At 42.3% G+C, this 70,556-nt stretch overlaps 1 pseudogene; it reads left to right on the forward strand.

Moving 5' to 3' along the window:
• Window positions 1-48,699: 48,699 nt before the first annotated feature.
• On the forward strand, window positions 48,700-60,747 carry LOC133142341 (substance-P receptor-like; annotated as a pseudogene).
• Window positions 60,748-70,556: the final 9,809 nt, after the last annotated feature.

Below are 70,556 nucleotides of genomic sequence, written 5' to 3' on the forward strand. Positions count from 1 at the left end.
CCAGTACGGAGGCACTTGCGGGGCCAGCGGGCGGCTGGGTATGAGGGAGCGAGCCTGAATCCAGTTGCAGCTGGACCTGGTTCTCCTGACGTTCCTCAGGTCTAAGCTGCTTACAGCCTCCGGAAAGCCCAGGCACTTGGGGAGCATAATTCCCCCCATGCTGGGAGCTGAGTCTGTTGTGAAGTCTTAATCACAAATTGCTCAATGCCGTACTGTATTTCCCAGCGCTATGCTGCGCTACGACAAAAACAACCCGACAATGATCTTGGATAGTAGTTGCTTGGTTTGTTCTTGACCGATCTATAACAAAGTGATGAATGATAATGTCTATCCCTGCACTTTGTCACTGTGTCTGTGTGTCTGTGTGTATGTGGGTGTGTGTATGAGAGAGAGAGAGAGAGTCACTCACCAGTGGAGTTGGGGTCTAGGCTCTGTTCTTCTGGGTCCAGGACCCCGTCATCCATGTCGAACCTCCTCCTGTCATCCCTGTCTTGACGCTGGTGTCTGTGGGACTCATGGCCTCTCTCCCGGTCGCCGTCTCCCGTCTCACGGCTGGAGTCCGACCGACGGCGACGCCGCTTCCGCCGGTAGCTCCGCGGCACGGGCACGCCGATGTAGATGGAGTGGTGCTCTGTGAAATTACATTACATTACATTATTGCCATTTGGCAGACACTCTTATCCATTTGGCATCCAGAGCGACGTACATTTGATTAGACTAAGCAGGAGACAATCCTCCCCTGGAGCAATGTAGGGCTTACTCAAGGGCTGTGCTGATGTTATTGTGGCTACACCGGGATCAAACCATTGACCTTGCGGGTCCCAGTCATGTACCTTAACCACTACGCTACAGGCCGCCTCTGAAATAGCACTGAAAACCCCTGGTCATACCACACCCTTCTCATTTGAGTATTTGATATATTAACAATAATAATCATAAAAATAATATTGATAACGGTGAAATAATAAGAACAATTCTTAGTTTTGAATGCCCAAATGATCCCATCACTCCAAGGGTCCCTAATCATATTTAAGAAGGCCAGGCATTATCTAGCAAATCAAGGTCTTGGTTGAGGACCATGGTTAGATGATTAGCTGAATCAGGTGATTTGGTAAAACCCTGGATTCGTACCAGCCCTTCTCAGGACTCCTGCATCACTGCTACAGTGCAGATAAGCATGGTTTGGGCAGCCCTGCCAACTGAGCCCCTCCCTTACCGAGGAACTCTACAGGCAGCTCTGCACCACCCTGACGGACTGTAGAACCACAGCCAACACTGGCATGGTCTCAATCCCATATGGGGCTATGAGACCAATGGCTTCATTGTAAATCAGTGACATGGCAGGCACAGTCAGCTGACAGATTGTTAACATATAGTAGCACTAACGATATTACAAGCCAATATATAGCAGTAACAACATACAATGCATTTTTATTTATTTTATTGGAATTCAGCACAGGTGTATCAACTCAATGAATCCCACTGGTGCTAATATCTCGAGTAAACGTGATGTGTGAATTTAAGAGAATAATAGCTCTACACAAGGAAGAGATTTCAGTGCCTTAAAGGTCAATGTAACAGTATAACAAATGTAAAGCAAACCCTTTGCTTTAACCTGAACAATAAAAAAAAACGTAATAATCCTTTATAAACACAGTGTGAACTATTCTACTCTTCTTACTCTGCAATTTATTAACTTCAATTTCCTATATTGTCAGGGTTTTCCAACTCATTTTCCAGGTGGTATCGTTTTTCTGGCCCACGCAAGCAGGTTGCTGCCTTGGTTAATTGGTATCCAGGTGCAGTCTAATTACCAACCAAGTCTCGGTTATTGGTAGGCGGGCTCTACCCTATTTAAGACTCATTGTCCCTCCGCTTTGTGCTTGATTGTTACATTGTGTTTCTGCCACCAAGCCAGGTTGAGGTCGCCCGCAAGGCTTGTTTGCTCATTAGATATCTAAAGGCGTGTTACCCCGTATTTGCGTAACTGTATCAGGTTTTCTTTCGTATTTTCTTTCACCTATTGAGTCAAAATAGACTTGCACCAGATTTTCGGTACTATTTCAGTTGGCGTTTCGCTGGGGAGATGTTGTCCTGTTTTTGGTTTTCCCCTTTCTCCACTAGTGGTTCCCTTAGATTATATTGGGGAGAACCCTAGATTATATCAGTGCTTATCACAGGTTCTGAAGGTTCTGAGGTTCTTGAAGATTGGTTCTCCGTCCCCACGCCCTTACATATATATGAAATAAATCATATATATATGAGATAAAAATGAAAATATTAGCCGACCATATACAGTATTGATATTTTTTGATGTATCATATGAAGGGGACGGTGGAGCCTTCAGTCTCTGTAATCATATTTCGACCGCCAGAGCACAAATCAATACACTAAAAATGCCAACACAGCACCCTCCAGTATGGAAGAGGATTTTTATATGGTTATATGGTATATAGGACACCATGTTGTGTGCCTGACCATGAATCGGAATAATCTTTACAAAAATAATGTTTATTGGAAAGATTATATCTTCAAATACACCGAAACATCACTTAAAAATCGAATTAACTGAATTTGTCATGAATCTTACTTTAAAGAACACATTTGTTTTAATTAACCAATAATCAAACCAATGGCAATCTGAAACTCCGCAACATTCATCATTTTAATTTTACATCAGTAAAATTGGTATCATTCACCTCTGTGGCCTATGAGCACACATGAAAATATAGGTAATATTTTATTGAAATTCTGGCGGAAGAAAATTTGAACAAATACATATGATGCGAAGCCTGCAAAGCAAGTTCAGGCAGACAACCTGAGAAGCTCCGCCCCCTCACATGATGTGTACGTCTAATGGGAGGGGCTATATAAAGCACCTGCCTTACCTGTTCAGGTCCTTGTTATTTTTTTACACGCTCTGCCGTGCTATGCTACCTGCTAGCTGCTGCCGCATCTGCCCAGATGCAATCATACAAAGCTGCCCTGCTGCCTGGCTCATTCTACACGCTAAAGCCATAGCGCTGCCTGGCTCTTTCTGCTGTACTGCCTGTTTTGATATGCTGCCATTGCTCATATTGCATGCTATTGCCACATTTGCTTTCTGCATTTGCTCTAATTATCCAGTTTATTTTTGCGCTCCCACCTTTACCCCAGCATCTGAGCTCTGCTTCCCAGATCCCCATTGTGGCGGTTTGTAGTCACTGTTTGGGCTGGCTTACAACAGGGAGTGATGGGAGGCAGAGCCTCAATGCCTGAGTTTGCATTTACGCTAAAGCTCAATAAATACTGCTTAATTGTCTGCCTAACAGTTTATTCATATATACATATCCTTGTCTCTGTGGTAGACTACAGAAATTGACGGTACACCCTATGCAATGGATATGGCTCTTTAAAGGAATGAAAAGAGTTCCATTGATTGGCAATGAATTAATTCAGCTACACCCACTGATATTATACTCAGCATATTCCAGCCCATTTTCCTCTGGCACTCCGACTTTGCCGCTTCTTGCCTCTGGATTGGAAAATACCCAATATTCTGCAGCCCAGTGTGTCACTGCCCCACGCCAATGACTGCTCCCATGCGTCACTGCCCCACACCAATGACTGCTCCCATGCGTCACTGCCCCACACCAATAACTGCTCCCATGCGTCACTGCCCCACCCCAATAACTGCTCCCATGCGTCACTGCCCCACACCAATGACTGTGCCCATCCACCATGCGACATTGATTCCGGAAAACAGGGCCCCGTGACTTTGAGGTTCAACTGTCGTATTGGTTATTCCAAAACTGAGGTCACATCCTGTATTATAGTATGTTTTGTTGTGGCCCATATCCAGCCTGCTGAACCATTCTACGTCACTTTCACACAGCTCCTTCACCTCTCCACCTCAGTGTTGACTCACCTTCGTCCTCCTCGTACCGCCGACGGCCGTTCTCCACGCCCCTGCCCCCCATCCCATCATGATCCATCCTGCCAGAGATGGAGATGAGGGAGAGAGAGATAGAGATGAGGGAGAGAGAGATGGAGATGAGGGAAAGAGAGACAGGAGGAATATGTGGAGAGAAAGGGAAGGTAAAACAAAAACAGGACGCCTTAGTTTTTCTCACTTAATTTCACCTTTGTTCTAACTTTCAGGTTCTTTACTAAATCTATCCCGGGGATGGGAGGGTTCACTCTGATAAGCTTTTAAAATAATAATAATATTCTGAAGATTCAGTGTACAGTAGATAGGATGTGGGGGGCAGCGGTTTGGAAACTGCTGTTCAAAATCGATATTCAGGTACCATCATTTTAAACTTCAGCTAATAAACTTGAATTATTTCTGAAGCACTTCATATGAAATGCTTCAGAAATAATTCAGCACCATCATTATTCTCTTCCTGGAAAAGGGCACTCATCCAAAGGCAATTGTAACACCCAGTGATAAGTGATTCACAGTAACATTTAGCTTATAATGCAATCAAAAACCAGTTTGTGTTAGTGAGTTGTGACAGTGAAATTCTTCCCCCACATTTCAGTCCCTCTTTCCACTGGCCACTAAAACAGCTGGTAGTCTTTCACAGAAGAGGTATTGATCTGTGACAGTAACTCCGAGCTTGTATAAAAAAATGGACGTCATTTCTAAACATATTTTTACTTTATTTTTTATTTACGTGCCCAAGGTGGGACTGCAATATGCAATTCCCACCCCAATCTCAAATGCCCAATCATCTGCAACCCCCGCTGCTGGGAATAGTGTTCACATCCACAACTCTCCACATGTCATGTTGCTTATTTTCACCCCATGGACTCCCACTAGTGAAGTCAGATGAAGACCTTTCATATGATATGTTTCCATACATGTTTCCATATCATACATATATAATCATACAATAATAATATTGCACTTACGATGACTGTATTTTTTGTTTTTGTTCATGTGTATTTTACTAGTTATGGATGTGATGCTTTAACTTGTGGAAGAACCTATGCACTTGTAAATCGCTTTGGATTAAAAGCATCTGCCAAATGACTAAAATGTAAATGTAAAATATGAGACTTTAGCATGCAGTCCGTGGGCACCCAATCTACTGCCAAAGGTCACTAGATCGCCATAACAACGGAAGCTTATCAGAGTGAACCCTCCCATCCCTGGGATAGATTTGGTAAATGGTAAATGGTTGGCATTTATAACTCCTTATATCCAAAGCGTTGCTTGATGATGCTTCTCATTCATCCATTCACACACACAATCACTCACACACACCAACAGCGATTGGCTGCCATGCAAGGCACCAACCAGCTTGTCAGGAGCAGTTAGGGGTTCGGTGTCTTGCTCAGGGACACTTCGACACAGCCCAGATGGGGGATCGAACCGGCAACCCTGCGACTACAACACAACTGCTCTTAACGCCTGAGCCAATGTCGCCCCTAGATTTGTTCTGAGGTCATGAGGCTCATCGTAACTGAATGAGCCATTCAGCAGACCCTCATCTGAACTCATTTTGGTCCTCAGCTTCCTCAGCTTCCTCAGTTAGTCTGATCATCACACGTTCCTGCTGTAGACTAGCTAGAAGCACACACTGTAAAGTACCAAGCGGCGCAGTTTAATATTGAATGTGGTGCTGCACATAATATACAGGCCTACGTTCAAGTTAAACGCTCGATGATGCATTGATTAAATGTCAACAATGTCAATGCTACAGAGTGGAAAAAGAGAGCCGTCATACTGTCGCAAGCGCCACGTGTAGAAAACGCTTCAAAATGAAGAGAAAATGGAGGGGTCGAAAGTATCGCGACCCAGTCATGCTGAGTGCTGAGTGTCCTCTGTTCTGGAGCCTCACTGTGACGCAGAAGCTCTGCTTTGCTCTGTAAAGTCTCACTCACGCTGAGGGACACTCCCATTCCTACCTGATTGCTGACTCCTGCATTTATACTACTATATGTTTATACCCTGTATTTTTACCCCCTTTTAATATATTATTACTCAGAATATATTATTGGAATGTATAATTAGACCCCCCCCGCCCACTGCCCTCCACTGGCTGCCTGTTATGGCTCGTATAAAATTTTAATCCTTGGGTGCTAGCATACCAGGCAACAACATACATCCAAAAGATCATCAGACCCTACACATCTGCTAGACTAATTTGATGTAATAGCATTGTAATAATAATATTAATAATAAGAAGAAGTCACACAGGAATAGCGGGATGGTAACGTGCTCAGGGGCAGCCCCGCTGGCCATATGAACACACACGTGGGGAGCGGGCTCCAGATCGAAGTGCATGCGGGTCTTTTTCCACTATGGATCGATGATGAAATAACAGAGCAAGAGGAGGCTCGATAGAGCACTGTAATTAAAACAGCCCTCTGCCTGCCACAGCCCCCAGATCAGTCAGGAACAGCGCCCTGCGTATTACCCATGGTGCCTCCTAAACTCCTGAAAAGTTACAAAAGGCTGATGACCATTATGGCATGAGGCATATTATTCACACAGGAGCAATTGTACTGTGGTATACTTAACCAACCTACAGTGTGCTTGTTGCATTTAATGACAATGAAGAAAGCTGCACTGAGAGTGAGGAGTGGTCATCTTGGGAAGTCCTAAAGTGTACGCTTGCATAAAAAACCCCCCAGCATTAACAGAAGCAAAATAATGGGAGACACCTCCATCCCCTAACAGTGCTGATAACAGCATTACTTCCAGGGCACATGCAATCAGGGCCAAGGGGACAAGGACAGCACTGTCTTGGATCTTGTTAGGACTGCTATATCCTGTGTGTAATTAGATCTGCCCTTCACACCCACTGGGCAAGGCTGCGTGGGGTCAGCCGGTTATCAGGACTGACAGCGCTATCGATCGGCCTGGAAAGTGGCTGTGACTGGGAGCGATACTGGGGAAAACACTGCCCAACACTGACGTAGTCTCCCTCTCTCTCTCTCTCTCTCTCTCTCTCTCTCTCTCTCCCGCTCACTCACCTTCATACACAAACACAAACACACACAGACACACACACATACACAACACGCACACACGCGCTCCCACATGCATGTAAACGTAAACGTAAACGCACAAAATGCATACATATTATATGCATATATACAGCATGTGTGTGATGCATGTTGTGTTTACAAGCATGTAGATAGCACTTACTGTACAAACCCACACAGACAGAGAAACACACACAAAACCCCCCATACATACATACATACATAGACACACACAGTACATCCCTGATTCCTAAGATATGCATGGGTGCCCAAATAAATAACTTTCCCTTCATTCACAACCATAAGTATTTCAACATAACACTCAGTATTAAGTGCCTACTTTAATCAAATGTGTCTCTTTGTATAATAAACTTAAAAGCCCCAGTTAACAAACAATGACAAATGTATGCCCACATACAAGCTCTGAATGCTTCCTCAAGCCTCCATTTAAATACAGTGCAGGCTGCTTCACACTTTAACTAATGAACAGTCTTTTATTTTTCCATTTTAATTTGGCTTAACAGGAAGCAGTTGATATTTTGTGCACATTACGTAATATCTGAATAAACTAGGTTGCATATACTTTTCTATTTAATGTCTTTTAAAGAGTACATTTACTTGCCACATTAACAGTCCTCCATAACAAATGAAAGCCTTTTAAGACCCTGCGACACAAGCTAGCCGAGTGTACAGATAAAGTGGGGCTGCAGTAAAAAGAGAATGAACAGCGTTGGAGGCATGTCCTACCTTTTCTGAGACTTTGAAGCGTGTTGGCATGAAATGGAGGAGAGAGGCCTTTCTGCTGGTGTTCACAAGGATCAGAGGTACACACTGTTGGCAGAAACGGACTGCACTAGTCCCAGGATTGTAATGAGAGGACAGAGAGGCAATGGAAGCCTGCGTACACCCCCCCACCCTTCCCCCAATAAGAGTTGGGCATTGGTTATCTGATTAGGTACCAATGTCCTCAGGACAGGACATTGGTACCCAGTAAGATGAAAATAAGGGAGGAGCAAAGGGTGGTGTGTGAGGGTGTGTTGTGTGTGTGTGTGGTGTGTCACGGTGTGTTGTGTGTGTGTGTGATGTGTGACGGTGTGTTGTATGTGTGTGTGGTGTGTGAGGGCATGTTGTGTGTGTGTGGTTTATGAGGGCATGTTTTATGTGTGTGTGGTGTGTGAGGGCATGCTGTGTGTGTGTGGTGTATGAGGGTGTGTTGTGTGTGTGTGTGTGGGTGGTGGTGGGGGGGCACTGTATGCAGTGAAAAATACTAACATGGTGTACCTGACAGAGTAACACAGAGTTCAAGACAACACAGTCACATGGTATAACAGGGTTTGGCTGAAACAACAAACAAAGGGGACAAAAACAACACAAACTTGCTACCGTAATTATCCGTCTTTTGCTAAAAATATCCTGTCTTGCCACTGAACCCTGATCTGCCCCTTGCCTCCCTGATCTCCCTCTTTATCTTTAGTCTTTTTATCTCTATTCATTTGATTGCTATTCTTTCGATCTATCATCATACTCTTCCTCTCTCTATAAAGTGTCAAGTATATTGAGACTCTAGAAAGGAAAGAAACACAAAAGAAAGTTTGACTTTATGCATACAATATATCACAGTAAGATGTCCATTGGAAACGGTTTATCTCAGCACATACTCCAACCACAGAATGGTAGGATATAGAATGAGGACTGAAGGCTCTTCAGCGGACTTGGGTAAAATAATTAACTTCTTTAAAAGAAAAATATATTATGAATATTAATTGGTGCCAAAATACTCATTTCATATGGGTTTTGGCACATAGCACTGACAATTCTCAGGGATCAGAAGGAACATTTCCAAATGTTATCATTTACAGAGCTAATGCATATGAGCGAATATAGTTCAAATATTCCAAATACAATACAGTATGTATTTTACCTATAGGATATTCTGCTATTCAAGGGCCACTGCTTTAGTACAGCATACAGCCCAGTGAAAAAGGCATCTGGAGGGGCAGGAATCTAGGTTGCGAGACAAACTGATTAGGTTAACCCGAATCAAGTCCAGGTTTACCCAAACATGGTTATATCCTAATCTGCAAGAACATTTCTCAGTTTTCAACCAAATGTAGCCAGGAATTCACCTGAATACCAAGACATACCAACAATGTTCAATGGGGTTATGGAACAGGCCTTGCAATTTTTTCTCTATTCATTTGATTGCTATTCTTTCTATCTATCATCATACTCTTCCTCTCTCTATAAAGTGTCAAGTATATTGAGACTCTAGAAAGGAAAGAAACACAAAAGAAAGTTTGACTTTATGCATACTATATATCATAGTAAGATGTCCATTGGAAACAGTTTATCTCAGCACATACTCCAACCACAGAATGGTAGGGTATAGAATGAGAGCTGAAGGCTCTTCAGCGGACTTGGGTAAAATAATTAACTTCTTTAAAAGAAAAATATATTATGAATATTAATTGGTGCCAAAATACTCATTTCATATGGGTTTTGGCACATAGCACTGACAATTCTCAGGGATCAGAAGGAACATTTCCAAATGTTATCATTTACAGAGCTAATGCATATGAGCGAATATAGTTCAAATATTCCAAATACAATACAGTATGTATTTTACCTATAGGATATTCTGCTATTCAAGGGCCACTGCTTTAGTACAGCATACAGCCCAGTGAAAAAGGCATCTGGAGGGGCAGGAATCTAGGTTGCGAGACAAACTGATTAGGTTAACCCGAATCAAGTCCAGGTTTACCCAAACATGGTTATATCCTAATCTGCAAGAACATTTCTCAGTTTTCAACCAAATGTAGCCAGGAATTCACCTGAATACCAAGACATACCAACAATGTTCAATGGGGTTATGGAACAGGCCTTGCAATTTTTTCTCTATTCATTTGATTGCTATTCTTTCTATCTATCATCATACTCTTCCTCTCTCTATAAAGTGTCAAGTATATTGAGACTCTAGAAAGGAAAGAAACACAAAAGAAAGTTTGACTTTATGCATACTATATATCATAGTAAGATGTCCATTGGAAACAGTTTATCTCAGCACATACTCCAACCACAGAATGGTAGGGTATAGAATGAGAGCTGAAGGCTCTTCAGCGGACTTGGGTAAAATAATTAACTTCTTTAAAAGAAAAATATATTATGAATATTAATTGGTGCCAAAATACTCATTTCATATGGGTTTTGGCACATAGCACTGACAATTCTCAGGGATCAGAAGGAACATTTCCAAATGTTATCATTTACAGAGCTAATGCATATGAGCGAATATAGTTCAAATATTCCAAATACAATACAGTATGTATTTTACCTATAGGATATTCTGCTATTCAAGGGCCACTGCTTTAGTACAGCATACAGCCCAGTGAAAAAGGCATCTGGAGGGGCAGGAATCTAGGTTGCGAGACAAACTGATTAGGTTAACCCGAATCAAGTCCAGGTTTACCCAAACATGGTTATATCCTAATCTGCAAGAACATTTCTCAGTTTTCAACCAAATGTAGCCAGGAATTCACCTGAATACCAAGACATACCAACAATGTTCAATGGGGTTATGGAACAGGCCTTGCAATTTTTTCTCTATTCATTTGATTGCTATTCTTTCTATCTATCATCATACTCTTCCTCTCTCTATAAAGTGTCAAGTATATTGAGACTCTAGAAAGGAAAGAAACACAAAAGAAAGTTTGACTTTATGCATACTATATATCATAGTAAGATGTCCATTGGAAACAGTTTATCTCAGCACATACTCCAACCACAGAATGGTAGGGTATAGAATGAGAGCTGAAGGCTCTTCAGCGGACTTGGGTAAAATAATTAACTTCTTTAAAAGAAAAATATATTATGAATATTAATTGGTGCCAAAATACTCATTTCATATGGGTTTTGGCACATAGCACTGACAATTCTCAGGGATCAGAAGGAACATTTCCAAATGTTATCATTTACAGAGCTAATGCATATGAGCGAATATAGTTCAAATATTCCAAATACAATACAGTATGTATTTTACCTATAGGATATTCTGCTATTCAAGGGCCACTGCTTTAGTACAGCATACATCCCAGTGAAAAAGGCATCTGGAGGGGCAGGAATCTAGGTTGCGAGACAAACTGATTAGGTTAACCCGAATCAAGTCCAGGTTTACCCAAACATGGTTATATCCTAATCTGCAAGAACATTTCTCAGTTTTCAACCAAATGTAGCCAGGAATTCACCTGAATACCAAGACATACCAACAATGTTCAATGGGGTTATGGAACAGGCCTTGCAATTTTTTCTCTATTCATTTGATTGCTATTCTTTCTATCTATCATCATACTCTTCCTCTCTCTATAAAGTGTCAAGTATATTGAGACTCTAGAAAGGAAAGAAACACAAAAGAAAGTTTGACTTTATGCATACTATATATCATAGTAAGATGTCCATTGGAAACAGTTTATCTCAGCACATACTCCAACCACAGAATGGTAGGGTATAGAATGAGAGCTGAAGGCTCTTCAGCGGACTTGGGTAAAATAATTAACTTCTTTAAAAGAAAAATATATTATGAATATTAATTGGTGCCAAAATACTCATTTCATATGGGTTTTGGCACATAGCACTGACAATTCTCAGGGATCAGAAGGAACATTTCCAAATGTTATCATTTACAGAGCTAATGCATATGAGCGAATATAGTTCAAATATTCCAAATACAATACAGTATGTATTTTACCTATAGGATATTCTGCTATTCAAGGGCCACTGCTTTAGTACAGCATACAGCCCAGTGAAAAAGGCATCTGGAGGGGCAGGAATCTAGGTTGCGAGACAAACTGATTAGGTTAACCCGAATCAAGTCCAGGTTTACCCAAACATGGTTATATCCTAATCTGCAAGAACATTTCTCAGTTTTCAACCAAATGTAGCCAGGAATTCACCTGAATACCAAGACATACCAACAATGTTCAATGGGGTTATGGAACAGGCCTTGCAATTTCAAGGTTGTTACTTTGATTCCCTAGAAGAACACTGTTGTTGCAGCCTCTGATTTTTGTACAAAGTACTTAATGTACAGTACCCTGAACTGTGTCAAGAAATACCAGGCCATTTAAAAAGAGAAGATATGCTGAGGAATGGAAACTGTACAAGCTCTGGATAAGCTTCATAACATTGTCATTTTCCAGACAGTATTGTTTTTCAGACTCATGCAAGCAGATTCCTGCCTTGGTTAATTGGTATCCATGTGTAGTGTAATTACTAACCAATTATTGGTTATTGGTAGGCGGGCTCTACCCTATTTAAGACTCATTGTCCCTCAGCTTTGTGCTTGATTGTTACATTGTGTTTCTGACACGGTTGAATTCAAGCCAGGTTGAGGTCACCTGCAAGGCTGGTTCTCATTACAGATCTAAAGGTGTCCCCCCGTATTTTGGTAAATGTATCAGGTTCTTTCGTATTTACTTTCACCTATTGAGTTAAAAAAGATTGGCACCAGGTTTCGGTACTATTTTAGTTGCCTTTTCGGTAGGGAATTTGAGACAGGTGCGCGGGGAGTTGGACCCAAAATGCACGACTCAGAAAGAGATGTAATAGTCCCGTCAGGGCTTTTATTCAGGGAATGTCCAGTGAGCGTAGTCGAAAAACAAGCAAAGTTCATACAAATAAAATCCAGCCAAAACCAAAGTACAGTACCGAGGGAGAACGCAGTCTCAATTGGTAAACCATGCAAAAAGTCCAGTAACCAGGAAAGCTGTCAGTTGGGCAGTAGTGCAGACGGACGACAGGCAGGCTTGGAGCCGAAGGCGGTGGAAGAGTCAAGACCGAAGTCCGCTCCGCGGGGCAGAAGCACAAAGACAGCAGGCAAGAGTTTGTGGTACAGGCAGGCAATGGTCAACTAAACAGAAGGCAATAATCTTTGTTCAATAAACAGGCTTGGATCATAACAGGTAAACACTGGCTTGACCAAAAACCGCTCAAAAGTGCACTGATGAACAGGAGACAACAGTTTGACATGGAACTGAGCTTATATGCAGGTATAGACAGGTGCAGACAATGAGCTTGAGCGCAGCATGAGAATGGAAATCAGGTGAGGATGATTGACAAGTTAACAAAATAATTAGTAATTGTTAGTAATAAGCCTATCCTGTCCTAGCGTTAGTAAATTAGTAAATGACATGCACAAGAAACCTAAGGTAAACATGAACACATGGTTAGAATGTTAGTATTACCCAATCCTGATCTAAAGTTAGTAGATTAGAAGACATGGGAAAATGAAACAATTAGGGAAGCGTGAGCGACAGAAAGGGAGAGAGAGAAAGCATGAATGCAAGGTTTGCAGAAAGACACGAAAAAATGTATGCTAATCAATGAACGGGAAAACATAATATGAATCAAACTTAAACTATGACAAAACAAGAAACAAACTGTGACATGAATGAATTATATAGCGTGACATGACAAGACTAGAAACATGAACTAAACATGAAACGTAACAAGAAATAAAACATAAAAACGTGGCGAAACTAGACTAACACTAGACTAACATTATATGTGACATGACAATAAAATAACTAAGACAATAACTAAACATGAAACATGACTGGACAAGCATGAAATGTGACAATTGTTTTGGTCCTGTTTTCTGTTTTCCCCTTTCTCCTCTAGTGGTTCCCTTAGATTATATTGGGAAGACCCCTAGATTATAATAGTGGTTATCAAACGTTCTGGTGGTAAAAAGATTCCCTTTTCAGTTGCGTCTGGGCCTCCATCCCCGCGCCCTTACAAACATACAGTGTGTTGCAAGCGGATAAATGGTTTAACATATTTGTTAGTTATTGAGCTGTCAGTCAGGAAGGAACAATCTGAATTTGATTTGGGTGTCTGACTTCCGTCACTGGTATTTCATCTCTATTGATGATATTGATGTTCCCATCGATATGGCGTTGACCCATGTGAGGAACAGAAACCTGTCAATGCATATTGACATTTCAGTACCCAATAACCTTTGCTGCCAATTACTTAATTGTATAGGATGACACCCTTTGGGGGGACAACAATATAGATCACTTTACATATACTGTATATAAATCACATATTTGCACAGTGCATTTCTGTGATTTTGGAACTGGGAATTGCCAAGGTTTTTAATTCCATGTCCCTATGGCAAATTCTAAATTAACTGAGAATATAGATCACACAAAATATAGATTGAGGGAAATGCTGTCAAAAGAGTCAATTCATTAAAATGATTGTGTGGCGGCTGAGCTCAGTTTGTTCACATTTACATCTGGTGTAACATGACATCACCAGCTAGGATTCCTGGATCAAGATTAGCATTATCGTTGAATGGTTGCATGGACATATGTATGAGCACATGCTCATGTTCATATGTCCTATGTGGTCAGTATGGCTGGGCCATTGATTGAATGTGAGATGGAAAGGGATAAAGAGAGGATATGGTGGGGTTCAGATGCCACACAGTGGTCTGAATTCAAACTGAAGTCATTTGTATATGCAACAACATTGCAAAATGGAGCTTTAATTTAAGGGTATTCACATCTGTATCAGGTGAACCAAGGAGGAATTACAGCCTTTTTATTACATTACTTTGCAAGCATTTGGCAGATGCTCTTATCTAGAGCGACATACAACAAAGTGCATAAATCATAACCAGGGACAAGTGCACTGAAGACCCTAGAGGGAAGTACAGTTCCAAGTGCTAAAAGTGACCAGATAGATAAAAACTTGCAGAATAACCTGCAAGAACAATGGTTAAAAAAAAGTGTCAGTAAAACATTTTGGGCAAATACAACGCTATGAATAGTAAAGCAAGTATACACAAGCACAATCATTACAATAGACAGCATACATGGCTAATTAGACATTACTGGGAGGTAGGGAGGGGAAAGGTACAGCCTAAAGAGGTCAGTCTTCAGTCTGCACTTGAAGGTAGTCAAAGACCTCCACAGGAAGGTCATTCCACTACCGTGGGGCCAGAACAGACAGCAGTCGTGATCAGTGTGCAAGTGTGAAGAGAGGCAGGCACCAGGCATCCTGAGGTAGCAGAACGGTGAGGTGTGGCTGGTGTGTAGGGTATGATGATCTTTTGGATGTATATTGGGGCTGACCCCTTAACTGCCTGGTATGCGAGCACCAAATATTAAAATTTTATATAAGCCATAACAGGCAGCCAGTGGAGGGCAGTGAGTAGGAGGGAGTGAAGTGCGAGAGTATGGGGGGGTTGAACACCAGACGAGCTGCAGCATTCTGGATTAATTGCAGGGGTCTGACGGCAGAAAGGCTAGCTAGCAGAGAGATGCAGTAGCACAGGCGGGACAGTACCATTGGTTGGACCAGAAGCTTTGTTGAGTTGGTGAGAAAGGGACAGATTCTGTGGATGTTGTACAGGAACCTCACTACTCCCAGGTTCTTTGCACAGGGGATGTCCTCACCATAGTGTCCGCAAACAAAATAGAGAAATCAGAGAGAGTTAGAGCAGGGATGGAGATTAGTTCTGCCTTACCTGAGTTGAGTTTTAGATGGTGGTTTTCTATCCAGCTCTGGATGTCCCTCAGGCACGCAGAGATTGATGCATCATTAGGTCATGGACAGAAAAGCGAACAAAAGGTCTAGAGTTCATTATACTAGGTGTGGCATTCGCATTTGGAGCAAATGAGGACCAAAGAATGGTATGGCATTTATATAGCACCTTTATCCAAAGTGCTGTACAATTAATGCCTTAATTCACCCATTCATTCACACACACACACACACACACACACACACACACACACACACTAACGGCGATTGGCTGCCATGCTAGGCACCAACCCATTGGGGGTTAGGTGTCTTGCTCAGTGACACTTCAACACACCCAGGGCGGGATCGAACCAGCAACCCTCCGGCTGCCAGACAACTGCTGAGGGCAAAGGAAGATCCTACCCAGTATGGTAAAGGTGTAAAGCCGAAATATGATTAATAAGCATGTTGTAGGCTACAGTATGGTGCTTCCACCACAAACACAATATAGCATAACCTTGACCTTTATGCAAAAGAGCACAAACATTTTCACACATTTCACATTTTCAAAAGTAGCACAATGTTTTTCCACCAGATGTCCCCACAAACCCATTTTAAAGGAATGTTTTTGAAAAGAATACAGACTTATATTTCACTACAATCTCAATAAATATGACAGTTTTACTTCCAAAAGACATAGAGCGCGCATGCAGTACTGCAGTCGTCGTCATGGATCTACTGAAAATTTTATAGGCTACTACAGGCAAGGGCTTTTGAATTTGTCTTGTTTCAGTTGTATTTGCGACATAGTGAAGTGTCAACGAGTGTTGTGAAATTAATTTTATTATAGACGTGGCCTCCATCACATTCTGTCACTTATCCACAAATACTGATATTTACAAGACAGTTACTCTTTTGATTACCTACAGTGAGCGCCATAATTCATAGGACAGTGACAAATTTTGTTCTTATTTCGTAGTTCTGTACTCTAGCACATTGAGTTTGAAAAGATACAATGACAATGAGGATGAATTGCCAGCTTTAGTTTGAGGGTATATTCATTGTCATTCTATCCTTTCAAACGCTGTGCTAGAGTACAGAACCAAAATACCAAAAAATGTGTCACTGTCCAATGAATTATGGTGCTCACTATTTTGTACAATAAGGCATGCCAGCATTATTATTTGAGAGGTTATTTTATATCCCAAAATGTACTTAAATTCCCTTTTATTTGATTCACAAAGAAATTTACCAGACTTTTCCTCCAAACCTTCTTTAAAAAAAACCCACCACATTCCATTAATTCCCATTACACCACAATTTATTTTTCACAAATCTAAGTTTGAAGGAACTGGCAACCCAGAAAAAGTGAGTTTTTGGGAGGTAGAACTTGGAATGAGTTAAAAGGTACAGGACATTAATAATGTTTTGGAAACCATGTGGCCTCTTTCTTTTGCTTACTTGGTAGCTCTGTATTATTTTGGCACAATTATGCACATGAGTATGAGATGCAGGATCTTTGGGAAGGACATATTATCCAGTAGAATGTGTTAGGGTCTGCAGACAGCAAGAATTGATGAAAGGCAAAAAATGTGAAGTATTAACAGTGAATAAAATGAAAGGAAATTGAAGAGCTGCAAAATAGAGGGAGGCGAAGAGAAGTATGTTTGAAGAAAAGGTGTGAATAGAAACACGCAGGTGGTAGTTTGAAGAATAGGTAGTAATTTGAATGTTGATTTGCAGATGTGATATTTTGATCAGTGCTGTTTGCTTAATAGGCTAAGACAGGAGCTGTTGCCGGCTGTCGAAGATGAGGATTGAGATTGTTCGGTGAAATCGTATTACAAACTTGCCATTAACACCGATTGGCTCCCTCAGTATCTTACCTCAAATTGTGTTTGTTGCTGAGACGCCTTGACAGTGAAATGATTTCTGAAGGAGCGGAGGGCTGCAGATGAGGCAGATCTCCATGGCAACCAACACAAACACAGAAAGTCTTATAATGAGAGGCGCACAACTGCCCGCTAATCTGTTTTGAGTACGACAGGCAGCATCTGGACAAGAAAGGGTAAATCACTGCCAGCCGATCGATAGATGCGCTAAGGAAGATTAAGTTTTCGCCGTCATGTTCCCACTTGGTAGTTTTCGTTTTGCTCATTTAATTCCAGGCAGCATCCAATTCAGTGGAACACGACCTCCAGACAGTGTATAGTTAAAGGTTAATTTGGGCCCGAGAGGGCGGGTGGAGTTCCTTTTCATCAGAACACTCCATTATCGACCTCCACATCAGCAACGCGTTTACGTCACATTGCTCTTCAAAGGCGTCGGTGTGGCACACCGCATCTACTCTTAAAGGCATAGTAATATGCTAGCGCCACTGAAAACAACAAGAAGCATTATTAGAAGTGAAATGTTTTTAGTAAGGGGAGAGTGGCAGCACCATAATTGGCTAAAAAAAAAAAAAATCCCAAGGGAGCCAAGTAGAAAAAAATAGTGATGAGATGTATGCTTAATTTAATTTTGTCCTCTGTATGTATCTGCCAGTCAATCTGCTGTACAAATCTCCACCAAGCCCATCAATCACAATATCTCCAAATTACAGTTTTGTCCAATGGTCCAACCACGTGATCCCATACCTACCCTCGTCATCAGGAAATCTGCCAATGCACCCTGACCCGTCAATAATTAATCTTTGAACTTCTTAAGGCTTGTGCTTTGTAATTATGAGCGCCGTTATTGATGTTGTCATTACCGTAATTATTATTAGTCGGATGCGCCTGTTTACGGCTCTCAGCTTGAAGTGTCATTTGTAGTGTGGCCCATTTCCTCCCTTTCAACCACAAGAGTGATTACTCCATCGGCAGGCTCTCTGTCATATGAACTACTTCAGCTCAGAGACAGGGACACAGAGAGAGAGAGAAATTAAACAAGTGAGACTGTCAGAGAGAGAGAGAGAGAGAGAGAGAGAGAGAGAGAAGGAGAGAGATATATATCTAGTGAGATAGTGAGGGATGTATTATCCTGAACAGGGTCGCAGGGTGGCTGGAGCCTATCCCAGCATACATTGGGCGAAAGGCAGGAATACACCCTGGACAGGTCACCAGTCCATCGCAGGGCACACACACCATTCACTCACACACTCATACCCAAGGTCAATTTAGACTCTCCAATCAGCCTAACCTGCATGTTTTTGGGCTGTGGGAGGAAACCGTAGTAGCCGGAGGAAACCCACACGAACACGGGGAGAACATGCACACAGAGAGGCCCCGGCCGACCGGCATTCGAACCCAAGACCTCCTTGCTGTGAGGCGGCAGTGCTACCCACTGCATCGTGCCGCCATGTATCCCGATCCCATCTATATAATGCTGAGTACAGAGTGCCATCTGCATATCCATCATCCAGTGCAAACTCCTCTGACCAGCACTGCAGGGCGATCCCTTCACCCAGAAAACCCTGAGGGCAACAGCAGGGCCCCCGGGCACAGCTGACTGGCAGCTGGGGGTTGATTTGGGGAGGTAACTCGAGCTTCCTGAATCAATTACCATGACCACGCTAAGGCCAGACATAGTGCTGCTGTCAGAAACATGAAGGCAGGTGGTCATGCTTGAGATGTCCCTGTTCCCGGGGAAGATCCGACGAAGCAGGCTAACGAGGGGAAGAGATCCAAGTATCAGGACGTGGTGTGGCAGAAACGGGTGGCGGGCACAGTGTTTGTCCATAGAAGTGGGCTGCAGGGGGTTTGCTCTGTGAAGCCATCTCACGGCCACGAGAACCACCACGGGGGCTGCAGAGGGCTGTGGATAAATCCAGCGATCTGTGATCTGTGGCTGCTCAGAAATTAATTGGGACCTGGTCAATCCTGGCTGGTTTGCCTGGGTGATGGGTTCTGATGACCAAATGACTCTGGGTGATGTCACTGATGATGTGTCTGAGTGCATCAAAAGTGTATTTCTAAATTAGACAAAATAGTATATCTGAGATGGGTCTGTGGAGAGTCATATGACCCTAAATATACTCACAGGTCTCTCTCTGTCCTTCATATTTTGCAGCACTCACAGTTATACGCACAGAGCATGGCATCATCATAAATACAATTTCACACAGTCCACATTTAGTTATAAAAGATTACTTTTTTTCATACTGGTCCAAATCTTTGGGCTAAAATGAATTGGGGCCATGCAAACTGCTGTTATTAAAATAATTAGCTGCTTAATGGGATCACGTAGTACAAATTGGATGTATAATAAAGGGGGGTTGGGAGGGCAGGGTGTTACTCTCTAATTGGGTGGTTTCAGTAGAGCAACAAGCAACATGGCGGCCTTTTGCGAGGTAGAGGGTGTGGCTGATGGAGAGGTACTGTGTGAAATAATTACTCTGCAATTTAGTGAAGTGTGCTGTAAATAGCACTCACACTGCAGAGAGATGACGTAGAGATAACACACACACACACACTGTGGCAGCTCCTGGGGAAAAAACCCAGCTAAACTGGCTGGTTGGACACAGCATTCATCAGACTTGAATATAGCACATGTTTTGCATCAATTTTCTTCAGCCAGCTTTAAACGAATTAAAAAGTCCCCAGTTAGACCCGCATCGTGATAAATGATGATTCAGAAAAGCAATTCCCAGATAAACAAAGTCCATTTAAGTGAGTTCTATTCTGTAAACAGACTTTGCGTTTAATATGTTTAAAATTTGGGCTTGGAGTCCAGGGATGATATCATACCAGCCCATATGGATGAGGCTGTTGATTGAGGTTGTTTGAAATAACTTTAAAAAAGACTGGAAACAGGGAGGTAGAGGGAGGCTTGAAAGCAGAAATTCAAGACGGTACAAGTGCGTTTCAATTTTATAGCTTTAGCGAAAACCAGTTTAACGGGTTTAGGAAATGGTATGGCAAGCAGGAAGAAGATACCCAGATGAGTTATTTGATTTTGCAACAATTTCTGCTCTCAATTATTTAATTTAGTTCTGTTCCTAATTATTTCATTAGTCCAATCTGACATAAATGCTACATCTTTGACAAAGCACATTAATGACAGCTGTAGACTCTTTCTGTGTCAGGAATGTGGTCTAAACTTGTATTGTTGTATACTGTGTAGCTAATTATATAAAAGAGACTAGAACATGACAGCCTACTCCTGGCACAAATTTGTCCCTAATTTATGCAGGGAGTGAATTTTTTTGATGAAGTGTAATTTGTTGTTTGGTAATTTATGGATGGAATTAGCTGTATTAGCACAGCTAGCCCAAATGTTGATTAAAGTTGTCGATATTAACTAAATTCTTTTTTGAGAAGTGCTCTGAATTAACTTTGTGGTCTGCTCTAGTTAAGCTCAATTGTGTACACCATTGGTAATTGATACTGCAGCACTACATATGCACATAGAAACTGCATTACAAATTATTAAAAACCCAGACAGCTCAGCAATATTACTGACATTACCTCTTACACAGCCATATACAAAAAAATAACACTGCCCAAAGCTGCCCTGTTCATTAAAGCTAACTTAGTGACTGTATATAATGAAAGTAATGACCTATTCTATAATGAGGGTTATCTTGGCTTAGTATAAGTTCAGGTTCAGGCAGTTATATTTGCTGACCTCTAATGCAGGCAATAAGAGTGAACAATTTGCCGCTGTAAGAACTTTTAAATGGCAGCATGCCAAATAATGATTTCCACCCCATTCCCTAGTATCAAATCCGTTGGTTAATTCTGAGCTTGGTTTCCTCTAACCATGGTTGAGACCATTTTCATTCCCATTTCAGTCAAGGAAATACATCAGATGTAGGCAATGAGGGCCGTATCAGTTTCTGGTTTTCATGCCAACTGCTGATCTTCATGATTTAATTGGTTCTAACATTTACATCATCTGACATTTTAGCTACATTTCTTGATGAATGCATTAATAACAGTCCAAGACTGTTTTTGTTTCCCTGTATGATATGGTTTTACAGTGATCTAATCTGAGTGAACCAGTGTTGGTGTATACGGCCAATTAGCTCATTTAGCCAGAGTAATTGGTGGAAACAAAAAACCTGCATATTGCCCACCCATGCTCTACATCAGGGGTATCAAACTGAATTCCCAGGGGGCCGCAGTGTCTGCGGGTTTTTGTGGTTGCCTTTCAATCAGCTATCAATGAAGGCCTTGACAACAAGGTTTGTGGATTCTTTAGCCAATTAAAGACTTAAATGAACCACAGGTGCTGGGAACAACCTGAAAACCAGCAGACACTGCAGCCCTCCAGGACTGGAGTTTGACACCTGTGCTCTACATGAATGCCAACTCACTTCTTCAATTGACTTAATCAAAATAGAACTGACCACAACCCTGACATTTACAGCTTTTTTTGAGGAATGTATGTTAAAAAATGTTTAGTAATAAGAATTTAAGAAAGGTTTTGTGAATGAGGACCAGTGAGTTCACAAACATATTTATCAACAACAACAAAAAAAAAAAGCTGCAAATAGTGGCTTCTGGCCAGATTCACTGTGCATTACAAATAGGGTGAGCACATTCCCAGGAAGACATAATGCAATGAGAACCAACCAGCATGCCAATTACTGTCAGAAAACCCACTGAACTATGGTCTGCCCCAAAAAACTGGACGAAACAAGGTTTTTCTCGGATCATGTGACAAAGGGCTGAAATACAAGGCTCTCCCAGGAAAACCGGAACGTCTGGTCGCCCTAATTATGAGCCAATTACCTTAATTAATTAGGATTAGCTTCAGTCCAAGGCTGCTCGGCATGGAACAGGGATTTCACCTTTGCTCAATAACAGGGACTTATTAAGTGAAAACCCCTGCTAAATCAATTAACTGCATTCGCCATTATGGCTTCCACTTCCTTTGTCACCACTGTTAATCAATTCCAAGGCCCACCCCCCAGGGGCTGAAAAACAATTATGCTGATTTCTTGGGTTTTAGAAAAACTAACAAAAAACTGATTATGGAACTTATTTCAAGCGAAAAATGCCCATTGTGTGTTTACTTTAAAGGTCTAAAAAGTACATATTATAGCTTAACAAAAGATTGTTTTTTCTTTGGTTGGAACAATATTTACCAGTGGTCCTGACCTGCCATTCGAGTCATATAAACAAGAACCTTGCAGAGCATGTCAGTGCAGCTCAACTGGCACAAACAACTGAGATTGAACTTTCAAGCTAGGTGTGTCAAGCTTTTACAAAAATGTATGATATGTCTGAGAGTAAAAATAAAACATTTATCAAAGGTCTGCCTATTACTGCTGAAACTGAATGAAATGCAGTCTACCAAATCATGTATCAGTCGTCCCTTGTTCTTGTTAATCCATTGCCAATCTATCCAATGGAACCCACCTACAGTACCATATACACTGTATTATATCTTCATTTAGGACGGTTTTGTGAAGTTAGGTGCATTTGTTGAATCCGACGTGGAACACTAGTATGAACCCTTCTTACCAAAAAAGTATGTGAAATTTATGATAAGAATATGAAAATGTTCTTGCATGAGGCCCAATGACTCCAAACGTACATCAAAATCCACATGAAAATCTCCCTCCAGATATGTTCTCTAACTTTATCACAAGTTATCTGAAAAGACCCTCATGGCAGTCATGTTTGCCTGGGGTGTCTACACAAAGTATTAAACAAGGCCAATAATTGTGAAACCAGTTTGTTTTTTACATTACATTCATGGCATTTTGGCAGATGCTCTTATCCAGAGCGATATACAGTTGACTAGACTAAGCAGGAGACAATCCTCCCCTAGAGCAATGCAGGGTTAAGGGCCTTGGCTGTGCTCTACGTCAAATGTACGCCCAACGGTAGTACGGATCTTATTGCGGCTACACCGGGGATCAAACCACCGACCTTGCGGGTCCCAGTCATGTACCTTAACCACTACGCTACAGGCCATTTTTGTTTTAAATGTAAGATTTTGTTTGAATACACAGAAAAGGAATGTTCAAATTCCTTTCCATTTCACATGTACCCAAACTTTTTTGGTTCTTTGGGACTAAATATTCACCTGCAGCCATCTTTGGATTTTTTTCCCTTTTTTCTCCCAATTTGGTAGCCAATTTTACCCTGTCTAATTCAAATAGAGCTAGTATTGGATGCACCGCCCACACCCCGTCCCTCGGTGGCCCTACGGAGAGCGACATGCCTTCTTCAAGCCGTCTCGCCACATGCTGGCAACCGTGATTCCAAGGCACCCAAGGTGCTTTTTGTGCGGCAATCTACTAACCCTGCCAAGTCCCTCCCCCTGGAGCAGCGAGCCAATTATGCTGCTCCATGTGAGCCAGCCAAACTTGGCTTTTGGCAGGACCGAACCCCGGTCCCCGGTGTGCAACTGTAGCGAACTGCAACAGCAAGTCTGCTGCATCTTAGCCTGTTGCGCCACCGCGCCCCTGCCCCGGTGTCTTTTTAAATATCACTCGAAGCTTTCACTTCAAACTCCACCACCACTCACAAAAGCAATGTATTCTGAAGCAGGCAGTGGAATTATACTAAAGCAACTGCACTGTATCTTCTGGAGGTAATTCATTGTTTATGTCCTATAGACTAAAAACAAATAAAAAGCAAACAAAAGAAGTAAAAAGATGAAAATGCTGCTCTGGTGAACTGTAAATAAAAGCTAGATGATGCAAATGTTGCAGCCGGGCAGTGTAGAAGGTTATTATTCAATGGTGCCACATGCACCAGTTACCTGCACAGGGAATGTGTGATCCCCATAGCCACAATAAGATCCGCACAGCTGTTGGGCCCTTGAGCAAGGAAACACTGCACTGCTCCATGGGAGGATTGTCTCCTGCTTAGTCTAATCAACTGTATGTCACTCTGGATAAGAGCGTCTGCCAAATGCCATTAATGTAATGTAATATATAATGTTTGCAGCTCATCAATAATGCCATTTTGTGATCTTGTGCAGGTCGCATTAATGGCTTCAGCATGCACGTACGCATGCCCACATGCAGTCGCACAACATCCCCATTCACTTACCACGATACACACGGCAAGATTAATTTAACCCAAGCACGTCATCTCCCTCACATGAATCCCTCTGTGTGCTGTGAGAGGGTAGGGAGGATGCAGCTGACAGCGCAGCAACAAGGTAATGGAGCGGGCTTCACACTCATCATTCACACAACACGTTATACCCCTCGCTCTTCACACCCTCTTAAATCAACCGTCTCTCTCCGATCCTCCTGAGACCTGCCCCCCCCCCCCCCCCACTAACCCCCCGCAGCCTACGGACGTCATCGCCCCTTCACTTGGGTTGATCCACTGCTGTGCTACAAATGAAGCATGCGCTTCCAAAGAGCATCTTCTGTGCTGCCACGCTCCCCAAAATGATTTATTTTAAAAGCCCCCTAAAATCACTACTCTGAAGCCATCTTGGTGGAGAACGGCACACCGTGAGCTATTTACGACGGTAGTACATTGGAAGCACATCTTGAAAATGTGATGCCATTACAAAATTACTCCGTACTGCATGCTGTAAGTAATTAATCCGCACTACACCCACCGAGCGCTTTAGGTGCACCTGTTCATTAACGCAAAGAGCCTTCTTTTTCTAACACCGAATCACGTGGCTGCAACTCACAGCATACAGTATGCAGACATGGTGAAAAGGTATATATTCTTGTTCAAGCAAATATGAGAATGACAAGATGTATGATCTGAGCAGCTTTGACCAAGGTATGATTGTTTGTGGCAGACATGGTGGATGGGCTATAGCAGCAGGAAGACCATGCCGGGTTCCTGTCATGAATTGAAGATGAGGCTACAGTGCACATTTGTTTGAAGACTTGAAAAGCATCGCCTGGTCTGACAAATGTCAGTTTCTGCTGCAACATTCAGGTTGTAGGGTCAGACTTTGGTATAAACAGTATGAATCCATACTGTTTATACCAGGCAGGTGGTGGTGGCATACTGGCATGGGGAATGTTTTGGGACATATTAGGTGCTGAGCATGTGGATTCCTTTTTTACTTTTTCAAATTGATACTTCCAGCAAGATGATACTACATGTCATAAAGCACACATCATCTCAAGCTGGCCATGAATATCACAGTGACTTCAGTTTACTCCAGTGGCCTGCACAGTCCCCAATCTCAATCCAATAGATAGGTTATAGTTTTCTAAGAAGTACCTAAAAGAGCCTGCAGAGTTCTGGAAAAAGGTATTGTGGGTAAATGAGACCAATATTGACTTGTACCATATCGGAGTGATGGAAAGCATGGGGCCCGGGACCCCTCCAGCCCAGCTGGATCAGTGGATTCACTCCCAGCTTTCCAAGATTCAACTAAAGGGAGGAAATGTCATTGACCTGGGAGCGAGCCACACAGCATCTCTCAGTGCCCAGTGTGTGATGGCATGCCATAGCCTGAAGGCCACTGAATTTCACACTGCTCAATCCCCAAAAAGCCCATTATTATCATCACTATTGAGGATTGCTGCAATAACATTGTGGTTACTTCATTTACTAACCAATTTTTAATACATTCATAGTTGTTATTGTTGAGACTGCAAAGTTGTTGGAAATCACAGAAAACTGATGTTATGTTGTTAAATTGTCAAAATAGATCTGATTTCTATGTTGTAGCAATAGAAACAATCTCCTGACATTTAAGAAAATCAATGAACAGTTACGGGCTGCTCGGAACAAATAACCTACAAGTAAAATATATTGCTAGGCTGGGGCAGAAAGAAAAATCATGTTTTTCTTTTACCTGTAATGTAACAGAACATTGTTAGAAACAGTGAATGCTGAAATTGTATTACAAAAATAAGAAAAACAGCATTTGGCAATATTGCTGAAATGCATACACATATCCAAATACCACTGTAGGCTATGTTAAGGTTGAGTGCTATCACCCAAAACTGGCAAAAAATCACAGAAAGTACTAAGCATTAAAAATTTATAAATAAAGAAATAAATAAAAAATCTGTCGCAAATGTGACTTCCGTGACAAACACCCAGGCTTGGTTATTGTTGATTTTATTTACAGAATATGCCCAATGCTGTCGCTCATTTGTAATCATTCAACAAAGTTGCAGTGAAGTAGCCATTATCTCTCATTCAAACACATATGGCTGTTTGGGTTTGTGCATGCAGGAGTCAAGTGAATGCTTGTCTGTAGGAAAGTGTGATTAGTATATCCTTGTATATGCTTTGGGGTAATTTGGATGGGGCCCCTCATGTAGGTGGGCATTGGCTATGGGGCTGAGGATAAAAGTACAGTATCGGTGAGCAGAGCTGTTCTGTCTGGATTGGATGCACTGTAGCTGGAACTGCTGAATGTGGCAGTTCCCCTGCAGATAGAACTGGCTTTAATTCTTAAGGGCTACACTGTGAAAGTAAAATGAACACAGAAACCAAAGGGTCGCTGTAAGAGTAGAATTAACACTGAAAACGTTACTGTTTACCGTTGTATAGTTTACTGTACAAACACTGAGAAAGTGAAAGCACAGTGCACATATTCAGGCATAAGCATGTGAATGCAAACTCATGCTTGTGGGCACACACACGCGTACACGCGCAAGCATGCGCACACACACACACACTTACACACACACACACATGCATGCACACACACACACACGCACGCAAGCATACGCACACACACACACACACATACTTACACACACACACACACACGCATGCACACACACACACACGCATGCACACACACACACACACACGCATACACACACACACACACATACACACACACACACGCATGCACACACACACACACACACACATACACACACACAGTGGTGTGGGATTGCTCCCATTAAAGAAGTGTAATTAAAATGACACTCAGAGGACCACCTTCCTTCTGGCACTCTGTGTCCTCCGCCGCCCACACATGCTTATTTTGATTGATATGTCAGAGCAAACTGTACTGATCAACCATTATTTCATCATTGGCAACACATAGCTTAATGGAAGCACAATCAAAATGGTCTTGACCTGCTATATTCAGAGGCTGAGAGGGAGAGAGAGGAAGTAAGGGAAGGAGGAGGGAGAGAGAGGTTTAGAGAAGAGAAGAGAAGCAGTAATGGATTTAAAGATAGCGGGTAATTATGGAAATATCTCAGATCCCCATAATCCAATACAATAACTCCAGCACAAAGCCTCTTAATAAATATAGTTTTGACTGCATTACAGGATTGTTGCTGGAGCAGGCTACACGAGAGAAAAGCGCCAGTAATACTGTACCACTATGTCAGCAGCAACAACAAAAACAACAACAACAACGCTGAAAACAACAATAACAGCAACTGCAGCAACAACTAAATAAAACCAACAGCGCAGAAACAAAAGCCAAAGCAACATCGACACCTGAAACTTCACCAATAACAGCAACAAAATCACCAGCAGCAGCAGTACGGGCTACTCCTGGAATGAAAGTTATAAGATTTATATTACTTGTGGCATATATGCATTTTATATAAATGAAAAACCTGTCAGTACTTGTCAGTACACTTACTTCAGGTGCACAAAGATTCTATTGAATCATTTGTAGGACATAGGACATCGTAGGGTACAAAGATCACTGGTTTCCACCTTCAATATGGTATGGAAGTGGCTCTCCGAACAAGGGGAGGGACAGTGCTCCTTTTTAATGGCGTGAGAGTCTGGGACCTTTCGTGCGATGAGGTTGCCTGTCTCTAACCCCCCCCCACCCCATCATATTAATACAGATCAGAGATCAGTTAATGTCACACAATGCTGCTTAGCTTAATCAATTTGGCTGCATTTGCATGTTGTTTTCAATTACAGATAAACCCCCCACCGAAAGCTGAATGAGCCAAAGAGGCTCAGTATCCATCAAAAACAGCCACAAATATCTGATGTGTCCAAAGTTTAACATTACAGAACTCATGCATATTTAACATTACAGCACTGTGCATACACTTCATGTGCTAATTAAAGGGCCTTTGTGAAATTATGGTTCTGGAGTTAAACTGGATGAAAGAACATGTACATTAACCTCTTTGAACTTTTTTTTATTGCTTGTTTTGTCTTTTCTACTTCATGTAGGCAATCTCAAAGGTGTTAAAAAACTGCAATGCCGGTGAATTTCATTTTTCTAGTGTAAGCCCCAATAAAGGAAGTGGGTGGTGAAGGAGGTGTGTAAATGAAACTGAAAGCTGTTTCATGTACATGCAGATAAAACTGGCAAAGCTGGCATGCCCATTTACCTCACAGTGTGCAACCTGGAAAAATAGAAATGGCTGATTTTCCTCCGAACTGCTATCTCCAGGGAGACCGTCACCCCGGTGGACTACCTCTTACCTGCGAAGCTCCAAAAAAGGCAATCTAAAGGAATAAAATAGATTACAATCTGTTAAAAGGTTCAGTGGGAAAGAGAACACTGAAGTGCCCCCCACTCTAGTTGCTCCAATTCCCTTAGTAGCTTCCTGTACTAATAAAGCAATGCTCTGATACAATTCATACCTCTGGAGTTAGCTTTTTGCCTTTTTGTTTCTATAGGAAGAAGCGCTCTTACATCTGCCCATTTCTCTGTACAGTCATGCTGTCATTATGCTTTCATTTCATTTCCCGGGCTCAGCAAGCTGTCCTCGGCTCCAGGAATGTACTCGATGGATGCAGCTGAGTGCTACTGCTTACCTGCTGTGGCCAGACGTCAGAGCTCTGCTTCTAAAGCTACACGCTATTTCATTCATTCATTTTTTGTTAAATTCACCAAAAATATCAAGAAACAAGAGAACATACTGTTGGGAAATGGAAGAAAGCCCAAAGCCCTTTACAATGAATGCCTCTCATTTACCCATTCACACACACTCACACACCAACGGCAGCAATTGGGGGTTAGGTGTCTTGCTCAGGGACACTTCAACACACCCAGGGCAGGCGATCAGACCGGAAACTCTCTGACCTCTCTTAGCTCCTGAGCTAATGTTCCCTCGTTCAAAAGAAAGTACACTTTATGCTCGTGAGTTTAATCACATAATTTTGATATGGAGTTACAGTTTATTCTGTACAATTTTTCCTCTAGTCAGACTTGAAAATACCAACCACAAAATGTGAAAATGTTCTTGTATAATTAGTAACACCTAAGTCCTAATTATGAGAGAAAAGTTAAAATCCTATTGATCATCTGTCCAGCACGTTTACAACACCTGAACTACTGTATAATAAACCTACAATATGACATCTCACAGTACCTTTGAAAACAATTCACCTCTTCCATATGACAGCAAACAAGACAGTTTTACAGCAGTAAACAGTACAGATTCATAATAAAAGCAAGGCGTACACAACTTGAAAGCTTTCTTCAGTAAAAGCTTCAGCAGAAATGGATCAAATATTTACAGGCTAAATCTGCACTTTGTCACTGATTACTGAGGAAGCAGGAATTATAGCACCCAAAGCATGTCAGTCCAGGGAATCAGACATAAAAAGGTACAAATGGACACTTCAAAGCCCAGGAACATGCCTGATCAAGTGCTCTTATGCTAAATGTAAATATAATTGACATTATCCTCATACATCACATACCACTCTCTCATATTAATATAGCAGGGACAGGTAACCTTGGTGTGGCAGATTTTGTTTTCCAGCTGATTTTGTATTAAATAAATTATACATTTATTTTGTGTCACATGTTTATTTGAACAATTATTTATCATTTATTTACATTTACATTTTAGTCATTTGGCAGACGCTTTTAATCCAAAGCGACTTACAAGTGCATAGGTTCTACCACAAGTCAAAGCATCACATCCAGAACTAGAAAAATACACCTGGACTGCTGTTCTAAACATATAGTCGTCATCATAAGTGCAATTTTTTTTTTTTTTTTTTTTTTTTTTTTTTTGGGGGGCGGGGGGGGGGTTAGACAGGGATAGGGGTATCAGAAGGGGGGGGCGGGGTAAATCAGGAGGGGGGACTAAGGTAGAGTTTGAAGAGGTGTGTTTTGAGTCTGCGTCGAAATAGGGGGAGGGATTCTGCTGTCCTGACAGTGGTAGGCAAATCATTCCACCACTGCGGAACCAGAACGGAAAACAGGCGTGAACGTGCAGCTCGACCGCCAGGTGCCCGTAGAGAGGGAACCGTAAGGCGACCAGAGCTGGCAGACCGGAGTGGTCTAGCTGGGGAGTAGGGAGTGATCAGGGATTGTATGTAATGTGGGGCAGTCCCCTTAGCAGCCTGAAATGCCAACACTAGGGCCTTGAATCGGATGCGTGCGGCAATAGGAAGCCAGTGGAGGCCAATGAGAAGCGGGGTGACATGAGCCGACCTGGGCTGACTGGTGATCAAGCGGGCTGCAGCATTCTGGACCAGCTGGAGGGGCTTGATGGCGCACGCTGGGAGACCGGCTAGGAGGGAGTTGCAGTAATCCAGGCGGGAAATGACAAGCGCCTGGACTAGGAGCTGGGTGGCTTTCTCCGTCAGGAGATGACGGATGCGGCGTATATTAAACAGAAAGAACATAAACAGGAAAATACCTCTCATCCACAGTTTGTAAAATTAAAGATGATTGGGGTGAAAATTGTACATTGAAAAGATGACAATTTCCAGGTTGGAAAAACAGGGCCAGATTATTACAAATGAGAAGGGGTGATGGATCCACTGACAGAAGACTGTGAAAAGCAACACAGCAAGGGAAAGAGTGAGAGACAGAGAGAAAGAGGAAGAGAACAGTAGGGAAGGATCAATGGGAAAAGAGTGTGTGAGTGAGATGTTTTTGCTAAACACTGAAGACAATTGAGTTTGAGGTCAAAAGATGTACAGATCTGAATTTCAGCTTTTATTTCCAGGTATTTTTATCTAGATTTGTTAAACAACTTAAACAACTCACCTTTTGTATCAGACCACCCAATTTTTAGGTGAGCAAAAGTATTGCAACATATGACTGACAGGTGTTTCTTGTTGCCCAGATGTATCCAGATGTATCCTGTTCGATTGATTGGTTAAACAATAAATAGCTCAGAATGTCTGCTCTTGGTTTTAGCCTTGGGTTTTGCGAGTGAAGACTGCATTTTTGTTTGAAAAGATAAACCAACATGAAGATCAGAGAGCTGTCTTTTGGGGAAAAAAGCAAGCCATTTTGAAGCTTAGAAAAGAGGGGAAGTCATTGGGCATAGCTTGTACAACAACTTGGAATGTCTTGAAAAAGAAAGAAACTGCTGGCATACTGAGCAACAGAAATCGAACAGGTCGACCAAGGAAAACAACAGCAGTTGATGGCAGAAACACTGTGAGAACTGTCAAGAAAAACCCCAAAATATCAGTCAGTGACATCTCAAACAATCTCCACAGGGCAGGGGTGCAGGTATCTCCATCAATCGTTCAAAGAAGACTTAGAGAGCAGCAATATAGAGGCTCGATATAGAGGCTCTACCACAACATGCAAACCACTCCTCAGTAGTAAGAATCGGAAGGCGAGATTTCAATTTGCAAAGAATGAGCCACAAAAGTTTTATGGACTGATGAGACCAAGATTAACCTCTACCAAAATGACGGTGAAGTTAATTTGTGAAGCATAGTGAGGGAAGTGTCATATCTTGGGATTGCATGGCTGCTTCTGGAGTGGGCTCACTAATCTTTGTTGGTGATGTAACTCATGATGGTAGCAGCAGGATGTATTCAGAAGTCTACAAAAACCAACTTACAGAGAAATGTGTCAAAGGCTTGATGCAGTTATTGCAAGCAAGGAATATGCTACCAAATATTACTTTTATTTACTTTATTTACTTTTATTTACTTGTAAATCGCTTTGGATTAAAAGCGTCGCCAAATTACAAAAATGTAAAAAAAAAAAAATGTAAATTTACTTAAATACTCTCCGTTCCAATACTTTTACTCACCTAAGAATATGGTGCTCTGATACTGAACGTGCTATGTTCTAAGTAGTTTAACACATCTAGGTGTAAATACCAGGATATAAAAGCTTAAATTCTGAACCCTTGTCTTATGTTCATCTTTTTATCTTAACCCCAAATGTATTCAGTGTATTGCAAAAACAAAGGAATTGGCCTTGCTGTTCCAATACTTTTGGAGATATATACATACTCAATGAGCACTTTATTAGGTATTTATCAGACTTATTTTTTAAACTTCTGCTGCTCTAGCCTATCCACTAAGACGTTTGACATATTGTACGTTCAGAGATGCTCTTCTGCATACCACTGTAGTAATGCGTGGTTATTTGCGTTACTGTCACCTTCCTGTCAACAGTCTGGCCTTTCTCCTCTGACCTCTGTCATTAATAACGCATTTATGCCTGCAGAACTGCTCCTCACTGGATATTTTTCGTTATTCACACAATTATCTGCAAACTCTAGAGACTGTTGTGTGTGAAAATCCCAGGAGATCAGCAATTTCTGAGATACTCAAACCACCCTGTCTGGCACCAACAATCATTTTATGGTCAAAGTCACTTAAATCACATTTCTTCCTCATTCTGACATTTGGTCTGAAAAACAGCTGAACCTCTTTATCACGTCTGCATGCTTTTAGTTGCTGCCACATGATTGGCTGATTAAATATTTGCATGAACAAGCTGGTGTACTGGTCTAACTAATGAAGTGATCACTGCGTTTAAAAATAAATAAATATTCAAATAGGCCCTGGTCCTTATCTTTGTTGTATAGGTAGCATTTGAATTTGTACTTACCTCTAGGGTCTTTCAGCGCACTTATCCCTGGTTATGGGTATGCACTTTGTTGTACGTCGCTCTGGATAAGAGCGTCTGCCAAATGCCATTAATGTAATGTAATGTAATGTAATGTATATAGCGAGATTGATCGATGGAGAGAGAGAGAGGTAAGGAAATAACAAGAGTATATGTGTGTATGTCCGTATGAGATTGAGAGAAAGAGAATGAGAACAGATTAAATGACAGTTGAAAGTCAAGATTGTCAAAATACATTTCCTTGACACACACCCACACACACACACACACACACACACACACAAGCACACATACACACTCATTTGCAGTACCCATTCAGGGGACAGTTTTTCCCTTGCTCTTGCTCTCTCTCTCCAAGCTTCAGTCTTCAATGAGCTCTGATTACCTCAGCTGGAGTTTTGCCCCTGTGGTGAAATCGACAAGCAGAGTGTACTGTAAGCCCCCCCCCCCCCCCAACAAAAAAACCCCGCATCCACAGGTAGACATGCTGCCCCCCCCTCCCCCATCCAAACTCATCTTTTTCCTCTCATTACAGGGCACAGAAAAATAGGCGTACGGCTGGCTACAGGACCATAAAGAGGTAGCCGTTGATTCGCACTCAATGGGACATTGTGCTCTGATATGAAGTCCCTTCCAGCCTCTCATATACCATATCATGCTGTGTTATATTTATAAAAAGCCCTCATTGAGAGAGAAGGGGGATGAAATTAAATCCTCCTCTTTCCTCCCTGTCCCCTTTTAATCCTGACCATCGCACGCACAGATAATTTCAGAACTGTTTTGGCCACAGATATGACAATATGTCTAATTTAGCTTGAAACTGGAATGGAAGAACTATGTAGTACAGGGAAATTACCATTTCATGCCCAGTTCTCTAAGCAGTATCCTATGCTGCCAATCTACAAAAACATTAGCTAGACGCTTAAAAAGGGTACAATCACACATTGGAATCAAATCCCGGGTTTGAAGAGCAGTCCCACAATCATTATAGTACACTGCTGCATAATTTAAAGGGAAAGTTCAGTTTTTCTGAGTTTTTTCAGTTTTACTGTGTTTCCAATTGCAGCAGGAAACATTTTTATGCAAAGAATGATATTTTAGACACTTAAAAATATTTATGATAACCTGCTGGCTACACAATGGCTGGTTTAGAGGCATTCTGAAGTTCTGTAGTCTAAAGCAAAAAAATAAACTTCAAGTAGTTGCAAAGTTTCCGCACAATGTTATGCCTCCAGAGTCTAGAAATAGTATATTACCTGATTATTCTTCAAACATCATGTTTCATCTTATCTCCAAGGTGCATGCAGCATGATGCCACCAGGAACTGTGGCACAGCTTCCCATGTCAGTGTAACACTGAGAGACGGGAGAGATGCCGCAAAACAACTCTACAGAAGTACGATATTGCATCTTTCAGAATTCTGCATATTTAAAATTCAGACCATGAAAATGAGAGTTTTTCACAACTGCTCACACCCATTTACAAAAACTAGAAACACAAAATACAAAACGTCACACTGCTCTGGCCAAACCTCAAGCTTTTAAGGCGAAATGAAACACTTTACTCAAAAACATGCGATCTTCCATCTAAATTAAACTTTGCCCTCTGAAATCACACAGAAAACTAAATTGAAAACTCAACTGTAAAAGCTGTTAATGAATCAGCAACCATATGCTTTTCCATACAACTAGATACTACTTTAATCTGCATACATGTGTATGTACAAGTGTTACACTAAAACAGTTTACAGTGAACATTCACAACATTTATTTATATTTTACAGCAGTGAACAAAAGTCGGGGAGACTAGGAAAAATAATTCCAAACTATTCAACTAAAATAAGGGATATACTATACAGACAAAATGATAAAGCATTCTGCCTCTGGGCTGGGTCAGGCCATCACAGGCAATGTTAGCCCTGGCCAGGCAGAGGGGGAACTAACCCTTGGCATGCCTTAAGTACCAAGAGCAAATTCCAAGGTAATGTCTCCACAAACCTCGTTCATTGCCTGGAGACGGTTTTTCTGCTCATATGGATTCTTTCATGTTCCATCGCAACACTGTGGAAAAACTGTGGGGTTTAGGAATGGGAAATCATCAGCACAGAAAGTGTGATCATCAGCTGCTCGGGGGAAACTGACATTGTCTTAAAGAGCAATGTAGCTTCACTGCTCTGGGGCTCTGGTGCTCTCTGCTCTTGTTGAAATGTATTAACCCGAGCAGCAGAAGACTTAATAAGTCTAAAAAAATCAGTCTAATAAATACCCAATAAAGTGCTCACTGACCCATTAGGAAAAGTAGGCCATCACTATGTTCACACACTATGTGCATTACACAGGGAGATATGGAAATTATGGATTGCACCGGAGTTTTATGATAATGCGGAGGGGGGAAGGGAGAGAGAGAGAGTGAAACTGAAAAATAAACAAAAGGTCTTCGGCTGTGACCCTCACGGGATCTGGACTAAAAATAATGAACTAAACTAAAAACTAAAAGAAAGTAACCCGACTCGCATGCAGCTTTCAGCTGGCTGGCTTTTCGAAAATCTGGTGTCTTCAAACGCAGCTCTCTCTTTCCACAGATGTGTCGGTTCCCCAAGCTCAAGCACCCACTGTGGGAAGAAGCACACATTTTAAAAGCCTTGACTGACTCCCAACATAGTCCAGGTGTGTGCCTACTTAACCAGTAGGCATGGTCTTCGGATTGCCCTGCTTCCTTCCTGCAAACTGTGCCCTTGCCACTGTAGACAAAAATAGAAAACATCTAAGTTAAAACTAAAGTAACCTTTGAAGTCAAGGAAGTAAGGTAAGTTAAAAGCAAAAAAGAAAAAGAAAAAGAAAAAGAAAGCAAAGCACGATAAAGAAAGGAGTGGCTGTGGTGAGACTGAAATAAGGAAGTAATAAATGATGAGGGTTTAGCTCACCGGGCGGCATGGGTGGTGCAGTGGGTAGCACTGCTGCCTCACAGCAAGGAGGTCCTAGGTTCGAATCCTGGTCGGCTGGGGCCTCTCTGTGTGGTGTGTCCAAAGACATGCGGGTTAGGCTGATTGGAGAGTCTAAATTGCCCGTGGGTATGAGTGTATGAGTGTATGAGTGTGTGAGTGAATAGTGTGTGTGCCCTGCGATGGACTGGCGACCTGTCCAGGATGTATTCCTGCCTTTCACCCAATGTATGCTGGGATATGCTCCAGGCCCCCTGTGACCCTGTTCAGGATAAACAGGTTAAGATAATGGATGGATGGATGGATGGATGGATGGTTTAGCTCACTGTGTCCATTGGCCCTTTCAGAGGCCTAGTTTCCTTTATTTGGAGCTTTAGACAAAATACGATGTGAGACAAAACATTTGAATTATTATTTTTAATTAATTAAAAATGTTATCAAACACCTATATGACCCTTGTAAAAAAAGTAATTCAATTTAGACTCAGTCAATTCAAGGAATTCATTGAAATCAAGTTTACTTTATTCACAATTCAACAAAATTATCATTGAATATTATAATCATATTCAATGCTTCAATTGCATTTCGTTTGAAGATTTTTCCATTTTTCTCCCAATTTGGTAGCCAATTATACCCCATCTAATCCAATTAGTGTTAACTGGGGGATACACCGCCCACGCCCCGTCCCTCGGCAGCCCGAAGGGATCTGGTGATCCGAGAACAACACGCATTCTTCCAGCCGTCTCATCTCAAGCTCACTCACACAGCCATTAACCCTGCATTAGCTCCAGGGTAGGATTGTCTTCTGCTTAGTCTAATCAACTGTACATCGCTCTGGATAAGAGCGTCTCCCAAATGCCGTTAATGTAATGATGTCATGTAAATGTAATCATCGCGAACCAGTGACCCCTGCTGGCTGGCGACGGCGGTCGCGATGAGCATTGTAACTTCAGCATGATTGGACATTCCATGCTGGAGAGAAATAGGAGAAAAGGAAAACCCAATAATAAATAATTATTGGATTTCTGAATAATTATTTTCACTTTCTAAAATTTGGAATTCCCAGTCATATTAGTTGGCCATCTCATTTCCTGCAACCCTCTCTGCCAATTTGGGAGACTGAACGAAAGAGCCGGCTGGCTGCAGCTCTTTCTCATTCTTTGGTCCACCAGCTGAGCTGTGCAGTCGAGCCAGTCGTAGAAAAAGCCCCCTAATGCGCAGCTAGTGCAGGCAGGCTGTGTACCACAGTGAGACTACTGGGCTACTAAGCCACGTCTCAGGCCTGTTTGAGTGCTTACTTACATTTTCTTTTACTTCCGGAAAGTACCTGGCCCACCTGCTTTCAGATTAAACGTGATGAAGAACTGACACAGGAAAAAAATAGACTCAAATTTGTATTTGTAAGTATGAACATCCAGATGTTATTGTTCCTTGGACAATGTTACACCTGTGGCATCAGTGGAATTTATTTTCAATGTGTCATTTAACTTTCTCAGATACATATGACATATGATATTAATGTCTTTTTCATATTGTTTTTGACCCATAGCCCTCTATTAAATCAACAGGTGCCCTTATCTTTGACTGAAAATGTAATTATTAGTGTTTGTTTTCTTAACAGTTCCAGTTTTGGAAGGAGAATGGTCTCTATAAGAATTTGCTTTGAAAAGAAAAACAGCATTTATTTGCGTTCTGTTTTGGAATCCATACTTTTATAAAATATTGTTTTATCAAAAGTGAGAATGTCTGTGCAGACGGTGGTGGCAGAGAGTTAATATTTGTGTTTTATGTCTTTAATCTGTTTTCTGTCATTGTCTTTGTACCAGTAATTTAGCAGCACAATTTTGAAAATAAATTGTAATGAAAATCTGCCTGCATTAAAAAAAAAGATGGATAAAGCTTGCACAGCATATGGCTGCCTAAGGAACAGTCTGCATGCAGCTATGCCATCACCATGGCCCTACTATACTATACTGTAGGTTGGTTTGTCATCTTCACTGTTATTATCATTATTATCTCGTATTATTTTACGGTTTCATTTTAATTGCTAATTAAATCTCTCGCCAACTCTCTGAATAGATTCTGTCCAATTTCCGTTTGCTTTGCCAATATAATAGCAAGTATACTATTGATACCAGTTAAGCTTAACCCAATTGGATTGAGGCAATGCAGTGGAGCTGGGAAGCATTGGGACCTTGTAGAGAACAGATCTCCGGTGTGCGAGGAACGGACAGCCAGAGACGCTCTGCTGTGGTGCCATGGCGACACGGCCTAGCTGCCACTGCAGATAAAGCTGCCAGGCCCCTCTGCGTTGGGCAGGTGATAAAGGGGTCGTTTATTAAAATGACCCAGCTCATTTTCACAAAATGGGAGCCTCGATAGAAAAGGGAACCTTCCCAAAAAACAAACCCCCAACCACGTCCCCAACCTCCGAAATTCACCCTCACAATCTTCAGCAATACCAGCCAATTAAATTCCAGTAATGGAGCCCACATCAGGTGCTGAGACAAGATAGTGTCTCAGGAAAGTCACGGCAATGAAAAGCCTGACCCCTGCCATCACTCTTATCCAAAGAGCTATTTTGGGAAAATCAGGGACTGAATATCACACTCAGCCATGCCAAAAATAAGAAAAAAAGAAAAAAACTGACAAGAAAAGTCTAGTTGCACTTGACACATTATTTTTTGTTTTAATGAAGGGTGGCTAATTCTTGTATCTAAAATGTCTTTCTGAAAAATATTATTATTTGTGCATATACAGTATGAGAACTGTGTTATTATAGTATTATTGCTGAGCTCCTTGAAGTTCACTTTCAATTTACCATCAATTCCTTCCAGAAGATTCTAATCAGTCAGCATTCAGTTAACCTCAGCTCTACACAGGACCAGACGCGGGAAACAAACCCCTTCTTTGGAGATGCCTGTTGCACCACTGCAGGCTAATTACCATGACAATACAGGAAAGCAGCAATAAGCACTCTCTAGGTACTAGGTCAATCTTATCTTTTTGCATTAAATGATTAAAGCCAGCATGCCCTGTTTAGAAATGATCTTGGTCCCACCTGATCCATAAGACATGTATAGACAGGGGGAAGGTATAAAGGAAATTCATGGACTACAGATGGTAATTAGCTTCTAAATTAAAGCCTTTCCTTTGTTGCTAACTTGTTGCTTATTAAAATTGCACTTTATTGTACGTCGCTCTGGATAGGAGCGTCTGCCAAGTGACTGTAATATAATGTAATGTACTGTAATGTAAATAAATACATTTCTATTTATTACACCAAGATGTTTTACCTGCAGTACATGCACAGTTTTGTTCTGCAAGCAAGGATAGATAGAATATTGTTAGAAACTGCCTTTAGCAGACAAATCATTTATTCATTTTTTACAGAAAAGAATGTGGGTGAATTTTGTGAGGTGTATGTAAAACTAATTTTACGTGAGAGCAGAGTAAAGAGATATCCAGGGGAAAGAACACATGGTCTGCCAAGGCCCTTACGTCGTCCTCCTTTGAACTTCAGAGAAGTGTGAATCTGCGGGGGTCTGAGGAGCCTGAATCAAAGAGTTTGGTTCTTTTTTTTTTCTCATAAGGCTTCTCGAGCTTAGGAGGAGAGTACCATATGGATTTGGTATTAAATGTAAAGGTCGACTCTATTGTTGTTGTTTGCAGTTTAGCCAGTTTTCAACAAGAGACAGTCTGGTGCTTGAGTCGTTTTACAGTGCAGTAGCCTAGGGGCACCACATTTGTTCACCACATTGTGGATGGACAGATGGATAGACGGGCAGATGGACAAGGGCTGAAACAAAAATGAAACACACCTTAGAGCCACACACACGCACACACACACACACACACACAATACACATATATATATATATTTATATACACATCGTTTATATAAAAAGAAAGAAATGCCAGCCTTTAAATGTGCCAAATGAAATGAATCTGTCTGAAGCCCCCAGTCCTCAGAAATTCGATTGTCTGTGACCAGACCACAAATGCAGTTATTTATTTATTTATGAATTAGATAATCCGACCCCTCAGGTAGGGGCAGTCAGTCAAGCAGAAACATTGGCTTGTCATTAAGATCATTTCAAGACATAGGCCCTCTGCCCCCCATTACTGCACCTTCCCCCGCCTTCCCGACTCCAGCTTCCCTTGACCAATCATACTGGCCCATGGGCATAGCAGGTGACATGTGAAAGAGAACCTCTGTTCCTCAGATTCTTATAACACTGGGTGGTCCTACAGTTGGTTCAGCAGCAACTTCTTCAGGACCCAAGGGGAAAGGAGGAAAGTACATTATATGTAGTTTGCCAATTCCCCATCCTATTGTTGGCATCCACCTCGCTATAAGGAAGGGGGGCATATGACCTTAAAACAGACATCAACAGCTATGTTTCTTGGAATGAATTGCCCACAGACACTGTTGTTTCAATGCTGTGAACAGTATTGATTGGTGCTCCATGAAAGACTCAACCCTCTCAACATAGGCTACATCTATCAAATATAACTTTAAATAAGTGAAAACAAGCACACAAAAGGCCTGCTCTTATCAATCTTACTCATATATACTAGTGGACAATGGCCCACAGGTTTTTTGGAACTACAAGCACATAATCTGTACAGTTTTTCTTTTGTTTTTTTTTTTGCTTGGGACTTGAAATTGCATGATTCCTGCTGCAAAGATTCTCTCAGTGCATCTTCGAGATCTTCACTGGTGTCGCCAACGGTCTACGTCCTGCCTGACCGCGGCCACTCTTGCACATGCGTAGCGTGGTGCCGGGAAAGGAAATAGAGATGCTGTCCACCAGGTGGCAGCACTGGCCCTTCGTGCAGGTATGGCCACGGAAGTGATTCACTGCAATCACTGCAGCTGCGGCCATTTACCTCATTATGGGGTTATGTAAGGGGCCTGGTATTCAGACTAAGAGACAGTTGGGTTTCGGAAGTTTATCAGTGGAGGCTGCTGCAGGGGCACATGCTGATGATGTGTTTTTATCATTTCTCTTTTGCTTTATGGTTTCTTACATTCACAACATTTCTGGTTGCTAGATTGGCCTTCTTTTTATTTGAGTAAGCTGTTTGGTGCATTTTGTTAAATAAAAGACAACCCTTATTTTTTGTTTTTATCTCATCTTTGTCTACCTAGTGACCAGTGGCCACCCCCGGCTCAGCCACACACACACACCCACAAACTCACAAAAGCATTTCCTCTCTCTTCATCATCCTGATAACCATCTAGTTTTCTAGTTTCTCACGAAAGAAAATGAGAGAGACTCAAGGTTCCAGGGTATTTGTTTGGAGCACAGGTGAGTGTGCTCATTAAGGATTTGTCTATTCCACTCTGCCAGCCCTCTAACTCAAGGCCAAGGAAAAGTTGACTGGTCTGTTCATTCAGACGATATAGCATGTGAACCCACACGAACACACATGCACACACAAACACACATGCACACGACAACACGTCATAGCACGAAACAGTAAGACTCAAAGCCTTTTAAAGGAAAAAAAATAGTTAGTATGAAACCCAGACATCCTCAGTCAATATTATTAAATATTTATTTTACCATAATGAGGCGGAAGAGACCTGGCTGGTGCTATCAATACACAGTAAGCCGACTACACCAACAAATACAAATGGCGGAGGAGAAGAAGCACCAGACAGAGACAGAGGTCAGAGGGAATAGAGAATGTGGCAGGAAACAAGGGATAGAAGAAGCGAAAGAAAGATTTGTCTACAGTTCTGAGGGGATGTGGTCTTACCTGCAGCCCCATCTCTCATTCTTCATTTCCCCTCACAGGAAACCCACAACAGCTCTGAATGAAAACCCATGCCATTTTGAGGGTAAATATGCAATAATATTGTCATCATGATTTTGGGTTTCTAATATTGACAACAAGAAACACCTATACAACATATTACTGGAGGCAAAATTTGCCTCTAATATGGTTTCTCACGATTCCAGATATAAATAATCCGTCACGCGATTCATGAATATGATATGATATGTTAATGAGTATATTATGTGAGAAGGGTTTGAAGACAATGATGTACTTTGCATAATATGAAGGAAAATAATGGTGCTATTATTATTAATTTATTATTTATAATAATCATCATCATAACAATAATACACTTTTAAAAAGTGTAAGAGATAGAGATCTTTCAAAAATTCAGAGATAAGACTTTGCCAGTCTCAGATCTTCAGGTAGACTGTCCCAGAGCAGAGGACCCCAGAGCCTTGTTGGTTCTTCCTGTCCCTATTCGCTTTTCTTCTGTTCTTCTGTTCTTCTGTTCTTCTGTTCTTCTGGGTGTCTCTCTACATTACATTACAGGTATTTGGCAGACGCTTTTATCCAGACTGACGTACAGTTGATTAGACTAAGCAGAAAACAATCCTCCCTGAGAGGCCGACTATTCGTCCAGACAAATGAATGATCAGAAAAGCTTATTTTTCTATTAAAACAGAGTGTAAAGTAAGCAGAGTATGAAATGTAAAGAAAATGTACCTTCACATGTGTTTTATTCACGCAGTGAGCATTTTATTAGGTATTTTTTGTAAACATTTTTAGACTTATTGGTCTTCTGCTGTTGTACTCTATCCACTTAGAGGTTTGACACGTTGTTTGTTCAGAGATGCTCTTATGCATGCCACTGTTGTAATGCGTGGTTATTCGTGTTATTGTCACCTTCGATCAGTCTGGTCCTCATCTGACCTCTCTCATTAACAACACGTATTTACCCACAGAACAGCTGCTCACTGAGTGTTTTTCGCACCATTCACTGCAAACTCTAGAGACTGTTGTGCGTGAAAATCACAGAAGATCAGCAGCTTCTGAGATACTCAAACCACACTGTCTGGCACCAACAATCATTCCATGTTGTGCTAGCAGTGGCTAGCTTTGGTTTATTCAATCACCATTCACCATTACCGTTTAGCTAAGGTTAACTACCCCGTAACTCTGCTGCATATTGTTTTTGCTATCGGATAAGTCAGTTGAGCATTTTGACATACTTTTGGCATCCAATGTTATCAGGAAACCCCTGGTCAATTGCAGCCATCTGTCTGACTGCAGAAGACCCACAGCTGGGATGGAACACTCAGTAGATCTCAGAGGACGTGTTCACCTGTTTGAATTGATGAAGGGTCTCACAGCCAGAGGGCAATCCAGCAGTTACGATGGGAGATTCCAGACAGGCAAACAGAGATGCTACAGCCGCTTGGAGCTACACTTCCCCCATGAGCCTCAGCACTGAGGCTCACAAAATAAATAAAGTAAACACTGAGCAGCACTACAGCCTTTATTACGCATTTTAGATTCCACAAAACCTGCAGACGCACAGCCCTGTAAATCAAGCACAAAATGACCCACTAAAAACACCATCATCCGGTGCAAAGTACAAAGGTTACTTCCAAAATCAAAACAAAAAAATGCAATGCAGTGCAAAATGCAAATGTGTGAAGCAAACACACACACACACATGCAAGTAAGCTGACACACAAGCGCAAAAACACAACCCGTTTCTTCTGACATTGCTATTTTCTATGTGCAGGAAATGGGCACTCAGGAAGGGAAGGAGAGCGGGAGAACATGGGACACTTCCTTTAATTAGTTTTTGCTGCATCTTCTTCAGTCATAAGATGGGCAACAACAGGAGTGAGAGAGGGAGAAGTGGTGGAATGTGTAAGTGTTTTTTTGGGGAAGGGGGGTGGTCACAGCATTGTACATGTACGTGTATGCTGTGCATTGGTATTCCTATGAGCAACACAAATATACTGAGATGCAATTACACTGGAGCAAGAGAGAGAGACATAGAGAGAGAGAGAGACAGAGAGAGAACAAGGTTATACATTATAATGATGGTCACAATCTTTTATGCAGGCCTTGTTTCAATCGCAGACATTAAATCAATGTTGCCTAGCATTCTTGCAGTAACATTTATGGCCAGAATGAAAGCAGAACACTTGTGTTAATTAAATGACTGTGAAAACAAAGGAAGCAGAAAGGTGCAGAGATATCAAAATCAGGGAAAAATTTGCAGTATAGTGTGCAATGTCTGTTTTATTCAAACGGAGCATTGTGTCCAAGTCAAAATATGTAGCCGTTTTAACAATGGGAAAAAACACTGCCAACAAGAATCACGGTAAACAAAATGTTGAATGGGTGCTGTAATAGAGCACTTCAAAGAAAGTGTCATAGTTTTCCATAATCAGGAGTTTTGGATGGATAAGGAAGACTGACCTGAATGCCAAATTAATTAATTAATTAATTTTACCAGTATTTCTTTTTCCTTCTCTTTTTTATAGGGGTAACTCAGGAGGTAAGTCAGAGGGTTGCCTCTTTGATCCTCTGCCCTGGGTGTGTCAAAGTGTCCCTGAGCAAGACACCTAATCCAATTACTTCCAATCAGCTGATTGGTGCCAAATTAATTGTAAATGCTGAATACATAATTTGTTGTTATATATTTAACCCTTTAAGTTCAATGTAAAAGGCTTTTTTTCCCCATTTGTACTGCTTTTAAATAAAGCCTTAAAACACACACCAGACACTTGGGTGATGACAGTATTTACATAAACATAAAAAATGTTTGACAGCAACAGGCCATTCAGCCCTTGGCTGGTCATTTAGAAAAATAACAATAATGAATTAATTATTCTTCCTCAGAGTGAACATTTCTCTGAGCCCAGTGTTCTCCACCATCTTTTATTTCGGTTTAGTGCCTGAAGTTGTCTGGGTAAGGAGTCTCATATAATTTATCTATCCTGGTTGGAGAGCACATATTGGATCCTCCTTTTTTTATACCTAAAACTATGTACCTACTCTACCACAAATGTGCGTTTTTCAGACATGAGCAGTTTTGGGAACGTGATCTAATGTTTTAATGCTTTAAGTTTTTGTTAATTAGAAGGCTATTCAAACTGCCTCAGTAAATTTGGTAGCCTATTGTTTAATGTCAATTATGTTGAAGAAACTGCAAGTTGTTAGTCTCCGTTGCTGTCATTTTGATTCCATATTGAATCACAACTGAAGAGAAGGAAGTAACTCTTTAAAGTTAGTCATGAAAATTCTCCTCACGTCATGTTTTGGGAAACGCACATGAAATTGTCAAGAGCTGTCTTGAAATTGTGTGTGAAGTATGTTGTGCATTTCCAAGACACGTCGCTGTGGGAAACCTCACCCCATGTGGATAATATTTCTTGTTCCAAGAACAAGGGATGCAGTGCATCAGACCTATGCTTGGTATAATTCGGAGAGGAGATGTGGCATAAACCGAACACTTGGTAAATTTATTACACAACTTTTACAAATACCATTTACGGTGTAAACTGACTTATAATGAAACATTTATGATACATTCCCCTCACAATATAAAGCTCTTGCATTGAGAATGTGGAAACAATGAAATATAACTGTATTTTTGTCCTGTTATTTCCCACAGTAGTTTGCACACTTTAAAGAGTATTGGTTCTTTTGTTTTAAAGAAAATCAGTTTCCATTTTATTGCCCATTTGATCACTAATCTCCCTGGTAGGAAAAAGAAATAAAAAAAGAAGTGTGCATGTGTCATCCAATACAAGATGCTGAAGCAAATCGGTTGGGTTGCTCCCTAGAAAAAAATATGAAGCCGTTTCAAACACTGGTTTCAAACGTTCCCTATCTGGAGTTGCTCACTGGGACAGGCTCAGACCGGCTCACCATCAAATTCAAGCATGGGTTGAGCCCATACTAAAGGAGGAAAAAAAGCAACCTGAACACATAGTATAGAATAGATACAATTAGTTAAAATGCTACCTCATTAACTACTACCTCTCATTTGAAACACAGCATTTAATTATCTGAATAATATCAATAATGGTAACGTTACCATCAAATTTAATTTCAGCTTCTGAACAATTTATTCAGCTCATATGCATTAGTAGAAAACTCAATGGACTTAGCGCAATTTAAGCATAGCAAAACTGTAGCATTTTTATTACGCATGCAGAGACCATTGTGCTCAGAGCATTGTGCTTCGGCAGTTCTTGAGATTTAATGACCAAAAAGGTTGACATTTTACAAAAAATAAAAATGTATTGTGTGACCCCATTTTGTGAGCATTTCAGTACATTCCCAAAATATATTATTATTATTCATATGCGCATGTTACATAGTATGCTTATAAATAAGGAGCAAGCCTGCTTTTGAATAGTAAATCGCATGTGAAATTGTGGAATGTGTTTGATGGGGGTTGGGTATTTGACAAAAACTTAAATCAATGGACCTCAATGAATATATTAGTATGTGAAGATGTTATTATTGCCTTCTCGGAAAACTTCTGATACGTAGCTTAGAAAAAACAATGAAGAATTTTAGGCGATATTGTCATCAAATTTGAAAGGGGATTTGTCCAGTGTTTTGGTTGTGGCTCCATTGTGTTTCTAAGTGCCCCAGGCACCGCCACAATAATCTCTATCCACACAAATGCAGAAAGTAATTTCATTTTGAGCTTCTGTAACTGGTAATACGTAATACATAATACAACACTGGGATTATGCCTGTAGTCAAGAGGGTTCAAGATTAGTAAGCATTTTATTTTGGGTAAGTAATATTCAAGCGGGGCGGCACGGATGGTGCAGTGGGTAGCACTGCCGCCTCACAGCAAGGAGGTCCTGGGTTCGAATCCCCGTCGGCCGGGGCCTCTCTGTGCGGAGTTTGCATGTTCTCCCCGTGTCTGCGTGGGTTTCCTCCGGGAACTCCGGTTTCCTCCCACAGTCCAAAGACATGCAGGTTAGGCGGATTGGAGAGTCTAAATTGCCCACAGGTATGAATGTGTGAGTGAATGGTGTGTGTGCCCTGTGATGGACTGGCGACCTGTCCAGGGTGTATTCCTGCCTTTCGCCCAATGTATGCTGGGATAGGCTCCAGCCCCCCTGCGACCCTGTTCAGGATAAGCGGGTTAAGATAATGGATGGATGGATGGAATATTCAAGCGTGTTTTAAGAAAACGTATCTTTGTTAATAATGTACCATAAATCATCTACAGATCACTTGCGAAGGTTTAACTACTTTGGCAAATATTGTAATTATTTTATTGATGATCAATAACAAAGTTTATAAACTCTTAAAAACATTTTCTAATATTTTACTGTACATTAACTTGTTTGTTCAAGTTTTGTATTCTTCACAACATTTACACACAGGCTATCACTCATTAACTCATATTTTTTTAATGCTGGATAAATCATTTAGAAATAATGTTGATAATGTGCCATAAATCGTTGGTTTGGTCATTTGTGAAAGTTTAACTAGTACAATAGCCATTTTTGTCAATTGGAAATGTTTTGCTGATTATTAAAAAAGTTTATAAATGTCTAAATTGATAATATGGCTACATATAGTTGATCTTTTTTTTATGTATTTTTAAAGGTTTACAAAACATGTAACTCTCCATGAACATGCATTTGCTAAAATTGCACAAATTATTTACAAATAAAAAAGCATTAAAAAGCAAATCATACGTAAATGTTTAATTCACATAATAACAAATGTTTACTCATCATTCGCATATGATTTGTTCATGATTAACTCATGGTTTATACATGATTTACAAAATATTAACTACATAACAACAAATCCAGTTGTTATGGATTGCCAGTGGCATGGAAGTGTAGGTGGAATGGACTTAAACGTCTGATACAAAAACCTACAGATGAAATGTAAAACCTACAGATTAATTTGCCAAACACACTCAAACAATGATTGCTGTCTAACTGTGGGCTTTGATGCACGAACGTACGCACGCGGACACACACACAAACAAACAGACACGCGCACACCTGAAGAAAAGTACAATTAAATGAAAATGACCACGGCAGAAGAATACCTCTTTGGCATCGGTGTAATTTGACTTTACGCTTTAGATTAGTAGACAGGATATGATATTCCATTCCTTTTAGAGCAACAAATTCATTAATTCACCAGATTACAACCTCTCCAGAATAAAAACCTGGACAAACACATATTTCATTGGCGGGAAGCGATGGTGTTTTTTTATTTTTCTTTAACCAATTCCGTGGGGATGCCCACACGATTAGTGTAGCCTGGTACGTTGGGCGACTTCGCGGACATAGTCTACCTGCGCACGCACTTGTGAGGAGCGAAGGGGGGGGGGGGGGGGGTGGTTGTAGTAGTGCCGCCTGCACGCGCCTTGGCCTCTTAAGACTCCGTTCGGTGGGGTAACATGCGCTATGAGTGCGCTAGACAGCGACGGCAGAAACAGGCAACGCAGTCCGATGGAGAAAAAGCAAGCAGGAGCCGCACTTTGCAATCTCTCTCATCACCTGCGCCAATGGCAAAGCACTGGACAGTCATGCCAATAAGCCATACCGCTTAAGGCAGATTTATTGTAAGATATTTTAATGTTTCGCATCAGTGATAGCGCATGAAAGTATCTGCAAAAATGCATAATTGAATATGCAATTATAATTGCTCAGTTAAACACATTTAACCGTTCTCACTCAACTGGTCTGAAATGCGTAAAGCAATGGTTATACTTGAGAAAATGTTATAAAACAAAGAACAGCATAAAACAAAAGAACATGGATCATCTATATACGACGACGGACAATACGAGCGGAACCTGGACCAATTATTCAGGACTAAATGGCACTGAAGCATATTCGAACCAATTCGTACAGCCGGTCTGGAGGATAGTGCTATGGGCGATCGCGTACAGCAGCATAGTCATCGTGTCGGTGGTGGGTAACATCGTGGTAATATGGATCATCGTGGCGCACAAACGTATGAGAACTGTGACCAACTACTTTCTGGTTAACTTAGCATTCGCCGAGGCGTCAATGTCAGCGTTCAACACAGTTATTAACTTCACTTACGCCGCGCACAACGAGTGGTACTTCGGACTGGTGTACTGTCGTTTCCACAACTTCTTTCCTATTGCTGCAGTCTTCGCCAGCATCTATTCCATGACGGCTATAGCATTAGACAGGTGAGCAACGAACAGCCTTTTTGGGTGTTTCTGCGCCTTTCTTGAAACTTGCTTTACCCTTGTTGTCCGCGTATCCTCTTGTAATGGTCTTTCAGATGCGCTTTTATGCTCGTTTTATCTGCTTTTTGTTTAATTTACCTTTTGTGCTGTGTCTACCAACCTGTGCGAAATATATATCTAAATACCCGTCTCATGTAACCCCACCTGTCATATTTATCACCATTAGCAAGGAGTATACGCACATGTCCTGGATATAGTGAACTCTTTTAAATAAATAAAGTTTGCCTAGCAATGTCAAGCATATTCAACAGTTGGACTATTCTGTCCCCTTAAAGGGCTCCAGTAGACTATTCAATTCAATGTTTCACTCACTGAGTTTATTATGCTTTCATAATATTAGGCAAACATTTCCGTAGGGTCCAATTCAGTTTTATTAATATTGCGCTTTACGTTTTTAGAGGAAAACATGAAATAGTAAAATGAGGGAATACTGATCTATCTGAAAACTATAAAGTAAGGTGAAATATTTAAAAGTAAGGTGAAATATCAATTTAACTCCACAATGGGACGAATAAACGCTCCAAGAGCGTTTAATAAATTAACAGGAGCATGGAACGGGGCTTAGAGTGAATCAATTATCCTCTGGTCATGTTCTGTCCGTTTAAATTAACAATATATAAATGCTATAAATGTTGATTTGTTGTGACCTGATAATATTAGCGACACGAAACTAACGTTAGACTTCTGCACACATTGCCTAAAGACCAAAAATACGGACAACAGGCTTTCAATACTGGAAATCCATGATACAGACTGAACATTTCGTTTGTGCGTAAAGAGCCAAAAAGTGACCTTCTGTGGAAGCATTCAATTTATTATAAAGGTTGCATCTCTTTATCAGCAGAGGTAAAGCGTGAGTAAATCTACAGGAGTAAATGGATCAGTGATGGCTGGATGGATAGGAATCAACGGGTTCATATCTCTCTATCTTGAGAGAGGGAGCTGGACAAATATCTAATCGCGATTCAATCTACTCCCTGCTCTCGAGCCCCACTGGACGCACACAGTGACACTGATCACTACCAAACCGTAGCCAATACGCGTGAACGCTGCTTCGATTAAAAAAAAATAAAAAAAACCTATCCATGGGCATTTTCCCTGGAGCGCGACTCGCAAAGCGCATTAGCTGATTAAATTGAGTCGGGGTATTAACGCTCTTTGCGGCAATTGCTTCACCTTTTCATCACATAAGGACAAGCTGTTATTTTACACTGTGCGAGAAAATGGAGGTTCATGTAGTTTAAGAAGCCCAAGTGCGTTCTGGACATCTTGGCGGCTGTAGTTGCTGCATTGCAGAGCGTTTCGATCCGGGCAATCCTCCACTCACCCTCTTATTTGTTTTGCTGTATCTCTCTCTCCCTCATGAGCTTTATTTATTCATTTTCTCCTTCATATCATCTCTCTCTCTCGCTCTCTCTCTCTCTCTCTCTCTCTCTCTCTCTCTCTCTCTCTCATTATTAATAAACAGAGGTTAAGTCAAAGTTAAGTTAATGGTTCTCTCCCCTTCCTTGTCTCCCTGCAACCCACTCTCTGATCATATTTCATCAGCTCGTCTACCCCCATCCCACCCAGCCCTCTCTCTCTGCAGCCCATTCCTCAGCCACTACACCTACTGCCCACAGGGCCAAAATAAATAACAGCAAAACAGAGCTGAAGAATTCCTTCAATGCCTTATTCCTTATTCTTATCTCTGCCGCTGGGCTCCAGACAGGAAGAGGAAGTATACCATGTATGTAAACACCCATTAATCTGGTCTGTGCCTCTGTGCAGAATCAGCAGTTTAAATGCGCATTAAAAAGTGTTGAAAGCTAAAGTGATTAGCATGCAATGGATCGATTTGTTAGAACTGTATTAATATATATATGTTATTGATTTTACTAAACTGGGGATTCTCTGCCATGACACAAAGAAAGAAGATAACACTAGTTGAGAGCCAATTCTGACACAGCTTAATTTAGGAAGCGTAAAAATTTAGCAACCTCTCCACACTCTAACCTGAAATCACTATCCTGCCTTCATTTGTTGACAGAGAGATGAGGAGAAGAGGTAGCATGAGCAGAATGGAAGTGGAAGAGAGCAGATTACATTACATGTCATTTGGCTGACAATCCTCCCCTGGAACCCCCTGGAAGGGCCCAACGGCTGTGCGGATCTTATTGTGGCTACACCGGGGATTGAACCACTGACCTTAACCACTACACTACAGGCCTCCCTCATAGGGGGAGATGGACAGACAGACAGTAATGGCAGATCGATGGACAGGGGGATTGAAGATAGATACTGTCATGGAAAGGGAAGGAAGATATGGAGAGGGAAATAAAGACATATTTCAGAAGATATCCACAGACACCAACACAAGAAGTGACATTGCACTAGGGTGTGCATTATGGGTCTAGGACAAGGGTTTTAAACCGGTTGTGATTTTGATCCCACACCCACACAAGTTCAAAGGCATCAAAGGGACCCTATAAATAAAAAAGGGATATATTTTAGAATATTTTAGGTTTTCAGAAGATCACAAACCAAGGTGGAAGGGAGTGTAAGAGAGGGTTGGAATGTCCCTGCTCAAAAACCCAGGTCCCTGCTCAAAACCCAGGCTCTGGGGTACCTATACATTGCCAGTTTTAAACACACCTACGTTTGGCTCACATCATGTCCTCGAGCATCCGCAGTGTGTGAGCAGAGAAAACCTCTACCATGTCTAACAGGGCACCAGGGACCTCTTCTGCCAGCTCATTCAAAATGAAGTGCCATCAAGCGCTGGATCTGTGTTCCCCGATGGCAGTCATATGAGCTTTAATGTGAGCAGTAGATTAATCTGCTTTTTTTTCAGCCAGACGGCTGGGCCCCGGAGAGCTAGGGCCAGGCCCCAGCCTCACATTGGCCAGCAGGGTGACACTTAAGCTCAGCGGGCAACTGAGGCAGTCAGAAATATTAACAAGCATCAAGCTGTGAAACAAAACTCTTTCGTGAACGCTTCTTCGTGTGCGAATCCAATGTCAAGTGTGTACACTGTGTGTGTGTGTGTGTGTGTGTGTGTGTGTGTGTATTTGTGTGTGTAATGTGTGTGTGTGAGAGAGGGAGGCAGGCTGGAGAAAATAAACAAAGCAACAGTGGCACAAATAAGAGGGGTACCTTATTGGTGATATCGCTCTCTTGTTTTGTTTAAAGTCTAATGTTCTCCACTTTTTTTATCCACTCTGGTCTGGCGGTCTATAAAAGAACATCTGCTCAGTGAATATAATGAAATGTTGTGACTGCAGCTGGCAACCTGTTCCAACATTTGGCACGGAGCCAGAAAGATCTCTGACAAATTTTCCCCCGACCCCATCCCACGTTGAGTGGAGCCATCAGGCTTTCAAACTGAGGTGCGCTGCTGACGGGATGTCACATGGGAAAAGATTATAAACCTTGGATGCCATATATTCTCCACTGATTCTCATCTGTCATGTTACATGTACCGAACTGGTTACAGTACATACACATTGCTCCCCAGTTGTGGAACTGTTTTCCCCACTAATGTTAGAAATGTTTAAACAATGGACTTCTTTAAAAAAACAACTGAATGTACTTTTAAAAAACCAAATAAAAAGGGCTATTACGCAGTTATGGGAAACAGAATTGCACTGTGTCTTGGAGTATAAGGACACCTTATAGCAGTGGTTCCCAACAATGACCCCCTGTGCATGCTGGTTTTTGTTTCAACCAGGGTTGCAATCCCAGAATTTCAACAAGCTGTTAATAGGTTATTTTTGTGTTTATTGGAATTATTAACTTCTTAAGCCGTATTCTGTCAGAAAAAAACATGGCATGAAGATTAAAATCTCATGTACATATTGTGGTATATTGCAAACAATTACATAAAAACAGTAAGAAAAAATTCCTGGCATAATGTGGCTTAAGAGGGTAAATAATCCCTCTAGACAGGAAAAGCACCTAATTAAGAAAACTGCTTGTCAGAATTCTGGGATCGCAATGTCTGGTCGAAACAAAAACCAGTAAATACAGGGGGTCCCTAGGACCAGGGTTTGGAACCACTGGTGTATTGTTTTGTGCATTCAGCAATGTAGTGAATGGCCCCCTGATCTCTCCCTCCCCAGGTACGTGGCAATCATACACCCCCTGCAGCAGCGGCTGTCCTCCAGGGAGACCAAGGTGATCGTGGGCGTGATCTGGGTGCTGGCTCTGTTCCTGGCCTTCCCCCCGTACTATTATTCCACTGCTCTCCAGCTCCCGGGTCGAGTGGTCTGTCTCGTAGACTGGCCCGTGTACACCGTCTGGAACTTCAAGAAGATGTGAGTGCCTCCCTAGTTTGCCTCAACCCCAGACCCTGCCCCCCCCCCCCCCCCCACCAGCACCCCCACCCCCACCCTGCACGTCATGCTGGGATTGGGGTCTGTTCCATTTCCTGTTCATTCAATGAATTTCATCTCAATTCACGCAGAAGAAAAATGATAAATGTTAAATCAGCTCTGGTGAGAGCTTATACAGGTCCAGTCACAACACTATTAGAATCGAGTGTTTTACAGTTAATATTGTGATATGTTGTGACTTGAAAAAATGGCCGCAATATTCCATGCGAGCGTTTTCCAATTGCTGAATTGAAATGTATTTTACACTTCTGTATGTTATGTGCCAGCTGGGGCAGCAGCATTGAGCTACATTTCACTACAGTTACTGTAGGATGAACATCAACCACTGGTGTAAAAGGCTCAATGCGTATTCAGCTCTAACATACTTCATGTGAGTTCAAAGGGCATGAAATACATGCTTTATGTTTATACAGTATGACAGATGGTTTTGTTTTTTGGCTGATATGCAGATAATAGAATTTGGGCTAGTGCATGTTTCTACTGAATACTGGCAGTATTGCACACCGTCTGTGGAACGGTCTTTCTTAAATGAGGTGCTTTGCATGTTTAGAGGGATTAAAGCTACATCATGCCAGAGATAGCTGTGCATGTCATTGAGAATAACACTTGTATCCTCATGCTGTGCTTATTGTGCTATATTGCAAATAACTGCATAAAAAGAAAATTGAACAACAGGGTCCTAGTTAGATTGTGAAACACATGTGTTGAAGTTTTTTCATAATTGTTTCCCTTAAACCTCGGGATACAACAAAGGTGGCCATGTATTTATCTCTGGTCACCTCCCCGATCCACCAAGATCCATTGGCTATAACGCAAGTCTCGTGAAGCTTATTAACTTAACCTATTTCAGTTAAAAAGCCCTAACCAACTTAATAAAATGCTGACTCACTAGCTGTTCTTTGGAGGTGTCTTACGAAGTTCAAAGTTCTTCCATTTTTATTTTTATTTCGCAAAATTTGTAGTACTGTAGGTTTTGTGTATTTTTATTAGCGAAATACTTGAAAAATCTTGTAATTTTGTAACCAAACTGAACTGTTTTAGCTGGGAGAGAACAGTCAATGGAAGAGTCAGGCGATCTAGCGGAAACAGTTACAGTAATTCTGTAGAAAATGATCAGTAGCTACTGTACGCTTCCCCCGTTCAGTCACTTTCATATGAGGCAGGCGTCCATTTGGAGGAGCATCACACTGAGTATGCGTCATAGACTGCAAGCACCAATTCCTGAAATGTACTGTATTTATATCAAAAACTGGTTGTTCCAGCATTCCTGTCCCTGTCCAAGTGACACACTGTACTTTGCTTCAGTAAATGCAGCTCACATACCTTTAGTATTCCTAAACTGATTTTAATTCAGTGACAGCTATGTTTAGAATTCCTCTACAAGTCTACCACTTGTTCATAGTTTGTCCATAGATTGTCTAAAGGAGGCCCACCAATATATACTCTATTCTCTACTCTATACACTGTTCAGTTTAATATAAAAATACTGCTACATGGCTAAATAAGCAAAAATGTAAAATGTAGACATTACTCCAGATCGAAGGAACAGATACAAAAACCAATAAAAAAATCATTTTTTATATTTTGAGTGACAAAATGTATTCCTGTACATTCATTCCAAAATATTATGGGTCAAACAGACATAAATCAGCTATGCAAACTAATTTAATGGGCAGATTTGAATTAGAAAGAAGCATATGCAGTGGGTGTCCCTGCATACAACTTACTCAACTCAGAACAAAACTTGAAAAAATAAGTGGTATTTCATTTCAGGTTTCTGGCAACTCTTTTTGTATGATTATTTCCATTTTTGTGCCAGCCACCTAGATGCTCTTATTTCCAGGTTGAATAAAAACCCTGTGGAATTCCCCCGAATACATGGCCTTTTCCACCCATTGTTAAATGAGTGAAATGAGAGGTTGGATTCACACAAAAGCATAGACTTCAGTACAGACATACCTGCATACTGCGGGCAAACCCCTGAGGATGGTATAGTAACTTGTGAAAAACAGGAAATAGCTTGGTTTAAGTTTTCATAGCCGAGCCACCAAGACCGGCGGAGACCAGCCTGTTCAAAGAAAACACTTTTTACCCACCCTATTTTTGAAAAGTTGAGACAAAACTACTTTTATCTACCAACACACAGCACTCCCGCTAGCAAATCACTCCGATCCGCCGCGGTTTTCCCTCCCCCGTGGGGAGAAGCTGAATTATGCTGGCAGTGAAATAAAGCGCTTCCCGTCACGGTTTGAGGGGCTGGGAGTACTGACGCACGAGCCAACAGCAGTCCTAAGAAAATACAATCCACCGCCTGGCAGAGACAGGCAACAACTGACTCATTCATGCAGCACTCTCACTTTTGATCTTCTTTCTTTATTTATATTATGTGTTTATTTGATAGCGACACTGCATAGCCACGTTGCTTTTACAGAATTAGCACTAAGGCCTATGTTGACAATGGGCATGTACAGATACTATGTAGCACTACTTCAGGTAGCATTTCTTATTTTATCTGGCCATCAACGTTAAACATTGTCACTGGCCTTTGCAATTTCCTGTTCCCTCTGCTGGTGATGGGCTGTCGGCTACAAATGATTGCGTTTCATGCCAATAACGTCTGTCCAACATGAATTTAGCAAGGGGGAGGGCAGGTGAGTGAAAGTGAAAATACCACTTTGTTTTTGTTTCAGTTAAATTCAATTTGAATGGATTTGGTCTTGAGCTATGTAACTGTTGCAACCAGTTTTTTATTAAGTATTGATGAAGCCATAAAAGTTTTCCAAAGTCTTACACAACAAGAAAATAAAAAAAGAACACTGTTGCTGATAGCGGGCAATACTGATAATTTCCCCATTTACTTTAGTGCTGGTAGTCACACAAGTACAAATGAGAAAAGGCCGCTCTCTTTTTATGTTCTTCTCATTGCTTGCAGATACCTGGAGTTTTATTTCCCTCAAAATTCCCTCCTCAATCAGCTCTGATTACATTCTTTTCTTTTTTTTATCCGTGGGGTATATCTGTGGGGTAATCCCTTTGGGCTGGTAGCCCTGCCTCCTGTCCTGTCTCTGTGCTAGGATGGCCATTCATAGTTCCTGTTCATGTCAGGAGTTGATGGAGGGAAGTCATTTCCTTAAGAGAGGAACCATTTCCTCGGACGCCATCAGTCTTTCCCTGCTGGTTGAAGCCTGTCTGTGCTTTAGATTAACATGTATACCACTGTCCCATGCATTATTCATTGTCCCTAATCTGTAGTCCTTGTTATGAATGAGTGGTACAGAGTGGCACGCGCTTTTGCGTGTAGGCTGCATGCTGCCATTTGTGTTTGGCCATTTTCTGTGTGTGGTGCTTAGTGCCTGTTTGTGTATGTGTGTGTGTACTCATGTATGCGTGCCTGTGCGTGCGTGTGTGTGTGTGTGTGTGTGTGTGTGTGTTTATGTGTGTGCATGTGCAATTGCATGTGCATTGTCTATTTTTGTGTGCGCTCTCTGTGTCTGTGTGACTAGCTGTGTGTGTGTGTGTGTTTGCATGATGATGCAAACCACAGAAAGAGCTGAAGCAAAAATTCTGAACATTTTAGTTTATTTCCGTTCACACACAAAGCGTTCTTTGGAAATGATGCACACACATCATTTGAGCTGTGCCATTTTACCGGAGATGAGACTCTCTCTGCCCTGAGGAAAATAAAGGAATCAATCTGGGGGTCAAAGTGCACTCATACCTGCCTGAATGAGTAATGACCTCTCTAAGATCTGTTATAGGAGAGATACGATACTTACTTTGCACACTCCACATACCCCTCACAACTCATACATACACGCTCCCCATACATAACACAATTCATACATAACCCAGTCCCCACACAGCTCAGCCACTACACACACACTATACGTATCACATAAGCATCCACAATCTTACAAACTCCTCGTATAAGGACACCCGAGCGTGTGTACGCACAATGGCACATGTGCAGACACAATCTGCTCTATGTTTGTCAGACAACAAGGCAAACACTGCCTTCCAGACAGATCCTGTTTGTGTCTCCTTCCTCAGAAGCTGTCTGAACAGTTGTGCTGTACAGAAGTTATTTCTGCCGAGTTCCTCTCTGCAGGAGTCAGGTTAGCAGCATACTGGCGGTTGAATTAAAGAGAGAAAGCTATGAAAGTTAGAATAGTGAAATAGAACAATAAACCCATATGGACCAATTAATAAAAAATAAAAATAAAAAATCATCATCATCATCATTATTATCATGATAAGGCCCCACTTAATATAGAGTAGACTGATGAACATTGGTTCTGTCACAACAAATTTGATCCAGGCTACAAAAAAACAACACATTTCACAGCACGATTTGGGGTGATTATTCCACTTTTTGTCAAAGCCATTTGCTTCTGAAATCTTCTGATTCAGTATGTCACGTATACACTGCACTCATATAGTACGCATATTCTTCAGTTAAAAAACTTTTAATCCGTATTCAGGAAGATAGCTAAATATTATGTCAAGTGATGCAAATGAAATATGTAGCCGTTGTTTACTAAAACAATGACCAATAAACCAGGAGGAATTTTTGAATGTTATCTGCACAGATTCCGTCTACCTGGCACCATCGGTATAGCAACGGACAGGGTATCAGCTGTTTTAGAACGTCAACCAGATCATTTTTGCAGCCAAGATCAAATTTGTTGTGACAGTTCCACGGATGTGACTTTGCCTATACCTCACTTATAGCATTTATGATGTTGGACTGTCAACTCCGAATGCAAACAGAAAATCAATGCAGGGTGTCCCTTCCCAGATTGTGTGAAAGCACCATAAGGTTTTTAACAATACTTTCCTCAAGGCAACATCACTGTCAGACCAAATTTCCTTTTAAACGATTGAAAAAAGCAGATACCTTGTCTCCCGCTGCTTCATATCCTGTAAAATCCCCGCTCCGTGTTTTCCCACCAAGGACCACGGCCTGCGGAATATTAATGTTGTTTTGATTTTTATGGCGAGGTAGTAGTATAAGCCCTGTAGGGTTTCCAACCTCTCCAATGCAACTAATCCTGTAAATTTGACCTTATGTGCTTGTTATTTCTCCATGCAAATAATAAAATGCAGGTATTATTATTTAATTAAATGAAAAAAAACAACATTCTGTCTCATTACCATAAATTTAGTTCAACATTGGGAATATCCTCAATCCTCTGATTGATATAATTGATGTAATCACAGAGTAAAGGTAACAGAATCACTCTCACAGTGAACTAATTCAGCTTTAATAGGTTACTGTGGAGCAATGTCTGTCGCACACCAGGGAGAGAAGAGCTGGCATTAACTGGCGTGAGCTCATCTGGAAGGCTTAGTCATAGGGGACCTCAGGTTCAAACAAGGTGTCACTTGGCTTGCCCGAAAAAAAATCTAAATCAGGGACTTAGTGTTCTGGGCCACAGACTCCTTAGTGTCCAGGTGTCTTTACGCTGGACCTTGGGAAGGGTTCAGCCTATTGTCTCCTTTCTCGTTTATACCCTTTGTACTTTCTTCTCCATCTCTCCTACCTTTCTGCTTACCACCATCTTTTCCTGCTGGTCTCTATACCTCTTTGTCTCACTCTCTCAATCCTCCCACCTTCTCTCAGGTACTTTGTGTGTGAGACAGTGCTGATATACTTCCTCCCCTTGCTGGTGATGGGCTGTGCCTACTTGGTGGTGGGCCTTACCCTTTGGGCCAGTGAGATCCCGGGAGACTCGACTGACCGCTACCGTGAGCAGCTTACCGCCAAGCGCAAGGTACCGGTCTGTCAGGCGGGTGGTAGAGGGGGGCAGTGTGGCAGGGAGCTTATTCCTTGCAAGCTGGGGCGGGGGGGGGAGGGGGGAGGGGGGGGGGGGGTGCTTGGTAGGCTGAAGGAGTAATGCCTCGTCTTTCTGTTCAGTACAATGCAGTACAACAGTCCCGTAAGATTTGATTGATTCCTTTAAGTTATTTTTTTGTGTGTGTGTAAGGTGTGTGATTCATCTGCATATTTTGAGTGCTGAAAACTGGTTCCTTTTTCTCCCTGACACCATACACAAACACGCACACACACACACACACGCACACACACACCTCTCTCAGGTGGTGAAGATGATGATAGTGGCTGCTGGCTGCCCTACCATGTGTACTTCCTGCTGGAGGAGTTCTTCCCGGACTTGTTTCAGGAGATGTTCATTCAGCAGGTGTACCTGGCCATCATGTGGCTCGCCATGAGCTCCACCATGTACAACCCCATCATCTACTACCTGCTCAATGACAGGTACCGCTCCACACGCCTCAAATACACACCTGTGGTCCAAGAAATATTTAGTTGTCTAGAATCATGACTGTCAGAGGACAATTTTAGTACTTTATGTATTTACACTTGTAGAAATTGTGACAGTGGAGGTATATTTTTGTTCTTCAAGGATCAAATTTCCCAAGTATATGCTGGAAGTATAGTAATTTCTTCTTTGCGTTCTGATGAGTACCCAACTTTACGCAATAGGGTTGTGCCCCAGCGACAAGCGTTTGTACCTTTGTGGGCACTTTTCGTACCTTTATTTCTGAGAGTGTATCATTTTACATACATGCATTTATTTACAATGAATTCATTTACAATTTATAAGTTATATGACTAGCTTGGTTCAGTTTATTCAGTTGTAAGCATGACAGGCAAATAGCAATTTTGGATAATTATTTTCTTTGTATTTGTATTCATTAATCAAGCCAATATCACAGAATATTGAGCACAACAGTATCCTATTCTGAAGTTAAATACATGTTTCTTTTTTTAAATGGGTCAGGCATGAAGGGCAGCCTCAACCCCCCCCCCCCCCCCCCCCCTCCACCACCACCAACAAAAACAAAACAAAACAAAAGAAATGAAAATGGTGGATGACAGTTTAAAACGGTGCTCTGTGGCCCCCAGGTTCCGTGCCGGGTTCCGGCAGGCGTTCCGCTGGTGCCCCTGTGTGTCCGACGGCTCGTATGAGGGCCTGGAGCTGAAGTCCACCCGCTACATGCAGACCCAGATCAGCGTGTACAAGACCAGCCGCATGGAGACGGCCGTGCTGCAGCAGGGAGAGGAGCCCCCGCCGGCGGGCGAGAGGCTGGAGCCCGACCTCACCTCCAACGGCTCCTCCTCGTGCAGCGTCTCCAAGACTGCGTCAGCCACCTCCAGCTTCTACTCCAGCAACCACCTGGCCTAGCGCCCCGCCACACACCTCCCCTCCCAGCCCTGTGCCCTGCTACACACCTCCCCTCAGGGCCCTGTGCCCTGCTACACACCTCCCCTCCCAGCCCTGTGCCCTGCTACACACCCCCCCTCTGGGCCCTGTGCCCTGCTACACACCTCCCCTCCGGGCCCTGTGCCCTGCTACACACCTCCCCTCTGGGCCCTGTGCCCTGCTACACACCTCCCCTCTGGGCCCTGTGCCCTGCTACACACCTCCCCTCTGGGCTCTGTGCCCTGCTACACATCTCCCCTCCGGGCCCTGTGCCCTGCTACACACCTCCCCTCCTGGGCCCTGTGCCCTGCAACACACCTCCCCTCCCAGCCCTGTGCCCTGCTACACACCTCCCCTCTGGGCCCTGTGCCCTGCTACACACCTCCCCTCCGGGCCCTGTGCCCTGCTACACACCTCCCCTCCGGGCCCTGTGCCCTCCTACACACCCCCCTGCCTGGCCTAGCGTCCTCCTACGCACCTCACCTGGCCTAGCGCTGCGGCATCATGGTTATGTTCCACTCGCGAAAGAGTAGTTTAGTTCAGCGTGTGTGTTCTGCATCACCTGTGAATGTTGGGGCAGTCGGGAGTGACAAGGGCGGGAGGCGAATGTGGCCATGTGCACTCTGTGTGTCTGCTTCCTATCAAACAGACCCACGGCTCACCTGTGAGCCCTGTGCTGAGACAGAGCGGCCCCGCCTCTGCTGCCCCGCCTCCACTGCCCCGTCTCCGCTGCCCTGTCTCCGCTGCCCCGCCTCCGCTGCCCCGTCTCCGCTGCCCTGTCTCCGCTGCCCCGTCTCCGCTGCCCTGTCTCCGCTGCCCTGTCTCCGCTGCCCCGCCTCCACTGCCCCGTCTCCGCTGCCCTGTCTCCGCTGCTCCGCCTCCGCTGCCCTGTCTCCGCTGCTCCGCCTCCACTGCCCCGTCTCCGCTGCCCTGTCTCCGCTGCTCCGCCTCCACTGCCCCGTCTCCGCTGCCCTGTCTCTGCCTGCCTGAGTTTCATCTGTCTGCCAACCCTCCACCCTCCACTTCAGGGTACGCTGTTCCCATTACGTTTATGAAATATACTGAAAATATATTCAAATAAAAGACATTATCACGATTTTGCAACACATCATTGAACGCTTTTACAAATGATTGCCAATATATGTTAAATTATACAGTAGAACCTCAGAGAAATAATTTATGATGAATAGTGTTAATTATTTAATAATGTTACTTGTTAGCATTTAGCAGTCATCATTTTGCATCAGCTACTTCCGATTCCATACCCTATTCGGTTGACCGGACTTTTCGGTTTTCTGAGATTGTATTGAATACCGTGTATAAAAATGAATTATGTTTATCACTACAGTTCACAGCTTGATGATATGTATACTCCATTTACGCTGAGTGCTAGCCATCAGCCCGCCGATCAGCCTAAACGTAACTGGGCGAGCAGCGTGACTTGCAGCCTGAGTACCTGGCTGGGCAGGCGCTGTGAATCCCACGGCCCCAGCAGCCCTGCCACACCAGAGCTCAGCCGTGCTTTCCCAAGAACCCTGCTCTGCACTGCGTGTGAGAGTGAATGTGTGTGTGTGTGTGGGCTGTATACCCACTGTGACTAACTGCCTCTGTGGCACGGGATTAGAGAGTAAAAACCCCCCACACACACACACTCACACACACACCCCACACAAACACACACACACACACACACCACAAACACACACACACACACACACACACACCCCACACAAACACGCACTCACACACACACACCACAAACACACACACACACACCACACACACACACCCCACACAAACACGCACACACACACACACACCCCACACAAACACGCACTCACACACACACACACCACAAACACACACACACACACACACACACACACACACCACACACACACACCCCACACAAACACGCACACACACACACACACACACACACCACACACACACTGTGTGGGAAGGACACCTGTGGAAGCGCTGTGATTAATTGCAGATCATTAACTGATTAACCGGTCCACTAGACTCTGGCTAACGACGGGCAGCGAGAAGTAGCCGTGTACAGCGGTCTGAAGGAGAAAAAGGGGCGTGACGATTGGGAGGGGAGCCCTGCAGGACCAGAGAACGGGGCCGCTCCCTCACCCTGTGTCCCTGTTCCTGTCCCGCTAAGAACGGCATGTTCTCTCCAAACCGGAGGCGGGGGGGATCGCCGAAAACCAGCACCACCTGCTGGCAGTCCAGAATTCACTAATAACACTCAGCCCCAGCAAACGCCTTGACGATAATGCGGGTTGGGGGCTGGCGATTTGGGATGGGGGCACCGCACTTGTTGCTGGTTACCGAACCATACGACTGACTATGTGGGGGTGAGGGTTTGCTCTGCGTTTGGCACAGCGGGATCAGGAGGTTGTCATGAAGAATTGGGGAAGACTGAGAGTCCGTCTCTCAGTTCTCTCAGGTCATTCATATTGACATGGTGTAACACTCGAGCTTGTGTAACACTGAACATATCCACGGCTTATTTATCTGCACTGTAACTCCCCTTAGCCTGGTGGACTTGCATAGCTTTACCCGGTTAGACAGTAAGATAGGCGCATACAGTGTATGGAACCCACCCTGCCACCCAGGGGCTATGCTGACCGTACAGCAGTGGCCAGCCAGGGGTTTCGAACCTGCAACCTCATACTCCGAAGCCAGCCATTCTCTTATGTGTGATGAGAAAATATGAACATAATGCGCTGTGAGCTGTACAAATATGCAAGTTGCTGCTGTCATACAGTGTGTTTATGTATTCATGTGACATATATGAGCATACAGTATGTATACATTTGTGTAATTCCGTTTGTATGTACAGTATTTATGTTTCTGAGTGTATGCTTGAATTATGCGTGGATGCATGCGTGTGCTCATGTGTATTAGTGTTTCCGTGTTTATGTGTGTTTACCTGCGGGTGCGTGCGTTTTGTGTGTGTGAGTGTGAGCACCGTGAGAGTAGTCCACAGCACATAGCTGACAGGAGCTACCCTGACATCCCATTTCCCCAACAGACAGTGGTGTAATGAAACACCCGGAGATTAAATGGGAAATCTCTGACACCCGCTGTATCTAGGTAACAGGAAACAGGGGGAAACTGTTAACGAAGGGAACACGGTAATCATGGGGAGCACTGTATGTTGCTTATGACCCCCAAAAACCCTATTACCTATGGGCTACGCCTCAATCAGTCAGAGATGATTGCATTTACTGAGACATTTTTACAAGCTCTCTCTACGGACATGCAGATGAATTATGAATAATCGCTGATGACATCATTATATACACTCCGTGGCCACTTTATTAGGACTTATTTTTTAGACTTATTGATCTTCTGCTGCTGTCGTCCATCCAGTTCAAGGTTTTGACGTGTTCTGTGTTCAGAGATGATCTTCCACTGTTGTAACAAATGGTTATTTCAGTTACTGTTGTCTTCCTGTCAGCTTGAAACAGTCTGGCCATTCTCCTCTGACCTCATTAACAAGGCCTTTTCGCCCAACAATTGCCACTCACTGGATGTTTTTTGTTTTTTTGCACCATTCCCTGTAAATTCTAGAGTCTATTGTTTGTGAAAATCCCAGGAGATCAGCAGTTTCTGAGTAGCTGAAACCACCCTGTCTGGCCATGGACTAAGTCACTTAGATCACATTTTTTCCCCATTTTGATGTGCGGTCAGAAAAACTGAACCGCTTGACCATGTCTGCATGCTTCTATGTAATGAGTTGCTGCCACACGATTGGCTGATTAGATATTTGTATTACTATAATATGCCTAATAAAGTGGTCATTGAGTATACATAGAGCTCATTTATAGGTAGACCTGTACACCAGCTTGTTCATGCTAATATTTAATCAGCCAATCATGTGGCAGCAACTAAATGCATAAAAGCATGCAGATGAGGTTCAGCTGTTTTTCAAACCAGAATGTCAGAACTGGGAAAAAATGTGATCTAAGTGATTTTGATTGTGGAATGATTGTTTGTGCCTCTCTAGAGTTCGCAGAATATGGTGTGAAAAACAAAAACCATCCAGTGAGCAGCAGTTCTGCCGGCAGAAACCTGTTGTTAATGAAAGAGGTCAGAGGAGAAGGGCGAGATTGGTTAAAGCTGATAGGAAGGTGACAGTAATGCAAATAACCACATATTACAGGTATGAAGAAGAGCATCTCTGGACAGACGACGTGTCAAACCTCTAAGTGGATAGGCTACAGCAGCAAGTCTAAAAAACGAATAAATACCTAATAAGGTGCTCAGTGAATCCATATAGAGTAGTACACTGTAGTAGCAGTAGGTAAAAAGTAAAAAGTGCATTGCAAGTGCATCAGGATTGGAAGACGTTGTTTGTTGTTGTGGAAGTGATGCAAAAACACCAAATGTATTGGAACGTGAATCCTTTTTTTTATTAGAATGGATACTTATATTGGATTTGTGAATAGGCTACTCTCATTTTGGACTTTTAAACTGTATAATAAATCTACCCACCTGTACGCAGGACAGAATCTCATTTCATTATTTTTCATCATCTTTTCAGTGACCCTTCTTTTGCCTCTTACAAACCGTTTCGTCCCCCCATTCATATCAAACACTGACAATTTTTTTGCTTTTGTGTAATAGTGATTTTTCAGTTTTAAGTCTCTTTTTGCATCAGTGATGACACATTCTGCAGCTTGATACTGAAGTGCAAATTGAACCTTTCTAAGAGACAACGTACCAAATAAATCTCACACGATTTTTGACAAAATTCTGTCAAATCCATTCACCTCTCTCATTCATGTCTCTACTTATCAATTTATCTTAAACATAAGAAGCTTAATGTCGAACCCTGCCCGTGTCACACTGCTGTCTTCTTAAAGCTACAGTTTCAGCAGCTACTGCTCAAGCATTCCCTGCACCACCTAAACTTTCCAGAGATCTACTGAGCAATCTGGTGCCAAAGCCAAAGTCAACAGGGCCATTTCACAGAGGAGAGGAGTGTATGCATGTATGCATGTATGTACATGTGTATGTGAGAGTACATACCTGTGTTTCTTGTACGTGCATGTGCATTCATGTTTGCATTTATGTACACCTGTGTCAATGAACCAGCAGAGGAAAGGATACATTTGAACTAGTATTAAATTACATTCTTGCCCAGATATCAAACCAAGACAGCTACATCCAAACTGTACTAGGTTAGCTGTTAGCTGCGCTGGGTAGGCTCTTTAGTAATAAACTAACCTGGTGATATTAAAATAATAGATGAGTGCCATGCACATAAAGTACAACAAAACAAACAAAACACAGTTAGTGAAATTGAGGATTCCATTCACTTTTTTGTACTTAGACTTTTGTACTTGCATATAAAATAAAATAATAATAAAAAACCCCGTTGACGTGATTTGGCGTTGGACCCCAGTGGTCAACTCATGATTTTCTGAGAGAGAGTTATCACAGTTAAAACAATTTCCTTGGGGAAAGGTAATCCCACATGCAGGCCTGGATTCTCCCCAGGTTTCAAGCACAGTCAAACAAAGAATCCTCGTCCTCAAAGAATGGTAAACAGACTCAACAGTCTCACAAACCCTTCCCATTTTCGAAAAGTTAAAAACCGTGTCAGCTGCAAAGTCGTCAGCTGTAGAACATCTCACACGGATCTCCCTCTGGCCTGCTGGATCTGCATCTGCAGGCTGATCTGCCACCAGTCCACTCTCCAACTCTCTTCACAGTAAAAAAAAACCCCCAGACATAGCTCTAAAACAAAGTAACAACCTGAAAAAAAACAAGAAAAAAAATGTACCTACATATGTGTACATTCTGTTGTGGGTGTGTATTCATGCTTGTGTGTGTGTGTGTGCATGCGTGCATGTATGTGTGTGTGTGTGTGCGTGCATGCGTGTGTTTGTATGTGTGCATGCGGGTGTGTGTGAGTGTGTCTGAGAGTGCTCGCGTGTGTGTGTGCGTGCGTGTGTGTGTGTGCGTGCATGTGTGTGTGTGTGTGTGTGCGTGCATGCGTGTGCGTGTGTGTGTGTGCATGCATGCGTGTGTGTCCATAGCCGTTGCCGCTGTGTGAGGCGCCTTTCGTGTCGCGGATGCTGAACACTGCTTTGAAGTTCCGCACAGACGGAGGCAGCACACCTGCACTGCTGCCCACTGGCTGCCCTGGCCCTGCCCTGTACTGATGCATGAGCACCCTTACCGCACACAGCTCTCTCTCTTAAAACAGCTGACCCTTACCGCACACAGCTCTCTCTTTTAAAACAGCTGACCCTTACCGCACACAGCTCTCTCTTTTAAAACAGCTGACCCTTACCGCACACAGCTCTCTCTTTTAAAACAGCTGACCCTTACCGCACACAGCTCTCTCTCTTAAAACAGCTGACCCTTACCGCACGCAGCTCTCTCTCTTAAAACAGCTGACCCTTACCGCACGCAGCTCTCTCTTTTAAAACAGCTGACCCTTACCGCACACAGCTCTCTCTTTTAAAACAGCTGACCCTTACCGCACACAGCTCTCTCTCTTAAAACAGCTGACCCTTACCGCATGCAGCTCTCTCTCTTAAAACAGCTGACCCTTACCGCACGCAGCTCTCTCTTTTAAAACAGCTGACCCTTACCGCACACAGCTCTCTCTCTTAAAACAGCTGACCCTTACCGCACGCAGCTCTCTCTTTTTAAACAGCTGACCCTTACCGCATGCAGCTCTCTCTTTTAAAACAGCTGATCCTTACTGCACGCAGCTCTCTCTTTTAAAACAGCTGACCCTTACCGCATGCAGCTCTCTCTTTTAAAACAACTGACCCTTATCGCACACAGCTCTCTCTCTTAAAACAGCTGACCCTTACCGCACGCAGCTCTCTCTTTTAAAACAGCTGACCCTTACCGCACGCAGCTCTCTCTTTTAAAACAGCTGACCCTTACCGCACACAGCTCTCTCTTTTAAAACAGCTGACCCGTACCGCACACAGCTCTCTCTTTTAAAACAGCTGACCCTTACCGCATGCAGCTCTCTCTTTTAAAACAGCTGACCCTTACCGCACGCAGCTCTCTCTTTTAAAACAACTGACCCTTATCGCACACAGCTCTCTCTCTTAAAACAGCTGACCCTTACCGCACACCAGCTCTCTCTTTTAAAACAGCTGACCCTTACCGCACGCAGCTCTCTCTCTTAAAACAGCTGACCCTTACCGCATGCAGCTCTCTCTTTTTCTCTCTTTTTTGTGCCTAGAGAGCAGGTGGTCCAGCAGGGGGAAAGGTTGTCACCATGTAGCCTGTGAAGTGTATCAGGGGACAGTGGGGGGAAAGGCATAAGCCTATTTGTATTCATTTGTATTAATTTGTATTAATATGACTATTGATGTGGGGCGATGTGGCTCAGGCAGTAAGAGCAGTCGTCTGGCAGTCGGAGGGTTGCCGGTTCGATCCCCCGCCCGGGCTGTGTCGAAGTGTCCCTGAGCAAGACACCTAACCCCCAAATGCTCCTGACGAGCTGGTCGGGGCCTTGCATGGCAGCCAATCGCCGTCGGTGTGTGAGTGTGTGTATGAATGGGAGAATGGAGAAGCATCAATTGTACAGCGCTTTGGATAAAGGCGCTATATTAATGCCTGCCATTTACCATTTACTGTGATATAATTTGCACAGTTTGAGGTTAGACTGTAAGTGAACATGAGCACAGTCATAGCTAAGAGCTACAGAAGGCTTTTGCTTTCTTGAGGTTGCAGGTTTGATTCCCAGGTCGCTTGTATTCAGCGCCCTTGGGGTATATTTACAGACATGTACCCAAATTACTTTTGTAAATATCCAGTCACACAAGCCGATAAGTTGAATATGACATATCCCAATTAATCCTGGGTGAGTGTGCTCACAAAGGAAAAGAAAAAAATTGAAAAGCTACTGTCAGCCTGGCTGGTAGCCCTCCTGCCTGCCCACTAGAATGTACCTTTTCTCATATTCTGGACATTGTCAATTTGTATATGAGTGGTTAACAATGCTGTCAATGACATTTGTATTATAATTTTTTTAATGTGCCGTAAGTCTTGATAATCATAGTTAACAATATGAGACGTATATGTTTGGATCTTTATATTGCTTTGCTATAGATGTTTTTAGAGAAGCTAATCCTATTCCCTGCTGTAATGTGCTTTGTACTGTATGGTGCGTGCGCATTGGGTATACTTGAGCTTTTCTGGGTTTTTAAAGTTTCCTCACAATAATCCCTTTTTACATTCATGGGTGAATGTGTTTCTGTGTTGGTATTAAACATTTGTTTATATTTTTTGGAAATGTAATACAAAAAATGGCATCAAGAAATCATAAAAAATAAGAATTTTGATTTGAAAGTTTTTTGAAACTGCATGGCTTGAAGACACATTCCTGCTGTAAAATCCAGCTTGAAAATTGAGCTGGTCAAACTGGTCATAAACAGGTCTAGCTGGGTATGAGCTGGTCAACCAGCTAGTGCTGGTACCTTGGCTGAGTTGTTAGCTGGTCAACAAGCTACAGCTGTTTCAAAACATAGCGTGAGCTGGTCAAACCATGTAAAGATGGGAGCTAGTCTGAACTTGTCAACCAGCTACCTGCTGTTTCCTAGCTTGAGCAGGTTTTTTCAGCAGGGATATAACGTCTACCTGGTGCCATTCACCAATGCAGAGCGAATTTAAATGCATATAAAAAGCCTGCAGGAACACCACAGGTTATAAGCTTTCAGGCAGCCTGCTGATGCTAATCTCCACTGAAAGGATGCATTAAAATGCTTTGATGCTTCTGTGTCTGGTGAGGCGCATTTATTCTGAAGGTTGCCCTGTTAATTTATGAGAGAACTGTGAGTGTGTGTGTGGGCATGCATGCGTACATGCATGCATGAGTCTGCCTTCATGTCCATCTCCTGAAAACTTCACCGCGGCCAACTAGTCAGCATATAAGACACTCTGCAATGTATTCTGTGGGCTTGTAATTGTACAGTAAGTGCCTCATTATTGAAGTTCATTCATGCTTCATGCCTACATTGTGTGGAATAATGTCATGTAAAATTTGAAACTGGAACAGGTTATGTACAACCAGGGATGGAGGGAAAAGAGAGCAAGAGTAAGAGAGAGAGAGAGTGATCAAGACAGAGAGAGAAAGAGAGAGTAATTATCACATCTGACCCTTTCCTCTTGCTTTTTGTGCTTGATTTCACATTCATGCTAATGCATTCTAATTTACTTACTGGTCTTGCTCCTCCACCCCTCCCATCCCCTGCTGAAAAACATTACCCATCTAAAGGAAGAGAACGAGTGAAAAGGGAAGGGAGAGAAAATGGAAAATAGAGGTGTTTAGAAAGCAGTAATGAGATTCTATATTTGAACCCCTTGTAACCAGAGGCACTTATCAGCAAGTAAACTTACCTGAATGTTCAGTATGTGAATGAAAATAGAACTTCTCTTTCTCTGTGTCTCTCTCACACATACATAGTCACACATGAACATACCCACACATGCACATACTCATACACACAAACAGAAATGCATGTGTGTAATTGTTCCTTCACACACACACATATGCACATACACACATGTATGCGCGCACATTCACACATAAATATGCAAAATCACACACACAAACATACACACATGCACAAACAGAGCTGTGTTGTTCCCCAGGTAGCCATTACTCCATATAGGCATGTGCAAGCAATCACATCAACTCTGCACTCCATCTATGTGACCACTGCTATGCGATCAGTTTTCACTATGTTGCTTCTGTATGTTCAATTGTCTTTGTAATGTATTCTATTAAACAGTGG

Source organism: Conger conger, chromosome 12 (assembly GCF_963514075.1).
Source record: "Conger conger chromosome 12, fConCon1.1, whole genome shotgun sequence".
In the NCBI taxonomy this organism is placed as follows: domain Eukaryota; kingdom Metazoa; phylum Chordata; class Actinopteri; order Anguilliformes; family Congridae; genus Conger; species Conger conger.